This window comes from Eriocheir sinensis, chromosome 53, assembly GCF_024679095.1.
Source record: "Eriocheir sinensis breed Jianghai 21 chromosome 53, ASM2467909v1, whole genome shotgun sequence".
NCBI classification, from domain to species: Eukaryota; Metazoa; Arthropoda; class Malacostraca; order Decapoda; family Varunidae; genus Eriocheir; species Eriocheir sinensis.
In genome coordinates this window covers 3,471,801-3,542,989 of record NC_066561.1, presented here as the reverse complement: position 1 = coordinate 3,542,989, position 71,189 = coordinate 3,471,801, and the positions used below count along the sequence as shown (strand labels likewise).

Here is a 71,189-nt window from a genome sequence, read left to right as displayed (position 1 = left end):
CGATGATGATACTTGTAACTCAATTATGGTAAATTAGAGCCCGTTTCCCTCGCACTTTACCGGATTAGAGGCTGGCGGAGGACTGACTTAGGAAGCCATAATTCACGGCGGAGCGGCCGGCCCGCGGGAATTACCCCCTTCAGGCGGGTGATTCTTGGGTCTGGCGGCGGGGTAATGACGCCCCGCGCCCCCGTCGCCATCCTCCCGCCCCCGCGAAGGGCTAATTACTTCGCGGCCCGACCCCGCCCCGACCCCCGACCCCCGCAGCTCTTGCCTCATCCAGGAAATTTGAAGGCGTCGTGCGGCCACCCAGGCGGGGGCCCTGTGGAAGTTCCTGCACCGCTGGCGGGGGAAAGCGGCGGCAACGGCGGCATTGGTGACCTGCAGGGCCAGGTGCACCAACGTCCCGCCCTGCATCCTGTCACGACCCCCGCCGCCGCCCCTGCACGGTGAGGGGTCGTGACCCCCGCCTCGGCGCTGCGGGCGGCACGGCACGGAGGCGGCGGCGACCGCAGGATGAGCCCCCAGCACGCCACCTCGAGAGGGAAGAATGAATATATATGCATCTGACCTTTTTTTTTTCGTGTGTGTGTGTGTGTGTGTGTGTGTGATGCTACAGCGAGCTAATATTTCAGGTGTGTGTATCTCTCTTCCTCCCATAATGATCGTAGATTCTCACAGCCGCCAAAGGTCTCGTTTATCACCTTGCCTCGGGTGATGGAACAGGCCTGGTGCCGGGCCGGGCGTGCTGTGTTGCCGTGCACGCTCGCCACAGCCGCGACAGTCCCGCGTGTGTAGTGATCAAGTGGTGCCGGGGTGGAGTTTAGATCTTGCTGGATGTAATAAGTCGGCTGATGCGGAAAGAAAATGGAATATGTAGCCTAACTTGGTTATGCAAAACACATGGGGGCGTATTACAAAACATTTCGTCGTCCAAGTTCACGTATTTGACAAGGCTTTCGTAGGTGTTGGGGTCATTTCCAGGAGTAGTTTTATGACCCTGGTGATAGTCTGACCCTTCCTCTGTACTGTGAACCTAAAATACAACTCATGAGAACTCGACTGATCCCCTTTTCGACCTCTGGAAATAGTTGACTTGAGGGCCGAAAGCGTTTGACAATACCAACCATGACCTTTTCTCATTGCAATTTTCTAACACAATAGACTCACACACGCAGAGGAGCCACATTCTTCATTGACTTCACCAGCTGTAGACACACACACGCAGAGGAGCCACATTCTTCATTGACTTCACCAGCTGTAGACTCATGCACGCAGAGGAGCCACATTCTTCATTTACTTCACCAGCTGTAGACACACACACGCAGAGGAGCCACATTCTTCATTTACTTCGCCAGCTGACTGCATAGAAAATGGACCACATCATACATCGCGCGAATTATCACACACCTAAAAGTTTCCAAGACTAAGAAACAGGATCGCGTGCCCTCTGCAAGCCTCACATCATTATGCTTCCCCCCCTAAGTTTCTGTATTCCTTCCTTTCAGTCCTTGCTCGTTTACTAATCCTTCTTGTCTCTTCCTCTATTCCACTCAATCCCCCTCTCTCTAATCCTCTTGTCAGTCATTCTTTCTTTCCTCTTTCGTTTTTCTCATTTCCCATTTTCAACCATATATCACGCCAAGACGCCACACCCATTCATCACAAAATTAACTCTACCACTACTACTACCACTACTACTACCACTACTACCACCACCACCACCATCATCAGTACTGCCACAATAAAAACAATAATAACAACATCTACTCCTTCTACTACTACTACTACTACTACTACTACTACTACTACTACTACTATTACTACTACTACTACTACTACTACTACTACTACTACTACTACTACTACTACTATTACTACTACATAACAATAACAAATACAAACGAACGTACCACTATAACAGTCGGTGGGGTTAAGGCGTCAAACCCATTAATTACGTGAGTGAGTATAGCTCTTTCCTGCCCCTCGTGGTGGTGGTGGCGGTGGCATCTGGTCCCATGTGGCTGACCCGCGTTCGTAACCCCCTCGCGCGGCGGTATACTCGGCGGGGGTAAGGGACACAGAACGCCAGGCTCCCTTTTACCCCTTACTGCGGGAATTCCGTTGACGAGAGTGAGGGTGACAGACACACAGGTAGACAGATGGACAGGTGGTCAGATATGCAGACAGAAAGACAAATAGACGGATAGATATAGATAAATAGACGGGCAGACAGAAAGACAAATAGACGGATAGATAAATAGATAAATAGATGGGAAGACAGAGAGGATGGTAAGGATTGGTCGGTTTATTGTTATTTGTCGAGTGTATGAAATTAAAACTGACCTTTGCGAGCGAACTTAAAATAAAAGAACTTTGTGGGCGTGTGACCTAAAAAAAATACAAACGGGCCACTTTCATAAAACATCAACATCACCACCACCACCACCACCTCCACCTGGATCGAGTGTATGACATAAAAACTGACCTTCTTTGCGAGCGAACTTAAAATAAAAAATAAAGCTTTGTGGGCGGTCGACCTAAAAAGATACAAACTGACCACTTTCATAAAACATCACCACCACCACCACCACCATAATCACCACCACCACCACCACCACCACCACAATAATTACACGATTTCCTGGGTTTACCTGAGATGCCCACCTGCGGACCCTCACTTTCCTGCACACCTGTCCGGGCAATAGCGACAGGAAACAATGGGTGGGAAAAACATAACTATAAATTATCGTACTTTGGGCCAGGTATTTGTTATGGGGTGAGATTTCCGTGTGTGTGTGTGTGTGTGTGTGTGTGTGTGTGTGTGTGTGTGTGCTGGACTCCTTCATTTTTTTTTTCTTAACGCTTGGCCTATAGTGCCGGTAGACTTTTTTATGTGGGTTAAGTGGCCGGCCCCAATCTTCTAATGCCGCAAGGAAGGGTTTTATATTAGCGCCATCTTGCTTGGCTTATTCTGCCCAATCCGGAACTCATCAATGATCCTCTTTAGAGAGTTAATCTAGAGTTCGAGTTGATAGGTGGTCTTCAGGACAGCATGTGGGCAAAACTCAGCCAGGTAAAGTCGCTAACCACTGCACCACGGAGCCATATGTATGTGTGTGTGTGTGTGTGTGTGTGTGTGTGTAAGGGTGGTTGTTCTCGTGCTACTAAGAAATATTTATCAGTCACGGCGAATCATTTTCCGGGAACCTGTCCACTAAAGAAGGAAGACTCGCCCAAAGAAAACATTATTAAAGTAAACTTCCCGCGCCGCCGCTGCCATAAATTTTTCTTAATAATGAAAAAATAACGAAGGATTATTTTTCTTGCGTTTTTTTTTTTTCTATATAATGATCCGGTGTGTTCGTTGCGTCCCTCCCGAGTACACACACACACACACACACACACACACACACACACACACACACACACACACACACACACACACGCACACACACACACACACACACACACACACACACACACACACACACACACACACACACGTAAACAAACCCGCCGTGTAACAAAAGGCGGCTCGGATTTCCTCCTGAACGTCGCGTATCTTCCTCCTCCTCCTCCTCCTCTTCCTCCTCCTCCTCCTCCTTGTTTATTTTGCCACGTGCATCGGTAGCACGTGCGAGGGTGGACGTGGTGGTGGTTGTGGTGGTGGTGGTGGTGGTGGTGGTGGTGGTGGTTGTGGTGGTGGTGATGGTGGTGGTGGTGGTGGTGATGGTGGTGATGGTGAATGGAGCAAGACTATATTATAACAACTCTCTCTCTCTCTCTCTCTCTCTCTCTCTCTCAAAGTATCCTCCCTCACTATCTCAGTTTCATGAAAATAGATGATGGGGAGGAAAGGGAAGGGGAGGGGAGGGAAGAGGGATGACGAAGGAGGGGAGGAAAGGGAGAGGGAGAGGAGAGGAGGGATGATGGGGAGGAAAAGGGGGGAGGGTAGGCGCACGTGGCCCTTAGTGGTAAACTGTTTACTGACCCAAAGAAGGGGAGAGGAAGGGAAGGGGAGGAAAACGAGGGGAAGGAAGAGGGGAGGAGGAGGAGGAGGAAGGCGAGGCGAAGGAAAAAGGGAAGGGGAGGAGGAAAAGGAAGCTGGGTACATGTAGCAAAAGACAGAGAGAGAGAGAGAGAGAGAGAGAGAGAGAGAGAGAGAGAGAGAGAGAGAGAGAGAGAGAGAGAGAGAGAGAGAGAGAGAGAGAGAGAGAGAGAGAGAGAGAGAGAGAGAGAGAGAGAGAGAGAGAGAGAGAGAGAGAGAGAGAGAGAGAGAGAGAGAGAGACTAGGCATATAGAAAACTAACACATTCAATCTCTATCAAAACAAATTCATTATGGACGGAATCGAAAAAAAACTTAAAGACGACAAAACTGAAGAAAATATAAAGAAAACTAGACCTGTTCTGGTAGATATTAATTAACTAAACACAATATCGAAGAATTTGGAAGATCGGGGAAATGGAAAAATCGGGAAAAATGGTGGAAAATCGGAGAAAAGGAAAAAATGGAAATATAGAAGAGATAAAGAATGGAAGACTGAAGGAATTGGAGGATCAAAGAAATAGAAAAAAAAGAAAAATGGACAAAAATGAAGAAACACTAGAAAAAAACATCAAAACAACAACAACAATGACAAAAACTGGGAACATTGGCAAAAATCAGCTGTTTTGGACACTGTGAAAATAAAAGACGCAAAGGTTAACGTCACAGATAATAATAATAATAATAATAATAATAATAATAATAATAATAATAATAATAATAATGATGATGAGAAGAAGAAGAAGAAGAAGAAGAAGAAGAAGGAGGAGGAGGAGGAGGTTGTAATATACACACAATAAGTATAAAATAGTATATGGTAAAAAAAAAAAAAGATAAAATTAAATAAAAGAGGAAAAGTTGGGGAATAGAAAATGAGAGAAGATGAATAAAAGGGAATAAAGAAAACAGGAGAGAAAATAAAAAAAGAGATATAAAGACGAGAACAAGGAAGGGAATGAAAGAACGAGACAAAGAAAATGTGGAAGATGATAAAAGAAGAAAAGAGAAGGAAGGAGACAATAAAGAGAGAGAGAGAGAGAGAGAGAGAGAGAGAGAGAGAGAGAGAGAGAGAGAGAGAGAGAGAGAGAGGAAGAAAGGAGACGATAAAGAAGACACAAAAGAATAAAAAGAGAGAAAGAGAAGAAGAAGAAGAAGAAGAAGAAGAAAAACTAAAGAAAATCCTAAAGCGAATATTAAAATAAGAGGAAAAAATAAAGATGAAGAAGAAAAGAAGAAAAAAATAACAGAAGGAAAAGACAGGAGAGAAGAAGGGGATGAAAAGAGAGAGGGGGAAGGAGGAGGAAAGGAGGGAAGAAGGGACAAAGAGGGAGGGAAGAAAGGGAGAGGAAAGATGAGGTGAGGGAGAGAAGGGTGCAGGGAAAGGGAGTTAAGGGAGAGACGGGAGGGGAATGAGGGAAAGAGGGCAAAGGGGGAGGAAGAAAGGGGGTGAAGGGATTGAGGGGAGAGGAAAAGGGGAGAAAGGGAGGAGATGAAGGGAGGGAGGGAGAGACAGGAGGGGAAAGAGGAGGAAGAAAGGTAGTGAGGGGATTGAGGGGAGAGGAAAAGGAGAAAGGGAGGGAGGGGGTGAAGGAATGGGGAGAAAGATAAGGGAAGAAGGAAGAAAAGGGAGGGAGAGGGGAAATAGGGGAGGAAGGAGGGCGTGAATGGAGAGAAGGGATAGGGGAGGAAGGAAGAGGAGGGGAGGGATAGAGAAGGAAGGGAGATGAGGGGGGAAGGGGGAGGGGGAGGGATGGAGAAGGAAGGGAGATGAGGGAGGAAGGGGAAGGGGAAGAAGGAGGGGTAGGGATGGAGAAAGAAGGGAGATGAGGGAGGAAGGGGGATTAGGAGGGGGGAGGGGTAGGGATGGAGAAAGAAGGGAGATGAGGGGGGAGGTGGATTGGGAGGGGGGGAGGGGAGGGGGCAGGGGAGGGGAGGGATGGAGAAGGAAGGGAGATGAGGGGGAAGGGAGAGGGGGAGGGGGAGTCTCTTAGAACACGAGACAAATATTTACAGAGTCTTGTCGAGGGTGACACAGGGAGCCCTTGACCCTGTGCCCTCCCCCCCTCCCCCTTCTTCCTTCCCCTCCCCCTTCCTCTCTTTCCCTGCATCCCTTCCTCCATCTCTTCCCCTCTTTCCCTGCATCCCTTCCTCCTCTCTCTTCCCTCCATCCAGAGAGAGAGAGAGAGAGAGAGAGAGAGAGAGAGAGAGAGAGAGAGAGAGAGAGAGAGAGAGAGAGAGAGAGAGAGAGAGAGAGAGAGAATAACAATAACAATAATAATAGTAGTAGTAGTAGTAATAATAATAATAATAATAATAATAATAATAATAATAATGATAATAGTAAAAATAATAGTTATAATATAGCAGCACAAAGGAGATCAATTAGAAATGAAGACAAAATCAGCAAACTGAATTATCAATCCATATTTTTTTCTTTTTCTTTTTCTTCTTCTTTTTCTTCTTCTTTTTCTTCAGTCCCAGAGTGGGCACCTTAGCTCGCCCCGCCCGCCTCCCCGGCCAGGTTCAGCGCCCGCCGCCCATGCACGCTGAGGGCCAGGGAGTGCCCGGCGTAGTCCATCACCGCCTCGTGTACTTGCTCAGCAGCGCCTCGCCCATTATGATGTCCTGCGGCACCAAGTCCTCGAGCTCCGCCTCCATGAAGCTGCCGCCCCCGAGGCCAAGCGAGACCCGCCGCGGGGCCTCGGCCTGGGCGTGCGGGGGCTGGTGCCTCATGACTTCGTGGGTGGAGGTGGACATGGAGAAGAACAGGGACCCGCCCGTGTCCACCAACAGGCCAACCTACAGACACTCCGGGCGACGTGAGGTCAAGGGACTCCCACCCGTTTTTTACGTATACGCAGTCGCCTGTCTCCGCGTATACAAGGAAACAGGCGATAATAATACTGATAATGATAGTGATGATGGTAGTAATGAAAATAATGATTGTAATATTATTAATGAGAATAAGAATAAAAAAAAATAATAATAATGAGGGAGAGGAGAATATAGGAATTCGTAAAAACATCAAAAGCATTAAAACGACAAAGCGAAGACTGGACACTGAGTGGGCTGTGTTCCAAGACGGGAATGACAACACCACAGACGGTATTACGGAAGGTACGAGTTGCCTTCCCTTATTCTCTACCCCTTTGCCACCTCCTCCTTTCTTTCTATTTCCTTCCCTTCTTCCCTTCGCCTCATCTTTCCTCTTTCCCTCCATCCCCTTTTTTATCATTTTATTTTATTCCTCTCTTCGTCACACCTTCCTCTTTTTTTTTTCTTCCTTCCTTCCTTCCTTCCGTACCTTGCTTTATCCATCCATGCTTCTATCCCTCACTCCTTCCTTCCTTCCCTTTACTTCCCCCTCCATCCCACCCTCTCCCCTTCCCTCCCTCCCTCCCTCCCTTCCCCTCATTCCATCCTCCTTTCCTTCCTCCTCTCATCCACTACTCTTTCCTCCCCTCCTTTCTTCCCCTTCCCTCCTTCCCTTCCTTGATCCATCTGCCCCTCTCCTCCCTTCCTTCCCTCCTTCCGTCCCTCCGTCCTTCCCTTTCTTCCTCCCTCCCTTTCCACTTTCTCCCTCCCTCCCTCCCTCCCGTCCGTGGCCGCTGAAGTCATCTCGTTTGGTCATCAAATCGAGTCATCGTTAAAAGCGAATGTGTGTTCTTGGTGTGCCTCAGAGGGGGGAGGGGGGGGGGGTGCTGGGGCCCGTGCTGTTTTTGGGGTGGGTATGAGGGGGGGGGGGTAGGTGGGGGAGTTAAGGGGTGGCTGTTGTTATTGTTGTTGCTGTTCTTGTTCTTGTTGTTCTTGTTCTTTTGCTCTTCAGTTTCTTCTTATTCTTCTTTATTTTTTATTTTTTTTATTTTTATTTTTCTTCTTTTTATTTTTTTTTATTTTTTTTTTTCTTCTCTTTCTTCTTCTTCTTCCTTGTTCTTCTTCTTGTTCTTCTTGTTCTTGTTCTTCTTCTTCTTCTTCTCCACGTTCTTCGTCTACTCAGGTCTTGAGGGTGGGTGGGGGGGGGGGAGGGGGTTAAAGGGAGACTATTGAAGAACGGGTAAGGGGTGGATGGGTAGGATACATTTCAATGGGTAGCAAGTAGGGGAGTGTTAAGGGGAGAGGCTAAGTGGTAAGGGGCGGTTGAGGGGCAGCTATTGAAGACAGTGTTAAGTGGTGGCTATTGAAGAAGTGTAAGGGGTGAATGGAAGGGTCTATATTAATGGGGAGCTATTGGGAAAAGTGTTAAGGGGTGGAGCCAAGGGGTAAGGGAGTGTGTAGGAGGGTGTGGATTGTTACTGAATGGGGTGTTAAGGGGTAAGGGAGGAGTGGAAGGGTATGTTGTAATGGGTGGAAGGGTATGTTGTAATGGGTGGAAGGGTATGTTGTAATGGGTGGAAGGGTATGTTGTAATGGGTGGAAGGGTATGTTGTAATGGGTGGAGGGGTATGTTGTAATGGGTGGAGGGGTATGTTGTAATGGGTGGAAGGGTATGTTGTAATGAGTGGAGGGGTATGTTGTAATGGGTGGAGGGGTATGTTGTAATGGGGGAAGGGTATGTTGTAATGGGTGGAAGGGTATGTTGTAATGGGTGGAAGGGTATGTTGTAATGGGTGGAAGGGTATGTTGTAATGGGTGGAGGGGTATGTTGTAATGGGTGGAAGGGTATGTTGTAATGGGTGGAAGGGTATGTTGTAATGGGTGGAAGGGTATGTTGTAATGGGTGGAAGGGTATGTTGTAATGGGTGGAAGGGTATGTTGTAATGGGTGGAAGGGTATGTTGTAATGGGTGGAAGGGTATGTTGTAATGGGTGGAAGTGTATGTTGTAATGGGTGGAAGGGTATGTTGTAATGGGTGGAAGGGTATGTTGTAATGGGTGGAAGGGTATGTTGTAATGGGTGGAAGAGGGTATGTTGTAATGGGGTGAAGGGTATGTTGTAATGGGTGGAGGGGTATGTTGTAATGGGTGGAAGGGTATGTTGTAATGGGTGGAAGGGTAGGTATGTTGTAATGGGTGGAAGGGTATGTTGTAATGGGTGGAAGGGTATGTTGTAATGGGTGGAAGGGTATGTTGTAATGGGTGGAAGGGTATGTTGTAATGGGTGGAAGGGTATGTTGTAATGGGTGGAGGGGTATGTTGTAATGGGTGGAGGGGTATGTTGTAATGGGTGGAAGGGTATGTTGTAATGGGTGGAAGGGTATGTTGTAATGGGTGGAAGGGTATGTTGTAATGGGTGGAAGGGTATGTTGTAATGGGTGGAAGGGTATGTTGTAATGGGTGAAAGGTATGTTGTAATGGGTGGAATGTTATGTTGTAATGGGTGGAAGGGTATGTTGTAATGGGTGGAAGGGTATGTTGTAATGGGTGGAAGGTATGTTGTAATGGGTGGAAGGGTATGTTGTAATGGGTGGAAGGGTATGTTGTAATGGGTGGAAGGGTATGTTGTAATGGGTGGAAGGGTATGTTGTAATGGGTGGAAGGGTATGTTGTAATGGGTGGAAGGGTATGTTGTAATGGGTGGAAGGGTATGTTGTAATGGGTGGAAGGGTATGTTGTAATGGGTGGAAGTGTATGTTGTAATGTGTGGAAGGGTATGTTGTAATGGGTGGAAGGGTATGTTGTAATGGGTGGAAGGGTATGTTGTAATGGGTGGAAGGGTATGTTGTAATGAGTGGACGGGTATGTTGTAATGGGTGGAAGGTATGTTGTAATGGGTGGAGGGGTATGTTGTAATGGGTGGAAGGGTATGTTGTAATGGGTGGAAGGGTATGTTGTAATGGGTGGAGGGGTATGTTGTAATGGGTGGAAGGGTATGTTGTAATGGGTGGAGGGGTATGTTGTAATGAGTGGAAGGGTATGTTGTAATGGGTGGAGGGGTATGTTGTAATGGGTGGAGGGGTATGTTGTAATGGGTAGAAGGGTATGTTGTAATGGGTGGAAGGGTATGTTGTAATGGGTGGAAGAGTATGTTGTAATGGGTGGAAGGGTATGTTGTAATGGGTGGAAGGGTATGTTGTAATGGGTGGAAGGGTATGTTGTAATGGGTGGAAGGGTATGTTGTAATGGGTGGAAGGGTATGTTGTAATGGGTGGAAGGGTATGTTGTAATGGGTGGAAGGGTATGTTGTAATGGGTGGAAGGGTATGTTGTAATGGGTGGAAGGGTATGTTGTAATGGGTGGAAGGGTATGTTGTAATGGGTGGAAGGGTATGTTTTAAGGGGTAGTTGTAGAGAGAGATATTAGGGAATGAAACTAAAGGGTATGCGTCGGTAGAGGGGCGCCTTTTAGTGGGTATCTATTTATAAGGGGTGTCAGGGAAAGAGACTAATGGGTAAGGGGTAGTTAGCATGTATTTCAGTGGGTAAAGGTTAGGTTAGGTTAGGTTAGTTTAGGTTAGGTTATGAAAGGGAGAAAGAGTATTGTCGGGGCCTTAAGGGTAAAACTAAGGGGTATGAGATGGGTGAGCGTGTTTTAAGGGGTAGCTGTTTACGGGGGTGCTTAGAGATATTGCTTAGAGCTCAGGGATGGGAGAAAGAGTATTGTCGGGGGCCTTAAGGGTAAAACTAAGGGGTATGAGATGGGTGAGCGTGTTTTAAGGGGTAGATGTTGACGGGGGTACTTAGAGATAATGCCAAGAGTTCAGGGATGGGAGAAAGAGTATTGTCGGGGGCCTTAAGGAGTAAAACTGGTAACATTGCCAGATTGTCGTACTCAGTCGCTTTTATTTCCCGACTTCCTATATACCCCAAAAACTATCTTCTGGGCCTCAATAACGAAACTCATTTATAGTTATCGTTAAAAGAGTTAGATCCTGGTGTCTCTTGGCAATAGTTAGGCGTCAGAAACCGGTAAATACTGTGCTCTGAGTACGATAACCTGGCAACGGTAAACAAAGAGAGGTGAGTGAAAGAGTATGTTTTAAGGGGTAACTATTGAGAGGGGTGCTGAGGGGTAAGGGGGGAGTGTCAGAGCCTTTAAGAGATGACTATTGGATGGGGCGTTAAGGCGGGGGGGGGGGGGGGTTCTAAGGGGGATCGATGGCATTTGATCACGTTAAGAGGTATACGATTGCTATCAAAAGAGTATAATTGTATCAGCCGTATGTTTGGGTCTGTTAGTCAATGAGAGAGGGAGGGAGGGAAAGGGGAGCGAGGGAGGGAGGAGCGAGGGAGGGAGGGAAAGGGGAGCGAGGAAGGGAGGGAAAGGGGAGCGAGGGAGGGAGGAGTGAGGGAGGGAGGGAAAGGGGAGCGAGGGAGGGAGGAGAGAGGGAGGGAGGGAAAGGGGAGCGATGGAGGGAGGAGAGATGGAGGGAGGGAAAGGGGAGCGAGGGAGGGAGGAGAGAGGGAGGGAGGGAAAGGGGAGCGAGGGAGGGAGGAGAGAGGGAGGGAGGGAAAGGGGAGCGAGGGAGGGAGGGAGGGAGTGAAGGGGAAGGGATCGTTATTTTGTATAATGGTGGTGGTGGTTTGGTTGGTTTGGTTGGGTATGCATCTAGTTTATTTTATATTATTCTATTTTATTTTTGTTGCGTTCCGCCTATTGCACCGGTAGGCAAACGATGGGATCTTCTGGTCGGCTGGTTCGTGGTGCAGGCAAGTGTTTTTAGTGTCGCCGTCTTGTTTGGCTCACGCTGCCCCAAAACTCATCTTTGCTCCGCTGTACAGGGTTCCAGACAGGTGGTGTTCAGGACAGCATGTACGTAGTTTTAAACCACTCGGTTGAAAATTGTCAGTTTGTAGCGGCGGCGGGACTTGAACCAGAGTCCTCCAGGAAACCGCGCCCCGGGCTCGCTTTCTGGCCACTCAGCCACCGCCTCCCTGTTGTTAATATTAGTGTTATTATTGTTGTCATTTTTATGTTGATTGTTATTGTTATTCTTCTCAGCTGTCATTTTTCTCATCAGAATCGTCCTGTTTATGCTTTTTTGTCCTCCCCCTCCTCCTCCTCCTCCTCCTCTCTGCTTCTTTAATGGAATAGTATATCATAATTCTTCTCTTTTTTTATATTCTATCTTGGTCTTTCTCCTCCAAGTGTCTGCTAAAATACACACACACATACACACACACACACACACATACGTGTGTGTGTGTGTGTGTGTGTGTGTGTGTGTGTGTGTGTGTGTGTGTGTGTGTGTGTGTGTGTGTGTGTGTGTGTGTGTGTGCAGTGGTTAGCAGGAGCTCTGTGGTGCAGTGGTTAGCACGTTCGCCGCACAATCGTGAGGTCCCGGGATCGATTCCCGGGCGGAGTGAAGACGGATGGGCAGTCGTGCGCCCTGTCAACCCAGCAGTCAATGGGTGCCGGGGTGTCAGTCGGGGGTTGTGTTTCGCCTCCTGGTTGTTTGTCGGTAAGTCAGCGTCCTGCCGTCGTGTGGCATATACTCAGAAGCCTGGCAGTGAGAGGCAGCCGGCGCCATCTCTCACCACCTCCTGGCAGCGGGCGGCGACACATTAACAGAGGCCGCCACGAGCATTATCTCCACAAAGATCAACGCAACCGACCAGCCAGGCAGCCAGTCAGTCTTAGGGGGGGTGAAGGGAGGGTCACACTGACGGGCTAGGGAGGGGAGAGAAGGGGGGGTGGCACAGACGAGCAGGAGTGAGGAGGGTGAAGCAGACGGGGAGGGGAAGGGAGGCAGGGTGGCGCAGACGGCAGGGGAGGAAGGGAAGAGAGACAAACGGGGAGGGAAGGGGAGAAAAAGGAGACATATCGGCAAGGGACAAGTAGGGAAGAGGTGCATGGTAACACGGGAGAGTGGTAGGGGTGCACAGCAAGCAGGGGAGAGGTTGGAAGGGGAAGATGACAGGGGAGGGAAGCAGGGGAGAGTGACAGGAATGGACAGCGAACAGGGCAGAGGAAAGGTGATGGTGACAGGGGAAGGAGCAAGGGGAGAGTGATAGGAATGGACAGCTAACAGGGGAGAGCAAAGAAGGGGAAGATGACAGGGAGAGGGAAGCAGGGGGAAGTGATGTACAGGAGAGATGGAAAGGGGAGGATGGCACACACGGGCAGGGGAAGGGAGGCACAGATCGACAGGGGGGACGTGGGGAAGGGGAGAGTGACAGAGAGAACAAGGAAGGCTTTACGTATACAGCAAGCAGGTGAGATGAAGGAAAGGGGAATAAGGCAGGGAGGAACAGAGATGGATAATAGAAATGAACGGCCAGCATCAGTTCCTTGCACACATCCTCAAAGTTTCCCGTGCCCCTTCCAGCTAACTAATCAACCGACTAACCAACGATTTCTTCCCTAATAAAGTTTCTCAACCCAACTTCAACATGGAACATTGTTATCGTACAATGCTTGGCGCTCTGACCTTTTTTTTTTAAGAATGGTAAAACTAATGAACACCCTCACAACACGTTAAGGGATCATTTTCAGCGAGTGGCGGGCTTATTTTTTTTTATTATTGTTTCCTTTTTTTGTGCCCTTGAGCTGTCTCCTTTGTTGTAAAAAAAATAAATAAATAAATAAATCGCCCTACACTTCATACCTTACAATTTAATGGTCGTGCTCTCCAACAGAATATCCTTGCTCAACTAACCATTCTCTCCGTTCATTGACCCCAAATCTGATTGAAATGTCGAATATGTGCTTTCAGATATATGATTGTTTCTCTCGTTGACATTGTGGAGTTTGAAGCAAGAGTCAACACCTATACATGTTATTCATTTATTTTTATTTTTTTACAGCAAAGGAGACAGCTCAAGGACACACAAAAAAGGAAGCAATAATAATAAAAAGCCCGCTACTCGCTGCTCCTAAAAAAAAAACTCAAAAGAGGTGGCCGAAAGGGAGGTCAATTTCGGGAGGGGTTAATCCATTAGGCATTGCTTTTATCCTCCCCGACATTTTTATTTTATTCTATTTTTCTCCTTACTTTACTGATACTCTTACTTTTCACATCCATGTCTACTCATCGAAGGAACCTTGTTAAATTTGAGCCTATATATTGTTGTTGTTGTTGTTGTTGTTGTTGTTGTTTTCCCTTGGTGCCCTTTCATAGATCTCAATAATAATAATAATAATAAAGTAATACTGATGCTGGAATCTCTCTCTCTCTCTCTCTCTCTCTCTCTCTCTCTCTCTCTCTCTCTCTCTCTCTCTCTCTCTCTCTCTCTCTGGAAAAACGCAATGAAAAATTAAAATAAAACCAGGGACATATCCAGATAGCAATAGATGGATAGTGATTTTGCGGAACAGTGAAATGATAGTGAAATGGCAGCTTGGTATTGGCCTGCTCACCACCATCACCACCATCACCACCACCACTCCGTCACTCACCATCACCACCACCACCACCGCCACCTCCACTCCGTCACTGTCAGTCAGGCGCATCGACCCAAACCTTCCCCTTCTTCCTGTTTCCCTTCTCGTCTTCTTCTTTTCAATCGCTTTCCCTCTTTCCTATTTTTTTTTTAATTTCTTCCTCTGTTTTACTTCCTATTTATTGTCATTGTTTTATCTTTTCACTCGTTTTCCTTGTTTTCCTTTTTGTTAATTTCTTTGGTTTGTTTATATTTGTTAGTACTTGTATAGGGAATTTAAAGTGTTTGGGATCTTATAATATATCTTACGGTTATCTCTATTTCATTCTCGTAATAATTATAATGATACCCAAGTTTGTTTTCCTCTGATTTCCATCCTTGCTCTTTCCTTCCTTCTTTTCCCTGTTTTTATTTTATTTTCCTCTTATTCCCATTGATCCTTCCTTCTTTTCCCTGTTTTTCCTTTTCCTCTAATTTCCATCCTTGCTTCCTTCCTTCCTTTCTCTGTAGTTCCTTTTCCTCTAATTTCCATCCTTGCTTCCTTCCTTCCTTTCCCTGTTTTTCCCTTTCCTCTAATTTCCATCCTTGTTCCTTCCTTCCTTTCTCTGTAGTTCCTTTTCCTCTAATTTCCATCCTTGTTCCTTCCTTCCTTTCTCTGTAGTTCCTTTTCCTCTAATTTCCATCCTTGTTCCTTCCTTCCTTTCCCTGTTTTTCCTTTTCCTGTTATTTCCATCCTTGCTTCCTTCCTTCCTTTCCCTGTTTTTTTCCTTTTCCTCTAATTTCCATCCTTGTTCCTTCCTTCCTTTCTCTGTAGTTCCTTTTCCTCTAATTTCCATCCTTGTTCCTTCCTTCCTTTCCCTGTTTTTTCCTTTGTCATTCATTCGTTTCATCATCATTTATGTATTTTTTTTTTATTTTTTATAATGAGCATCCAGTTTCAGCCTATTCCTCGTACACATAATACTTTACAATATAATGAACGTGGTCTTTATTATTCACATTCATTTCGTCACTATTTAGAGGGAATATAAGTGTTTGTGAGGATAACTTAACAATTCTTCTTAGTAATGATTTGTAAGATTTTTTTTTTTCAATCATATTTCCTGCATACTTCCTCCCTTTATCTCTTTTCATAATTCATTTGTTTGGCTCTTATTAATAATTATTCAGAGGAAACTTAAGTGTCATTTCGTAGGCCTAATATTTTTTTTTACAGTAGAGGAAGCAGTTCATTATGTTAGTTTTATTTCCCTCGTTTTTTTCTTTTCCTTCCTTCCCTCTCTCTCACTTCTATGATTCGTTTTAAGCTTATAAGTGTTTGCGAGGCTATTTCCTTTCTATCTATACGCCGGTTCTTGCTTTAATAGTGCGTCAGTGTTCCCTCTTCCATCATAGTTATTCTCTTCTTATTTCTCTTTTTTCCATTCGTTATCTTCTTTCCCGCCTCTCACTTCTATGATTCGTATTAAGCTTATAAGTGTTTGCGAGGCTATTTCCTTTCTTTCTATCTATACGCCGGTTCTTGCTTTAATAGTGCGTCAGTGTCCTCTCTTCCATCATAGTTATTCCCTTCTCATTTCTCTTTTTCCATTCCTTATCTTCTTTCCCGCCTCTGACTTCTATGATTCGTTTAAAGCTTATAAGTATTTGCGAGGCTATTTCCTGTCTTTCAGTCTATACGCCACTTCTTGCTTTAATAGTGCGTCAGTTTCCTCTCTCTCATCATAGTTATTCCCTTCTCATTTCTTCTCTTCCATTCCTGACCTACTTCGTATTTTCATTTAGCCATTTAGATACTTTTTTTTACTTGGGCCGTATCGGTAAACATATCGTCACCCAAGGTCACACATTCGACAAGGCTTTCGTAGGAGTTGTGGGCATTTCCAGGACTAGTTTTATGACCCTGGTGGTAGTTCAACCCTTCTTCTATACCATGAACCTAAAGAAACATTTGACAAGGCTTTCGGAGGAGTTTTGGGCATTTCCAGGACTAGTTTTATGACCCTGGTGGTAGTTTGACCCTTCTTCTGTACCATGAACTTAAAGGAACATATGACCAGGCTTCCGTAGGAGTTGTGGGCATTTCCAGGACTAGTTTTATGACCCTGGTGGTAGTTTGACCCTTCTTCTGTACCATGAACCTAAAGAAACATTTGACAAGGCTTTCGGAGGAGTTTTGGGCATTTCCAGGGCTAGTTTTATGACCCTGGTGGTAGTTTGACCCTTCTTCTGTACCGTGAACCTGAAGAAACATTTGACCAGGCTTTCGTAGGAGTTTTGGGCATTTCCAGGGCTAGTTTTATGACCCTGGTGGTAGTTTAACCCTTCTTCTGTACCATGAACCTAAAGAAACACTCATTAGAACCCGACTGACCCCATTCATTGACTCTTAGAAATAGTTGATGTGAGAAGCGAAAGTGTCTAATTTGGACTTTAAACACACGGAATTTAAGTCTTTGCAACGGTATCATGATCTCCTTTCACTGTGTACTTGGGTTTATTTTGACAGTAACAGGTTTATATTTCTTTATTTCCACTCAGAGTTCCTTCACTTCCTCTTCTTCATTAATTTATTTGTTATAGCCTATTTTTTTATCGTTCCTTATAGCCTACTAAATTTAAGTCTCCGGTCGTAATTAGCCTACATCTCTCCCTTTCACTTGTAAGCTGGTATTGTATTTTTTTGTATTGTATTGCATTGTATTTATTTATTGATACATAAGAGTAATACAACAGAAAAGGAGGTGGGTGCGTGTCTGGCAACCCAACCTTAAAATTAAAAAAGATAAAAAAATTGAATGTATAAATATATCCGTAGATAAAAATACATCATGCAACTATGGCTGATTTATGATAGTGATTGACGCTATATAGTTTCTTGTATATTAATAGGAAGTACATTTATTTCCCTTTTGTTTCCCTCCCAAGTCCACATCCTCCCTCCCTCCCTCCCTCCCTCCACAACATACGTCACTCAAGGCCGACTACCCTCCTCCTCCTCCTCCTCCGAGTGCCTCCCCTCCCCCTCCCTCTGCCCCTCCGTCGTTCCCTCCCGGCCCAGCAGCAGGTTCAATACTCACACAGCCTACCGACACACACACACACACACACACACACACACACACGAGAAGCCAGGTGTGTGTGTGTGTGTGTGTGTGTGTGTAATCGGATGACCAGCAAAATCATCCATGTGTAACTTTATCCAGTGTGCTATAGGCCTTTCTTTCGCCTAAAACAGCCCCATAAAAGAAAACGAGTGCCATAAATATTCGAGGGATGACTCCAGAGATCACCGCCTTCACCTTGAACTTACTAATGAGGAGCATACGCCCGGGGGCCCGTTGCTTTACTCACTCACCGCCTTCCTTAATTATCTGCCCCTTTTGACCAAAGTAATGCAGCACAAACAGTAATATGTAGTAATATAGAGTAATATACGAACATTATATAACACCCAGCAGACTGTATTGTCTATAAATCTGATTGAAGGTTAAGATGATTATTTAATTATATTTTGCATTACTTCCGGATATTCCCAACGCTCACTAGTGGTTGACAGCGCCACATCGGGCTGGGGCAGACCATCAGGCCCTATTACGAACTACGAATACGAAGCCTTTCGGTGCCACAGGCGAAAACGTTAAAATAAATAAATAAATAAATAAATAAATAATAATAATAATAATAATAATAATAATAATAATAATAATAATAATAATAATAATAAAAGCTACTATTTTTAGCGGCGATAGGTTAGTACAGAGGTTCTCAGTCTTTTTTCAGTGCTGGCACCCTGAACTTTTATAAACCCTTTTGTGGCACCCCTTTCTCACCCCCCCCCCTCCTCACATGAATTAACTTCTTATACACAATTGTACCTGTTTTAAATTACTTTGAATAATGAATTAAAATTATTATCCATACTCAAACCAAAATTAACATACGGTACAGTACATGCCCAAACAGAACTCATCAGTAGATTTAGATTAACTTAAGAGTTATAAATGCAGGCTAACATAAAAAGAAGAAAAAAAAGAATGATTCAAAATTTATGATGATCTTGTGGCACCCCTAGGCACTGTCCGTGGCACCCCTAGGCACTGTCCGTGGCACCCCTAGGCACTGTCCATGGCACCCCTAGGCACTGTCCGTGGCACCCCTAGGCACTGTCCGTGGCACCCCTAGGCACTGTCCGTGGCACCCCTAGGCACTGTCCGTGGCACCCCTAGGCACTGTCCGTGGCACCCCTAGGCACTGTCCGTGGCACCCCTAGGCACTGTCCGTGGCACCCCTAGGCACTGTCCGTGGCACCCCTAGGCACTGTCCGTGGCACCCCTAGGCACTGTCCGTGGCACCCCTAGGCACTGTCCGTGGCACCCCTAGGCACTGTCCGTGGCACCCCTAGGCACTGTCCGCGGCACCCAGTTTGAGAACCTGTGGGTTAGTATTACAGCTGTGATTACCATCCGTTAGGTTTATTATGGGGCTCTGTTGTAAGAAATAGCGTGGCGTGGCAGGGCGCGATCAAGGTTGTTTGAGTTTTATTATTTTATTATTTAGTTGTGTTTTAAGTTACTAAGCCGAGGCCGAGCTTCCAAGCCATGGTGGCCCAACGCTGCGCCCATGACCGGTTCCATTTCCAACGCGTATAATTAATGTAGATAAATATTACATAGTTTGCTTCTGAGATCACTCGTTGAGGCGTGTTGAGCCCAGCACCGAAGGTCTGTTTTGTCAAGCGTCACAGAGGATGTTATTTCAAGGTTGTAGCAGCAATAGTATCATATCGTCATGCTAAAAGTAGACGTTTTAAGGAAATACTTGAAGTAGTCTTAATTATAACGTTATTTCAGTTTATTTGTGGTGCTCACGAGCTGGACTTCGAAATGGATGCTTAACAACTGACCACATCAACGTCATCAACAAAGTTTTCGAAAGACCAGCCGAGCACTATGAATCACAGTCCATGGCTTTAACAGATTATGGAAAAAACAAGACAGTTAAAACTAAAGCAATCGATCACTGAGACGGCAGGATGGAGATGAAAGATATACGTTGGCTACATAAAGGTGTTGAAATATCTATCTATTTATCTTTGTATCTATCTATCTATCTATCTAATTATCCATCCATCCTTCTACCTGTTCACTTATCTGTATATTTATATAGATTTTTATTTATCTATACATCATTCTAGTTACACACACACACACACACACACACACACACACACACAGATTGCACGGCAGCCATTAAACTCCAAAATATTTCTTTCTTAATCCGGCGTCAGGCAAGGTGACAAATATATCTCCAAGAAGAGAAAAGTGTAGTGTATCCTGCGAGTCCTAACATGTACAGACGATCAGGAACTTGGCGTCTCACATAAAGAAAACAAGAAAGTATAAATGCTCGCAATGGGAAATCGGTTGGCCCAAGATCTAAATAAATCTAAATATATAGATCTTGGGTAGGCCTAACTTACAGCGTGAATTTAAAGCCGAGCATCATGAATTTTGGAACATAGGATATATAAGGATATTTTGATGACAATTTTAAATAAGAAGTGAACTTGGGAAGGCCATATCGTGAATAGAACGGATAATAAAATGAGTATATCAAAGTAACGGTGATAAATTTGACCCAGTAGAAGTGGAGAGATGAGATTAGAGCATTTGCCGGAGCAGGATGGAGTACAATGATATCAAACAGACAGATGGAAAATGTTGGGAATTCTTGTCTTGCGGTGAATTAGTAATAGTTGCGGATGTTGAGCTCACAAAAAACAATGTAGTTACCCCTTTTAATAGCTGTCCTGAGATTTACGAGAGAAAATGTATAAATTATAACACTAACCCGCACAAAAGGTCACACTCCTCATTATTTTGTTGTGCTTATAAACATACCATAATGAAACTAATGGCCCACCCCTCAATGTCCAGGCAATAAGGAAGCAGCTACACATTGAGAAACAGAAGTACTTTGAGCCTTATAAAGAGGAACAAGCTTAATTTGGACTCCGGCTGCATCTCGTATTGATCTTGCCACATCACGTATAACTTATGGGGCAAGAGGAGATGACCAAATCAGCCGGAAATCACACCTACCAGGACAGACATGACGATAGGAGGAGAAAATATTGACTGGGAGGAGAAATGAGATAAGAGAAGATGTAGGAGAAGAGGAGAAATAGGGGAAGAGGAGAAAGAGGGGAAGAGGAGAAAGAGGGGAAGGGGAGAAAGAAGGGAAGAGGAGGAACAGGACAAGAGGAGGGATGGGATAAGAGGAGAAATGGGAGAAGAGGAGAAATGGGATAAGAGGAGAAATATGGGACAATTAAGAGGAGAAATTGGATAAGAGAAGAATTATAGGAGAAGAAGAGAAATAGGGGAAGAGGACGAATATAGGACGAGAGGAGGGATGGGATAAAAGGAGGAATGGGATAAGAGGAGAACTGGGACAAGAGGATAAATGGGATAAGAGGAGAAATTATCGGTTGGCAGGAGAAATGGGCGAGGCGATTGGGACCAGCTGGCCACCGCGCCCATGCCCCGGGGCCATCATTGAGCCTCAGGACCCACGCCAAGGCTATACAGAAGGGGAAATACATGTCCAGATATCATTGAGAGTCCCAGAAACAAAGGACAATGATGGAAAGAGAGGCGACGCATGCGCATAGGCGGGGAAGGGCCGGTGTGGAGGCATCTTGGGGGTGCCATAATGTTTCGTTCGGGGGATGAAGGTTCTCCGTGATGTATTACCTCACAGCACTTGCCCAGCCGCGTGAGATTACGTCTGTGGCCCTGAAAGGAAGTGATGGTTATGTTAGGTGTAGTGAAGAGGGTGTTTGAGGCGGTGAGTGTGTGCTTGAGGGCGTTGTTGTGAGCGAAGAGCAGCGGGGCGCCGAGCGAAGGCGCGTGGCGGGGTCCTGGCCGCCGCGGCGAGGCCCAGCACAAGAAAATGGAGGCCCCGCAACCCCTCAGTACTGATATATGTAAGGGCCAAAAACTCATCGTGACGGTGGAGGACGCCCACCCCGACCTGCTCCTTGTGTCCCATGAGCATGGCACTCACATCTTCCAGGGCGTGCTGCTCGATTCAGCCAAAGGGTAAGGAGAAAACGGCCGAAATATTGGGCGGGTGTCTGCCGTGGCCGCCGCCCGGGCCCTGGCCTGGCACCCTGACAGGCCTGTCTGTTGCTGCAGATTTCTCGGCACTGGCGGGGCTTTATGTCTAGATATTAGTGCCAGGCCTCTCGAGGGAACGTCGTGCAGTGGCAGGACAGTGTGGCCGCGCCCGGGGAGGGCCGGATCTTAATATTTGCCTCCTAGCTAAAGGCTGGCTTTGTCAGGCTCAGGCAGGGTTCAATTTTCAGGGATTTTTCTGAACCTGCCGCCCCTGAGGCCTTGTAGGGCCGCTTGAGGCGTGTTGCTTCAGATTTAGGGTGGAAGGAACGTTGTGTGAAGGCATAGGCTCCTGTAGCACGGCCCTGGCCAGTGCTGGGGCCTGTAGATAAGCACCAGCCTGTTACAGGGGCAGCAGGCACCAGTGTGGCCTGCCAGGGGCTGGGGGGGCGCCCACCCCTGGCCTGTACAGTTGATACATTATGCAAATATTGCAACCATATAAAAAATGGTGTATGGAGGCTGTAAAATTTTAAATGAATTATGTAATTCTCATGTCCAGTTTTTAAATTTTCACAAAGCCTTGTCAGATTACCACAGAAATACAAGCAGCTCTGTGCTCCATGCCGCCACATTGTGTTCATCACCAAAAATGGCACAAAAGTTACTGTGGGTAAAACTAACAGTTGTGGTAATGAAAGGAAAACTTTTTTTAGGTGACTACTAATGTTTATTCTTTCATATGTATTATTTTTGCTGTTTGGTTCTTTTTCTTAGACATTCTTGTAGGGTAGGGCAGCCTAAGGGTTAGGGGGAGACAGCTTCCATGGCTGTGCCCAGAACCTCTGCAGCACCTGAGAAATACAGAAGATAATTCTACAAGCCACCTTATTTTAGTCAGGCTGATGGTGTTTCTTGCACTTCCAGGAGGATACCATGTGGCATTTACCCACCTGGGGGCCAGTTCCCGCCCCCGCCCCCGAGCAATGCCGGCCAGCCCCTGGAGGGGGAGGACAAACTGTTCTCGGTGCGGCAGCGACACACCTATTACCAGCAGGACAGTGCCGACCCCTTGGACACTGGTGTCAAGGCCAAGAAGGGCCTCCAGCTGAGACAGTCCATTTCCCTCACCCAGAGGTTCAAAAACTCCCGCATGACGGTGCGGCTGCGGCCCAGACAAGTGTTGTGCTCAAAGTGCCAGTCCATCTGTAACGAAAAGTCTGAGAACGTGAGTGGGTCTAAGGGCCAGGGTGCCTTGGACCCCCAAGGTGCCGGCAGGCCGGGGAGTGAATCCCGCGGCAGCAACAGCAGGAGTCTGAGGGACCGGGCCAGCCAGGACCACCAAAGTGCTAGTTCTTCCTCACAAAAGAAATCATCAGACAGGAGTTTGGTGCCTAAGCTAGTGAAACTTAAGCCTAGTGAGATAGAGGCTGCCACCAGCAAGGGTGTCAGCTGCTTACGGAAAAACTCAGGAAGCAAAAATTCACGGGGTGGCTGTGATGGTAGTGGAGGCGATGAGGTGGGGGTGGGGGCCGCCTACGCGGTGTGCGGCAGCAACTTGGCAGGGGACGGCAGGGTGCCAAAGCTAAAACTGTCCACTAACCTGTGTTTATCAGACTCCAGTGAAGCCAAGAAGAAAGGCCGCATCCCTAAAATGACTATATCCACCCTCAACTTGGCTCTGTCCTCCTGTGAACTATCCAAAGAGTATCCTGAGAGTGAGAGTGGGGAAGCCAAGAGCCAAGGGATACCAAAGATGATCCTCTCCACCGTAGGTCTCGGAGGGGAGGCAGCCGGGGAGAAGAAGGACAAAGATGGAGGAAGCAAAAACAGGAAACTGGCTGAATTGGGTGAATCTCACATGGACAGTAAAGAGCTTAGGTTAAGGTCAGGCAACGTGCACAAGCTAACCATCTCGGCAGCAGCAGCAACAGCACACCAGGAGTTTGGGGAGGCTGCCGAGGATCATGTTTCCTCAGCCGTCGCGCTGCCCAAACTAACCATTCTTCCAGTTGTCCCAAAGAATGAAGAGCAGGAAGAGGTTGATTCCGGTGACCCCAAGCACCACAAAGCAGGAAAGTTCTCCCTGGATGACCTGCAGCCAGAGAAAATGAACTTGAGAAAGAAGAGATCGCTGGGCTCCATGGAAGACTTGTGGGACGAGAGTGTGTTTGACGAGGCTGCGAAGAAGCACAAGAGAGAGGATATGGAGGGCAGTGGGGCAGAGGGGGACGACAGTCAGTGCCAGATAGCAGAGGAGGACAAGGAAGGACCTGAGGAGGGTAAGCCCAAGGCAACTCCAGTCCTCAAGATATCGTTTGGGCCGGAGGGGAAAGGAACGGTTCTCAAGATTCCTTCCAAGAGCACCGTGGTAACCATGAACACCTCTGAGGGGGACACAGAGGAGGAGATAACCAAGAAATGCAAAGACATGAGTGCCAAAGCTGCCAAGAAGGCCCTAAAGAAGGCTAAGAAGGAGGCACAGAAGAAGACGGTGCTGGGCAGTGCGTCGCCGGCGTACATGGTGGGGGGAATGTCGCCAAGGTTTGGTGGAATGTCGCCGCTCAGACTAGGAGGCATGTCTCCGGCCAGGCTGGGGGGGTTCTCACCGGCGAGGTTTGGCGGCACCTCCCCGGCGCGGTTCGGAGGTATGTCCCCGGCCAGGGCTGCGGCTGTTGACCTCTCCACGCGGGACTTGCCCCCCAAGAAGCACAAACACAAAGTCAAGCATAAAAAGAAGCACAAGGATGAGCGTCGCCACAAGTCGCCTGAAGATAGCAAGGGCCAGGTGGAGCTGCAGGACGAACAGAAGGACAGCGACACACTCCTGCTGGACCCCACGGAGGCAGACATTCCCGTTGAGAACATCACCCCAGACGTACAGTGGAACTCCTCCGAGAGAGCCGAGTACCCCGCAGCCACGTCGCCTCACAGCCTCAGCCAGCCGTCATCAGTCAACTCCCAGGCGGCCGTGGCCAGCCCAGGCATCCCCCTCCAGCCCTCCCGACACAAGCTCTCCATCTCCATCAAGCGGGTGAGCAATGCGAGCTACGTGGCCTGTGACTCCAGCCACTCGGACGGGGAAAGAACCTCCACCCCCACCCCCACGAGCCTCACCCTCCCCGACGAAGACGAACCCGCCGATAAGCCACTCGACACACAGGACACGGACACATTCCCGGACCCTTCGCTGACCCTTGCGGCAGAGTCGGAGGAGTACGGGAAGCTGGCTCCTCTGGAAATGCCGGACTCCTATAAGGTGGAGGGTGCCAGGCTGGATAACCCGGCCGTGGACCCACAAGATGAACAAAACCAGGCTCTCCTGCGGGCCGCGTACGCCATGGAGACACCCGAGCCCTCCCTCCCGGGCAGTGACTCTCCCAGCAGTGACGACACATGCAATGGAGCCATACCGGACTTCCCGAGCAGCGCCCCAAACATCGGAGACACGGAGGAGGAGCAGAGTGCGGCCCTCCTGATGAAGCTGAGCTGGAAGGAGGTGGAGCAGTGTGAGGTGGACAACGGCCGGGTGATGGCCATTGGGGACGTGGTCTGGGGCAAGATTCATGGCTTCCCGTGGTGGCCGGCAAAGGTATGTGCCTCCCTCCTGGTGCATGGTTGGTCGGTCAGTAAGTGGTATTGCCTTAGTGGCTGTGAGCTATTAACTTGGTAGCAGCGACGGGCCAAATTTGTGGCTTTACCGTGTAGCAGCGACGGGCCAAATTTGTGCCATGATATAAACCCCAAAAAATATATGATAAATAATGTGATCACAAATGCTTTGATATATATTATGAAATGGTTTGTGTGAGATGATTTTTTCTCATTTTTCTCGCTTGGAGGGACCATTAAGAAACATGATCCCTGCTGCTACTGGGTTGATATTATATGAGCCTTTGTTACTGGCAGCTATATGGCAAACTACTGGAATATATTTGAAAAAAGTGAGGGAGAAAGACAGACTTGTATTTTCACTGGGATTTACATTTCAGGATCATATTACTCATGCCAAGTTAATTTTGTGCTTGATTAAAATGTTACTTCAAAAGAATTTGTTAGTTTGATGCTCAGGAAAACAAACAGTGCTAAGTGTAATGCTGACGTGATGGAACATGAAAAGTATCAAGCAGTGGCCACCCAATGATATAAAGAGCAGTGTGTGTGTGTGGTCACTTCTCAGATTAATGGGTCTATTTATTTATTTATTTATTATTTTTTTTATTTATTATTTATTATTATTATTATTTATTTATTATATTTATTTATTTATTTTTATTTATTATTATTTATTTATTTATTTATTTATTATATTTATTTATTTTATTTTATTTTATTTTATTTATTTATTTATTTATTTATTTTTTTTCCTTGCCCCTCTGTTACATGCAGCAACTCAGCAACAAATGGCTGATTTTTTATTAAATAGAATATATTTGCAAGTATCAATAATGTGTGTTGTCCCGGGTCATGTGTCGGGATATTCTTACATCAGTGTGTGAACTTTGTGCTAAATCAATGTCTGCTGTAATGAGTTGTCCCTTGTCATGCACGGATTAGCCGGGCACCACGCAAACATTCTTTGTGATCGACTCAGTTTTCAGATTACATTTTTGCGGTAATGTGGACTGATGTACAGTTATTCTTTATTTTGAGGACCTGAAATGGGTTTTAGAGTATTTTCATGTCACACATTAATTTAGGTGTTGATTATGTGAGTATTTCACAAACTAACTGAGGTATTTGTCCTCTAGCCCCTGTGACTGTCAGAGGATAACTATATATATTATTTATGTAAGAAGGTCTTGAAGAAAATAATAAAAGGGAAAGGTTATTAGAAGGAATAGATTGTTGTGTAAAGATAGTGTCCGTTAGTAATGTTGTGTTCCTTGTCATGAGTTGGTGCATCCTCCTGCCTGCCCCAGGTGATGGCCATCAGAGTCCTGCTGGAAGGGAACGGTGACGTGCGATGTCAGCAGGCACACGTCAGCTGGTACGGCTCCTCCACGTCCTCCCTCATGCCCGCCAACACCCTGCAGCCCTTCCTCCAGATGTTTAAGGCAAGGAGACAAGACTGTTGTCTGTTGGTTTTTGATAATTATCTGTCCTGGCTTCTGCACGCCATGGAAAGTCCCTGATCACAGCAGATGAATATCTTCCTGTATTTCACTCTTTGAATTTTTCTGAATGGCTTCTCATTTTGTATAACTAATGGCTGATGCATATCTTCCAATCCATTATTTCCTAAGTCTTTGTTGGTGTCCGTACATACTTCAAGTTTTCAGGCGAGTTGACACAAGACTCTTGCAGATGCGTTACAACAAACGTAAGCGCGGGCCCTACAGGGAGGCCATCAAGCAGGCCACATGTGAGGCTGAGCAGATCCTGGCCAGCGACCTGCCACACCCAGAGATTGTCGGGGAGCAGCAGCAGCAACAGCAGCAGGCGCAGCCGCCGCCCCAGGCACCGGAGAACCTGCTGGGTGCATCCCCGAGGGAGGTGGATGTGGTCAGTTGAGGCCAGTGCCAGGGCCAGGCGGCACCCTGCCCGGGAGGTGGAGAAGCTTTAAAACATAACCTGACTATGTTAATGTTATGGAATACTACTTGTCTCCATTGCAGTGTAGTTATAAGGAGCAATGCTGTGCTGCAGCAGGGAGGGAGCCAGTGCTGCAAGCAGTCCCGACGTGATGGATTATGTGTTCAGTAACATTTACTGGAATTATTGTTCACAATATGTAATTTAGATATATGGTGCTGTTGATGATGCAGAAAGTTGATGTTGTACTTAGTTAGGGTGTGTTTAAGAGGGAGGCTGAGGGAGCCAGGCATGCAGGTGTCTATGAAGGGTTCACAGAGGAGCGTTGCCGTCTGCATGTGAGCACGGCAGCGCAGCATTGGGTACATGTACGGCAGTCTGCTACCATTTATATAAAATTTCCAAATACTTAGTATGATTAAGTAAAAGACAATTAGGTTCATGATAAGGTATCATAAACAGTGGTTAGGTGTTGATGGTCAAACAATTGTATATTTTTTCACCTTTGCTAAAGTTACAAAACCACGTCATTGAGGAAAACTTTGCCATTGATCGTAGCTTAACGTTGTCCTTCAGACCAGCTCTCCGCCACGTCTTGCTCTGCTGCCCCAAGCTTCATAGGAGGATGCAGCACAGCAAAGATAAAGTTAAACACCAGGTGGGGAGCTTCTTGTTTGTCTGCACGAAGGAACCAAACAGCTTAGGCTCAGACGGGTATGTACAGTCCACGGCGAGGGTCACGTTGCCTCTCGCCACAAGCAGGAGTCGTTGGCTGGCAGCATTCTAAGCTCATGTCTTCAAAAGTTTCAGAGGACCCAACCCCACAAAGTGTAGCAGCAGTGTTAATCCTCTTGAGAATGTCCCCAAGCCATGCCTCCTCTAATCCAGATGTTCCCGCCTATGATTATGTGCAATTATTTAACGTGGCTTGTACATCCACACCGAGCGTCCTCCCAACCCTGTGGTACCGATCCTCTCAGCCGGCGTTGTGTTGGAGTGTGACTCAGCCTTCTCACGGGCCCTCAATTCTGTTTTTCCATTTCATTATCATTCATTTTTTTCCAACCTGACAAAATCCTCAAAAAACTCATCCGTGCACTCCTCTTTCTGCATTCCTCTTCCTTTTATACCGGATTTTCTTTTTCACAGAATCCACCACCACAGCATCGTCCATTGCAATAGACTACTCACTCATCATCATCGTGGAAGTTTTCATTAAATTGCTAACCACGGCACAAAGGTTATTGTTGACGCACAGTTCTGGCCGTTTGACTGACCAGAACTTCCTCAGCCACTTGACAGTCACTCTCTCATGGACTGTCATAGTTAAGGAAATTTTATTAACAATAGACTATAGCCTCAAAGCCCTTAACAGATGAATGTACGACAGAGCAGAACACAACCTGACAACCACACACACACACACACACACACACACACACACACACACTCACACACACACACACACGATGCATTTACTGTAACCGTATATTCTCAGGTATGCTTATGAGTTGGAAAAGTACTCTAGGGGAAGATTGGTTCATTAAAGGAATTATATTTTCATAGATGAAACTTTGTTGTTTTTCAGGAACAGCCCCGCTCAGAGGAAGGAGTGTTAAGTAACTCTTGGGATGTAATGGACCAGTTGACGATTGTTTTCTCTTTCGGTTTAGTGTTTGGATGATAAATGTTGTGAAGTGTCCCATGACTCACTTCATTTGACAAACCAAAGTAAAGATTTGGAGGTCTGGGCCTTCAAAGCTGTACAGACAGTTGACGGCAGCGCAGACCTCCAGTGCGATGTTATAAGCCACCAAGCCCGGTCATACTAATTAGTCATATTATTATTATTATTATTATTATTATTATTATTATTATTATTTTTATTATCAGCTGCAGTAAGAGTAAATAAGTAATAGAATGACTATATTGCTGTGCAGTATATGGTATAGTATGTTGGTTAACTACTCCTACTACTTCTATTCTGCTACAGTAATACACTAGTGGTTTCTAGTACTATCATACAACTACTGCAGAAATAGTATAGAAGTAAATCAGACTAATTCACTAGTAGTAGTAATAATAGTTGAAGTAGTACTAATAGTAGCAGTAATTAATATAGTAACAGTATAGGTAATAGTAACACTAATAATAGTAACAGTAGCTAATATAATTGTAGTGTTAGTAAGAGTGATCGCAGTGACTGGACAGTGGAATAGTAAAGCATTCATAAGTGTTTTTACATGTTTGCTCATTTCTTCATTGCTGCCTCCCCATGATGCAAGTCTTTCCCATGATTCATGTTCGACCCTGAGCCTGGGAGGGGAGCCGACAGAGGCCCGGCGATGGCAGCTACACACCCACGCTGCCGGCCTCCTTGGGTCATGGTGGTGGTGGTTCGTGACATCACAGCCAAGGTGGTGCAGATTTTTATTTATTTATTTTTTTTCACTTGCTCATTATATTGAAATTCTTGTTGTGTTAGATTGAATATTGACAAAGCGATGCATACTAAAAGGGAAATATTCTATACAATCGTCAACACGTCCATTGTCATCCAGATTATGAAACTCATCGACACTTTTCTTAGCCTAGAGTGACTGACAGTAATCACCCAATGAACTGATTATTGCAAATAGGAAGATATATCCAGTATTTTTTATAATTCATAGTCAGTAATGTCAATTTTCCTGTAACACATTGCAGGGTTGTCTCCTTAGCTTACTGTTATCTCATAAATAGTTGGAAATATAGGTCAGTATTGTAAGACTTTCGCTTCCCGCATCAGCTAATTCTAATGGTCAACGAGGGGATCAGTCAGGTTCTAATGCGTGTTTCTTGAGGTTCACGGTACAGAAGAAGGGTCAAACTACCACCAGGGTCGTGAAACTACTCCTGGAAATCCCCACAACTCCTACGAAAGCCTTGTCAAATATGTGTTTTTGGGCGGCGAAATGTCTTTTAATACGACTCTTACTCTAGCCACATAATAATGACAGAAACAAGTAACGGTGACGACACACTGGAGGACTCGCCGTGTGTGCATCGAAGGATCATAAGAGTCGTGTAACATTTACTCTGCAAGGGTCACTGTTTGATGCTCCATGATCGTGTCTCGTTAGTCAGCCCGAGACTTCTATACCCAATACTTACGATGTGATCCTTGTAAATGCCTAGGCGAGTGTAGCCCATCAGTGTGTATGAGGGAGCAGCGGGGGAGTTCCTGGAATCTCAACGTGCATGCCAAGCTCTTCCCCGCCAAGCACCGTTGCCAGATTGTCATACTCAGTCTTCTATGTTTCCCGATTTCAGGCCACAAAACTGCATCCTCGACCCCAATAACTGCCTTCATATATAGTTATTGTTAAAATGGTTAATTACTGGTGTTCTTTGGCAATAGCTATGGCTCACAAACAGGTAAACACGAGGCTCTGAGTACGATAATCGGGCAACGATGCCACCAAGAGCTTTCCTGCCCCTCGTTTGATCATTTTGTACGTGTCAAATCAGTGACGCACCAGAACCTACACCAGACTGCAACTGTGTTTGAGAATTCTGTGTTTTGTGAGCTCCTACGAGTCACAAGATGGCTAAGAATGGTTGCTCTGCGTGTTTGAGCTATCCAGGAGTGTTGTGGATATATACATTGCAGTGGGATGTTGAGTCAAAGGTATACAGTTGAACGTGATGTGAGCGCTGTGCAAGCAAGCAGCGTTATAATCTATGTCAAGTGGAGTCTGGAGGAGAGGACGAGTAGGATTAACAGCCATATAGATTTGTACATTGTAGCCAAATGTTATATAGCATCTTCCATATTTTTTTTAGTATTGTAAATATCACACTTTTTCACATTATTGTTGTATACATATCATATATATTGTTTGTCCCTACTTCCTGAAAACTACGGTAGACTTTCTCCTCATCCCCACGTCATTATTTTCTGCAGACAAAACTTTGCAAGACATACAGTGATGTAACAAGCAGGGTATTACTCCTTTAGACCTCATTGTTGACATGCAAGCCTCTCGCTGCTTCTGGCCAGACTGTTAGGTGGCCCTGGAAGCCCCTGTCTCTGCCCTGCCCCTTCCCTAGCATCCTTCCTCCCCCCTCCCTGTCATGTAACCTTTGGGGTGACCGCTGGCCCTGTAGACTTGTGAATATTAAAATGTCTTGATGTTTTCTAGTTGTGCTTCAGTAACTGCGACACGGCTCACTGTGTTGTAGAGGCGACAGAGACAGCCGCCGCCAGGTCTACTGTTGAGGCCACCCCATCCCCTACCCCACCCCCTGGACCCATCCTGCCAGTCCCCCCTAGAGAGTACATGAGAAAGCAGTGCATGACCCTCGGCCCCACAGAATGGCCCTTCCCCGTAAATTCAAGCAAATTCCCAAGTATTTTTGTATAGTTTTAATACAGAATCTCTCAGCTGCGTTGCCAGGAGGCTGTGAGATGTTGGTGGGCCGGCACGTGGCCAGCTTCACGGCCCTGCCAGGCACCTGTGTTTGGTGGCTGGGAGGGCCAACGCCTGACAGGTTTTCTCTATTTTTACCATCTTTCTCTTTACGCTGCAGATGGTAAGGAAGGACTCAGTGCTGTATTATTCGGTTTCTGTTTTCTTACTTGTACAGTTTTCTAACTTAGCTGGAGTAATGAGGGAAGATCTTTTGTATTTGTCTCCAGGAAGACGTATTTAATAACCAGAGACGAAGAGTTGGCGTCAAGATGTGCATTACTTGCTGTTTGTATTGTATTTTGCAGGAAGTTTTTAATGCTGTAAAATTATTGTGCTCAGATTAATATAGTCTCAGGTTTTAGGAGGGAAACAACCAAAGACTGTGGCAAACAAAACAATATGAAATTATACTTGATAGATTTGCTTCAGATATTTTGTGACGGCCAAGTTTACAGATACGGTCGTCCCTCAAATAGTACAGTTTCCAATAGTTTGGTTTCGGCTTTATACGGATTGTCATAGAAGATTTTTTAAGGATTTTTAAATTTCCTGCTTGTCGGAAAATTTAAAAATCCTAAAAAAATCTTTATGAAAATCCACATAAAACCAAAACCGTACTATTTGAGGGACGACCGTATTGCCATTATGAACAATTATGTTATGTAACCATTTGCAGTTCTCACAGAAGCACTCATGAATTGTTCTCCTGCACACACATCTCTTCTTTATCTTCTAACATTAATAGAGAATATATATTTTTAATACAGTACTCCTCATGACTGCTTTCAGTTATGCAATGGGCAAAACTACTTCATACACTAATGTAATAGCAGTTAGATATAGCTTTGTGTTGAGGATGGTCAGGTCGGTATCATAAGACATTTTCGCTTCTCAAATCACCTATTTCTAAAGGTCAAAGGGGGGTCAGTCAGATTTTAATGAGTGTTTCTGTAGGTTCATGTTACAGAAGATGGGTCACACTACCACCAGGGTCATAAAACTACTCCTGGAAATGCCCACAACTCCTACGAAAGCCTTGTCAAATGTGTGTTCTTGCCCACAACTCGTAAGAAAGCCTTGTCAAATGTGTGTTCTTGCCCACAACTCGTAAGAAAGCCTTGTCAAATATGTGTTCTTGAGCAACGAAATGTCTTATAATACGACCCTCAGTGTTTGCCGGCAACACTCACAGGAGGTGTTGTGGCGCGCTGACTCCTGAGTTTACTGTAGACATTGCTTTGATGTGTGAGGAAGGACGAAGAGTAACCACTAAGGAAAAACACTTTATTTTCGCATCTGTAACTTAACTACTTTGTGTTATTGGATTTTACTCCAAGGAATATTTATGCATGTTATTTTGATTAAGATCAGTAACGGTATCATGTCGTCACCCTCATAAAATAATTGCCTAAGTCATTTTTCAGCGATATCCAGGTTTTTGTCTGCAATTTTTCAACATGACGCCCATTTTTGTATAGTTGCCTTCGTCATTCAGGGTTTGAGTGTTATAGAATTGGCCTTTTCATTCCTGCCTAAATCTTAAGACAAATGAGATAATGACAGTTCTTTTATGATTTCCTGTAAAGATATTGACAGTTCTTTCATGATTTCCTGTAAAGATATTGACAGTTCTTTTATGATTTCCTGTAAAGATATTGACAGTTCTTTTATGATTTCCTGTAAAGATATTCTTTTATGATTCGTAAAGATATTGACAGTTCTTTGATGATTTCCTGTAAAGATATTGACAGTTCTTTCATGATTTCCTGTAAAGATATTGACAGTTCTTTTATGATTTCCTGTAAAGATATTGACAGTTCTTTTATGATTTCCTGTAAAGATATTGACAGTTCTTTTATGATTTCCTGTAAAGATATTGACAGTTCTTTCATGATTTCCTGTAAAGATATTGACAGTTCTTTTATGATTTCCTGTAAAGATATTGACAGTTCTTTTATGATTTCCTGTAAAGATATTGACAGTTCTTTCATGATTTCCTGTAAAGATATTGACAGTTCTTTCATGATTTCCTGTAAAGTAGAAAGTAATGACCTTAGCGGTTTGTTTACGAAGGTGACGATATGATACATGCGACTGATGGACTTGTTGAAACTGTGTCTGAAATGCAGTAGTGCAATAATATTATAATTGGCAGGTGAGCAATGAGAACAGTTGGTTTCTTATTTTTGTATCGGTGCTGCTGGGATTGTGATACAGACGCAAGGCTCGGCAACCTTGTGTCAGGGATGTTCTCTAAGGGCGCTTTCACAGTCGTTTTGTTTGTGTTGATCGTTACCAATGGCTGTTATTGCCGCTATAGTATTTCCACGTAATACTGGGTTATGGGGTAGTGGTGGCTGCGAGGTTAGCCTAGCCCCGCACCTTCCCGCACACTCTCAGCACCTCTCGCTTCCTCTGCAGCCGCCACTACCCCATCGGCCAGTTTCACGTGGGAAACTATACCGTCGATCGCCGCCATTGGTAACGATCAAAACAAACAAAGTGACTGTGAAGGCGGCCCTAAATCTTTGGATCAAGAAAGCCTAATAACCTTCCTATACTTGTGTACTGACTTATTTGTTATTTTCATTAGTTAATTGTTCATTTGTTAGGAGTTAAAGTGTGAACATTTTGTCATTAGAGTCTGTTGTCTTGTGTGAGGGCGAGGAGTGTTACAGTGCCATGGGGAAGCCTGCGTGTGTGCCTGGCGCTGGCCTGCGGTCCACGCCTGCCACAGCACCGGTTCAGGCCAGCTCCGTGATACTGTGCTGAAGGAGTTTCAAGTCTCCAATATTTATCATGCTAGTGTTGAAGTCTCATTCATTGTGTTCCAATTCTCCATGTTTTTTGTATCACTGTATTGCCAGATCATCATGTTATTCAGTGTTCTTTGTAGTGGAAATAGTCCTGCCCTGTCTGTTTATCCTCAGCTCGACAGAGAAGTAATGAGTTGGCCGGGTCGCTGTGCCTCAGAGCCGCACGAGTTAGGTCACGTCTTCCAGTCTCTTTGCTCTTCCTCATGGGCACCCTTTGAGGGGCTGTGGAGCAGGCAGTTACTGGCAGCAAGCCGAGTGTTGAAGGTTAGGGTTCTGCTGTTGTTCATAGACGTGTGAGCATCAGTGATTGAGGTTTCACGACTTAGGGACGAGCTGTTTAGACTCACCGATGAGCAGACGTTAGGAGGTGGTTTGTGTACACACCAGGACGAGTCGGAGATCTTGATATTTAGACCAAAGAGGAATGTTGGGAGTCGTGTATTGCATTGATGTGATTTTTGTACATAGTATTCTTACAATTCTTGGAACATGAAGCATGTAGACACCAGACTAGTTTTTATTTTAGATATCTTGAAGATTTGTCATTTCTAATATCAACATATATTTATGACAACAAAATCTCCATTTTTATCTCCATAACAAGCTCCATCCATTTCTTATTTAAAGAGATTCATAAACATATATGAAGTAATAATGGGTCTTATCCTTGTAAATTCCTAAAATCACTTTGTTTTGTGTTGATCAAAGCCAGCGCCTGCCCAGGCCAGCAGGACTTGGTGCCACCAGTGCCACCAAGGCTGCTGTGATGACTGGCTGGTTCAGTCATGTGGTGCAGTGCTCACCTCAGTGCATTCCACCACACCATATGTTATGCATCTTGTACAAGCTAAAGTGTATTCCATCACCACTATCCCAGTTCATGGTAGGGTCCTCGGACGACATTTTCCTTTCCATTACACAGTGTATCAGGTCAGGGTCTCCTCTATCTCCAGGAACTTGTGGCATGGGTGGGTGGCTGGCAGGGTGTTGCATGGGAGGCCGGGGAGTGTGTGCATGGGAGCTGAAGCCCTTGTTCTGGAGGCTGTGGTGCTGTTGGCTTCTCTTGGCTACTGGTGGCCTTGGGAAGCTGACAGGAACAGTTTGGTCCAGACTCTGAAACATTGGCTTATTCATGTATCTCCATGTAATTTTCCTGCACCCTTGATAGGATTGTATGTGTAGCTTGAGTGTGTGTGTGTGTGTGTGTGAGAGAGAGAGAGAGAGAGAGAGAGAGAGAGAGAGAGAGAGAGGCACCTCAGTGATATCCTTTCACCATTACAGCAGATTCAGGAATTTATCAAGGCTTTGGGGAATGTCATTTAACGAAATATAAAACTATGAACACTGGAGAGCTGCTACTTCCCAGTCATTCAATAAAAACAACAAAAAGTACTTACCATGGCATCAATTACCTTTTCAACAGTACAGGCATATCAATGGGAAGGGTTCTTAAGTGTGTTGAAACCTACAAGTCATATAAGTTACTGTGAGATCCATGTTTTTACTTAGAATCAGGCAACTTCAAAATAATGTGCAAGGATAAATTATAGAAGCATAGGACAATTTTAACCCAGTAGCAGCGACGGGCCAAATTTGTGGCTTTACCGTGTAGCAGCGACGGGCCAAATTTGTGGCTTTACTGTGTAGTAGCGACGGGCCAAATTTGTGGCTTTACCATGTAGCAGCGACGGGCCAAATTTGTGGTTTTACTGTGTAGCAGCGACGGGCCAAATTTGTGGCTTTACCGTGTAGCAGCGACGGGCCAAATTTGTGGCTTTACCGTGTAGCAGCGACGGGCCAAATTTGTGGCTTTACCGTGTGCAGTGACGGGCCAAATTTGTGGCTTTACCATGTGCAGTGACGGGCTAAATTTGTGGCTTTACCGTGTAGCAGCGACGGGCCAAATTTGTGGCTTTACCGTGTAGCAGCGACGGGCCAAATTTGTGGCTTTACCGTGTGCAGTGACGGGCTAAATTTGTGACTTTACCATGTAGCAGCGACGGGCCAAATTTGTGGCTTTACCGTGTGCAGTGACGGGCCAAATTTGTGACTTTACCGTGTGCAGTGACGGGCCAAATTTGTGGCTTTACCATGTAGTAGCGACGGGCCAAATTTGTGGCTTTACCGTGTGCAGTGACGGGCTAAAATTGTGGCTTTACCGTGTATCAGCGACGGGCCAAATTTGTGGCTTTACCGTGTGCAGTGACGGGCCAAATTTGTGGCTTTACCGTGTGCAGTGACGGGCTAAATTTGTGACTTTACCGTGTAGCAGCGACGGGCCAAATTTGTGGCTTTACCGTGTAGCAGCGACGGGCCAAATTTGTGGCTTTACCGTGTGGCTTTACCGTGTAGCAGCGACGAGCCAAATTGTGGCTTTACCGTGTAGCAGCGACGAGCCAAATTTGTGGCTTTACCGTGTAGCAGCAGGCCAAATTTGTGGCTTTACCGTGTAGCAGACCAAATTTGTGGCTTTACCGTGTAGCAGCGACGAGCCAAATTTGTGGCTTTACCGTGTAACAGCGACGGGCCAAAATTGTGGCTTTACCGTGTGCAGTGACGGGCCAAATTTGTGGCTTTACCCTGTGCAGTGACGGGCTAAATTTGTGGCTTTACCGTGTAGCAGCGACGGGCCAAATTTGTGGCTTTACCGTGCAGTGACGGCTAAATTTGTGGCTTTACCGTGTAGCGACAATTTGGCTTTACCGTGTAGCAGCGATGAGCCAAATTTGTGGCTTTACCGTGTAGCAGCGACCCAAATTTGTGGCTTTACCGTGTAGCAGCGACAGGCCAAATTTGTGGCTTTACCGTGTAGCAGCGACGGGCCAAATTTGTGGCTTTACCGTGTGCAGTGATGGGCTAAATTTGTGGCTTTACCATGTAGCAGCGACGGGCCAAATTTGTGGCTTTACCGTGTGCAGCAACGGGCCAAATTTGTGGCTTTACCGTGTAGCAGCGACAGGCCAAATTTGTGGCTTTACCGTGTAGCAGCGACGGGCCAAATTTGTGGCATTACCGTGTAGCAGCGACGGGCCAAATTTGTGCCATGATTTAACCCCCCAAAAATGGATGATACACAAACTGATCACAAATGCTTCGATATATATTATGAAATGGTTTGTGTGAGTGATGATTTTTTCTCATTTTTCTCGCTTAGAGGGACCATTAAGAAACATGATCCCCGCTGCTACCAGGTTAAACATGGGAGTTATAAAGTAGTAAATATATATAGCTAGTTGATTCTTGTTACCTCCTCCAAGGCAGAATAAAGTGTACTTATAGGTGTCATTATTATTATTATTATTATTATTATTATTATTATTATTATTATTATTATTATTATTATTATTATTATTATTATTACTTTGCCAAGGAGGAAGAAACAAGCATTAACTATATCTAGCTCTCATTGATTATGTAATTGTGTAGTTATATCACAGATTTACCATTTTCAAGACTTTTAAATACAGTGACCACATGAGTTATCTTACAGCATCAGAGAATGTCACTGAACAATTAAGGCCTATAGAGGGAAATCTTATCTTACAAATTAAAGGTTCGTGATTAGAGGGAGTTAGAGGCATTCTGTTGCATTTTCTTTTCTCTCCCTTTCCTTCTCATATTCCTTCCATATTTTTCTCCTCCTCTTCCTTCGGCCTTATCTTTTTTTTGTTTTTTTATTCCTCTTTTTTTTCGCCCACTTCTATTCTCCCCATCCTTTCCTTTCCTTCTGTTCCTCAAATTCTCCCCCCTCGGTTTTGTTGGTATTCTGTGCTTGTAAAATGTTCCCACCTTGCGCTGGACTGCCGGTAATACGTCATTCAAGGGTTATAAGGGGAAGATATTGAAGGAAGAGGAAAAGAAGAGTAATGATAAGGAAGGAGGAGGAGGTACAAGAAAGAAAGGAGAAGAAGGAGGAGGAGGAGGAGGAGGCGAGCGAGACAAGGCTGAAAAAACTTATGTAGAAATCTAAATGAAACCTTAATTATATGGGTTGTGGAAGGAGATGGTAAATTGGCTATACAAAGTTATTCAAGGGTTAACTTATGTAGAAATCTAAATGAAACTTTAATTATATGGGTTGTGGAAGGAGATGGTAAATTGGCTATACAAAGTTATTCAAGGGTTAACTTATGTAGAAATCTTAATGTAACATCAATTATATGGGTTGTGGAAGGAGATGGTAAATGTGGCTATACAAAGTTATTCAAGGGTTAACTTATGTAGAAATCTAAATGAAACTTTAATTATATGGGTTGTGGAAGGCTCGAGATGGTAAATTGGCTATACAAAGTTATTCAAGGGTTAACTTATGTAGAAATCTATATGAAACTTTAATTATATGTGTTGTGGAAGGAGATGGTAAATGTGGGTATACAAAGTTATTCAAGGGTTAACTTATGTAGAAATCTAAATGAAACTTTAATTATATGGGTTGTGGAAGGCTCGAGATGGTAAATTGGCTATACAAAGTTATTCAAGGGTTAACTTATGTAGAAATCTAAATGAAACTTTAATTATATGGGTTGTGAATGCTGGCTAAACAACGTCATTCAAGGGTTAACTTATGTAGAAAGCTAAATGTAACTTTAATTATATGGGTTGAGAAAGGAGATGGTAAATATGTGACTGCCTGCTACACGTCATTCAAGGGTTAACTTGTGTAGAAATCCAGGAAAGTGTGATTGAAGTTTGAAGGAGAATGTGAGAGTCAGGATTTGATGAAGGAAAGTGAAGGGAAGGTGGATTATTATAGCAATGTATGCGTATGGTAGTTTAGATACTGTTTTTTCTTTCTTCCGTTGTTTAATTAAGGGAAATCTACGAAAATGTGATTACTGGTGTGTGAGAGCCGATAGAAAGGCGGAGGAAGGAGAAATCTAGAAAACTCCACGGCCAAGACCACCTGTGACATCAAGGTCAAGGTCAAGATCAGCTGGGCGGCGGCGGACAGTCTCTTCTTCACCCCCTTCAAGATGTACAGCGTGGCCAGGACAGCCGCCAGGAACCTCTCCCTCCGGTGGTTCTCGAGCAGCGCCGCCATGCAGGGTCCCACCGTGGCCGTGGTGAGCTGCCTTGAGGGGTTACTGGGGGCTGCACGTAGCGGTTGTCAGGGGCTTGAACTTCGCCGGTGGTGGCCGTGACGTGTGTGTGTGTGTGTGTGTGTGTGTGTGTGTGTGTGTGTGTGTGTATTTACCTAGTTGTATTTACCTAGTTGTAGTTTTACAGGGCCTGGGCTTACGCTCGTGTGGTCCCGTCTCCGTATCTATAATTATCCAACTTTTCCTTGAAACTTTGCACACTCTTCGCCGATACTATTTCTTCACTTAATCTGTTCCAAACCTCTATATTTCTTTGTGGGAAGATATATTTCTTTGTCTCTTGAGCATCTTCCCTTCCTCAACTTTTTACTATGTGTGTGTGTGTGTGTGTGTGTGTGTGTGTGTGTGTGTGTGTGTGTGCCGTGACGCCGCTCCTTTATACCCTCGTCAGTGTCCGTGCGGGGCGTGGCGGGTATGTGCCGTTGGGGGCCGCAGGGAGAGGCGTCAGGGTCGTGGCGGGCCGTGGGTGTGGTAGGAGTATCGGGTCCCTGACAGCCATGTTGGGCGCGGGGTGGTGGCCGCCGCGGGGGTCTCATGACAACAGCTCCCTCACACTCCCAGAGGCTCATTACATTAAGCATTACTTACCTAGACAAGGCAGATACTCCAAACTTTCCAGACTAGGGTACCTTTGGGTTAACCGTCCCTTTTCCTCATGAAATTACAGACCCAGTTGTTTTTTTACGCCAAAATAGGATGCACTATTAGGACAGGGGAGGATGCTAGAGCACTACAGAAAGATCTCAACAAACTGTCAGCTTGGACAGAGAAATGGCAGATGAATTTTAACATCACCAAGTGTAGCGTACTTAGTGTAGGAACACGCAACCCATTACACGGGTATAGTTTAGACTCCACAGCGATAGGCAGGTCTGAGTGTGAAAGGGATTTGGGAGTGTTAGTGAACTCTGACCTAAAACTAAGGAAGCAATGTATTAGTGCGAGGAATAGGGCTAACAGGGTATTAGGCTTTGTTAACAGGACGGTAACCAACAGGAGTGCAGAGGTCATTCTCAGACTCTATTTAGCGTTAGTTAGGCCACACTTAGATTATGCTGTCCAGTTTTGGTGCCCACACTACAGAATGGACATCAACTTGCTAGAATCAGTTCAGAGGAGGATGACCAAGATGATTCAGGGGCTGAGGAACCTCCCATATCAAAATAGGCTGAAACATCTAAACTTATATTCACTAGAGAGACGAAGAGTGCGGGGAGATCTGATAGAAGTATTCAAATGGGTCAAGGGTTACAACAAAGGCGATATAAGTAAAGCACTGAGAATTAGCCAGCAGGCTAGAACTCGCAGTAATGGATTTAAATTAGAAAAGTATAGATTTAGGAGAGATATAGGCAAGCATTGGTTTAGTAATAGGGTGGTGGGGGAATGGAATAGACTCAGCAATCACATAGTTAGTGCAGGGACGATAGCTTGTTTTAAGAGTAGACTGGATAGCTACATGGACGAGGACGACAGGTGGCAGTGAGGTGTGGGTGCAGTAAGGTGACGGGGTACTGGATGCGTGCCTAGTACCGCCGGTATAACGAGGATCAAGCCTCTACCTGTAACCCCTGTAACTGCACCTCACCCATCTTGAGTAGTAGGGAGGATTCTGGAGCTGTCCTGTGTAGGCCACCCGGCTTCTTGCAGTTTCCCTGTGTTCTTGTGTTCTTGTGTTTAGGGTGCCCAGTAGTTCAGGTCTCTCATCCCTTAAGTTTATTTGGTTAGAGACCTTTGCACTACTTGCAGGCTCTGGATGCCACTCTGTGTGGTTCAGTTTAGTTCAGGATCAAGAGTTTTGCCTTTGTAGTGGCATTTCCTGATGTTTTCTTTCACTCTTGAGTTTTATTTCCTTTCTGTCTCCTTTTCTCCTCTCATATCTAGAATTCACATCATTCTTTTTGTTTTATCAATATTTTTATTTTCAAAGAAGTTTTCCCCAGTAATGTCTTTTATATGTGGTTGTTGCAGCCTTACACTTCTTGCTCTTTCTTCCATATAAGCTGGGCACCGTAACAGGAAGTACCCCTTTCCTATACCATATCCCTATCCCCAATCCGTAGTCCCCCTCCCCCCTTGGAGTAACAACCACACCAAACAAAGTAAAACATGGGGGCTTCGTGGTGCAGTGGTTAGCACACTTGGCTCACAACTGAGAGAGCCCGGGTGGAGTGGAAAAATTTTGGCGGCTTTTCCGATACCCTACGCCCGTCCACCCAGCAGTGAATGGGTATCAGGTATTAATCTGGGGTTGTGTCCCATCTCCTGGGATCTGTTCCCTTCTCCTGGGATCTGTTCCCTTCTCCTATAATTCCTTCACCTTCTGTCTCTCTCCAGCATATGACCACAGATGTTGCGCCAACTAAACGAAACTTTCCAACTTTCCAAAGTAAAACATTAAAATCCACACAAGCCTAACATTCTCCCCTCAGGTGCTGTCTGGCTCAGGCGTGTATGATGGGTCGGAGGTCCACGAGGCCTCGGCGGCGCTGGTGGGGCTGACACGCGGTGGGGCAGAGGTGATGTGCTACGCCCCGGACAGCCCGCAGATGCACGTCATTGACCACACCAAGGTAAAGGACACAGTATCATGATTATATGGAGTTCAGGCTAGGTGGCAGGCTACTCATGATATCAGTCAGGTGGTATTTATGGACCTATTTGAATGTATTATGTTTATTTTTTTTATTATTTTTCCTTCTTGCCATTTACTATATATACAGTAAACCCTCGATGTAACGAACCCGCTTATAATGGATTTCAGATGTATTGGACAAGGTCAGAGGGTCAGAATTCCACGAGGACCAACCGAGAATAGTTTTTGAACCAACCAGGCCTGGTAACTACAGTAGCGTCTGCTAGCCACCTCGCCCTCCTCCCTTTATCTGCAGTCCCATCCTTTGGTTACTGTTGTCTTTTTCAGCCCACCTGATGAAATATTTTCCTCCGTGTGTTTCCCATTCAAATGAAGAATGTATTTACACCACTAGAAAGTCTTAGGCATCAATCCAGGATGTAAATGTAATGGAAAATAGCCAAGTGTTTGTGAGTGTCAGTACTGACACAGCTTAAGGGGTTACCCATTAGGCAGGTTAGGTTAGGTTAAGTTAGGTTTGGTTGGTTTGAGTTAATTTGGCATGCAGTGTGGGGCAGCAGAAATACGCGGCGCAAGACGCGAGAGGGCGGCAGCTGGGGTGGCCCACTACTCGGGCCGGTGTTGCGAGAAATACCTCCTCGCAAAAATAAGTTGCTCTGCTGTCCAGCACACATGCGCACCGGGGGACTACACAGCAGGAAAAACATTAATTTGCCTGGTTTTGTTATATTTTGTCCACTTGTGATCTTTGTGAGCAGTGAGTGAAATATAGAAACAGTAAGCAAGTTGAACCTCTCTCTGTGAGCTATTTTGCAGGTTAGACAGTGGGTGCAACACAGGCATTGAAAAGTCAAGCATTTAATGATTTGTGACAGAAACATTTAGCAGATTATTTCATAACCGAAAACTACTAAAAGAAAAAAGAAAAGAAAACCAGTTTCGTCTGCCAGTTCGAGATAGGTGCACTTTTAAAATTTTACCCATGCCTGTAACAATACGGCGTCCCCGCAGGGCCCCACTGGCAGCCTCAGTGCCTCGCAGTCCGTTGCCAAGTGTTCTGTGCGGCTATACAGACAACGTACACACAACATACACAATAAAAAAATTATATATATATACCTACGTTTATTAGATTTGTTGGTATTATTATATGTACGTATTTTTAGATTTCCACCGCTCATAACAGACTTTCGGCATTAATGGACTAAGTTTCCCCCCAATTAGTCCATAATATCGAGGGTTTACTGTAACACCTTTGGTCTATAATCTTATGGGAGTGATTCACAGGTGTTTGGGTCAGGAAAATAGCCATGGGCCATTCAGATTGACTTATTTACTTGGGGAGCAGCAAATTAATCAAAGGGTGAGGCCCCCTTAGCTTGAGATTGATGAATGTAAATTCCCAATCTATGCATATGAGATATTTATCATGATAAATGTGTATACCCATGACTCAGGACTGCATGAATTGACAGTGCTACTTATTGTCATTTAAGTTAGTTTTCTCCATTCATGAGGCTGTGGTGGAGAAGAGGAGCAGGAATTGGCTCAAAACAAACTAAGGCGAGATCTCGAAGCCAAACGAAGCTGCACAAACCACTTTTTTTCCCTTCCTATCCAAACATTCGCGGATTGAGCAAACACGTCAGATTAAGAGATAAGTTGCCGACAGAAAAAAAATGTTAGTGAGTTTTGGCATTCGTAAAATGAGCGGAGGGTAGTGAAACACAACGGCCGTTCAAGGAAATTCCTGTTCTGTGAATGTTCATAAAGTGGAGGTCACCTTTATCTATTGTGTGACTGAAGGTGAAATAAAGGGCTATTATTATTATTGTTATTATTATTATTATCATCACAACCAATTAGTACTATCTTAATCATAACACAATATAGTTTGAGCTGGGTGGGTGTTGCAGGGAGCCCCAGCAGAAGGAGAGACCCGCAATGTCATGGTGGAGTCTGCGCGCATCGCTCGTGGTGCCGTGAAGCCGCTGACGGAGCTGAACAGTGGTGCTGCTGATGCTGTCTTCTTCCCGGGAGGGTTCGGAGCTGCCAAGAACCTGTGAGTGGCATACTAGAGGATAGGCAGAGAGGGAAAGTTTTGGGAGAGGCGAGGGAGGGACCGAGTCATTAACTATCCCTAAATAAAATTGCAAACATTATCACTAGGCTCCTCATCTTGTCTGAAGCACATTTGATACTTGATATATTCAGAATGTCAGTGGGTGGTTTGGCATAGTGTAAGCTGGGGAATTGACTTTGTAATTGTCATATAAACATTCATACTAGACAGTTATATGTAGAATGTCTGGGGGTGGTTTGGTGTAGCATAAAGTTGGAGATTGATGTTGTAACTGTCTCCATAATATTCATACTACATGGTTATATACAGAATGTCAGTGGGTGGTTTGTCTTAGTGTAAACTGGCTTTGTAACTCTTAAAACAAGACCACAAGGCTAGATATTTGACTTCTTGATGTTTCGTTGCCCAAATCAAAACTTAACAGGTACATATGGAATGTTCATGGGTGGTATGGCCTGGTGTTATATTGGGGACTGACTGTACAAGTGTCCCCATGTAGGATCAGAAATTTTGATATTAGACTCCACTCCCTGACCCTGACATTTTAAAACTATATGCAGAATTTCATACATACATAATTTCATACATACATATATAATTTCAGTAAGTGGTTTGACTTACTGTGGAGTGAGGGACAGATTGCATAGCAGTCCTAAGCAAGATCATAGAGAAAGACAAGAAACCTCTCGAATCGTTTTTGAATTATCTTTTAGAAATTTTATTAGAATTCTCTTCCACTTTTTCTTTTGGGGAGTAGTAGTTTTGCAGGCTTTTTTATTCATTGTTTTTATCTTTTACCTTGATTGTTTTTTTCTATTGAGATAAAAAAAAGGACAAAAGAAGTGTGTTGGCCTGGTGCTCTGAGTGCTCATGCTCATCCCACCCAACAGGTCGGACTTTGCAGTGAAGGGCGGAGACATGACGGTGAACAGTGAGGTGGAGCGTGTCATCAAGGACTTCCATGGTGCCAAGAAGCCCATCGGTCTGTGCTGCATTGCGCCCGTATTGGCAGCGAAAGTCTTGGGGAGCAGCGGTGTCACCCTCACGCTGGGGAAACCTGGTGAGTCGGCCGTTTGCTATGTGGTTGAAAATGGCTTCAATGTTTGACTTAAACTATTTGCAGTAATTTTCGTTTATAAATTCATTATCTTTGACAGTACAGTAAACCCTCGATATAAAGGATCTGCTTATAACGGATTTTGGATATAATGGACAAGGTCAGAGGGTCAGAAATCCACGGGGACCGACCGAGAATAGTTTTTGAACCACCGTTTTCCGGTAACTACAGTAGCGTCTGCTGGCCACCTGAGCCTCCTCCCTTTATCTGCTGCCCCATCCTTCGGTTACCGTAGTCTTTTTCAGCCCACCTGATGAAATATTTTCCTCGTGGTTTCCATTCAAAAGAAGAATGTATTTATACCACAAGAAAGCCGTATGCATCAATCCAGGGCATAAATGTAATGGAAAATAGCCAAGTGTTTGTGAGTATCGGTACTGACACAGCTGAAGGGGGTTGAGGGGGGCTAAGCCTCAGTCAGGTAGGTTAGGGTAAGTTATGATTGGTTAGTAAATTTATTCGGCACTCGGTGTGGGGCGCGGAAATGCGCAGCGCAGGACGGGACATGGCGGCGGTGTGCATGTAGCGGGTGTACAACAGGTATTGAAAAGTCAATCATTTAATGATGTGTGACGGAAACAGTTATCGGATAATTTCATAACACCGAAAACTACAAAAAAAAGTTTCGTCTGCCAGTATGAGATTGGCGCACTTTTAAAATTTTACCCATTCCTGTAACAATACAGCCCCTCGCAGGACCCAACTGCCAACCTGGCAGCCTCAGTGCCTCGCAGTCCATCACCAAATGTGCTATGCAGACAACGTGCACACAACATACACAATAAAAAATCTATACCTACGTTTATTAGGTTCATAGGGATTATTTTAAATTTTTTCATTTTTGCAGCCTGCAACGGACTTTTGTCATTAACGGACTAAGCTCCCCCCAATTAGTCTGTTGTATTGAGGGTTTACTGTATATTTACCCATAATTGATGGTTTAATTGATAGTTCAGGTTGAGAATCCTTATCCAAAATTCCTGGGACCAAAAGTGTTGTGGATTTCAGATTTTTTTTGGATTTTGGAATATACAGGCCCTTTTGACATTTCCAATATCTTTACACCACAGAGAACACAACGCAAGGTAATCACAATGAGTAACGAGCGAGGGTGTTACTGTGATGACTGCTGGCAACAAACTAATGCACAGCAGCACCAGAGTTACCAGGTTGTCAGGGCCCAACCCCATCCCAAAAGCCGCCCAAAACCCACGGTGGTGGCGGGCAGATGTTTTGACGCCCAAGGTGTCGAAGCAGCAGTGGGTTTACCCGCCCAATTGGGTGGGTAAACTGCAGACCTGGCAACCCTAAGCAGCACACAACAGCTGCATGTGGTGGAACCTTCCCTTCACTTTGTGAAATTTTCCATTTGTGACGCATCATGTCCGCATTAAAAAAACTTCTTGATTTTGGAGGTTTATGGATTTTGGAATTTCGGATAAAGGATTCTCAACCTGTACTACAGTATCATGTGTAAGGTAGGAGATTAGGTATGGGCTCAGTCAACAGTAAAGTACTGCTACTAGATAAAGGTAAAGTTAGGGCCACAAGCTATACCTGTGCATGGCCTCAGTGATCCCTCTGTCTCATTGGCCCTTGAGACTGTGGTGTGTAAGAACCCATAACCCTGGGACGCAGGGCAAGCATGTCATTCATGTTACCACAGTTTAACTTTCTAGGGTTTCCCCAGGTACCCATTTATTGACTAGCCTGAAAGAGTGGATGAGCAGCTGGGTGAGCTGTGTGCTGACTGCTTGGCATGGATTCAAACCCAGCCTGCAGATTTGTAGCTAGCTAGGCATGTCAACCACTGTGCCACAGAGGCACTAGCCTAACACTTATGTTTTACCGAGGGGCCTCCACTGCTTGGATTACACCTTACTTCTGTATGCAATTTTTTTTCTCTGTTGATGGTAGAGACCATTCACATGAGTTGGCAAAATAGTTAAGTCAGCAAGGCCTCCACCTCAATTTTTTGCTGACTCAGCCTAAAGGTTTTATTGTATTACGTATTTCTCTCCAATACCAGTCTAGTAAATTCCATTGAAAAAACACTGATTTAGCACAAAACTGATTTAGTACTCAAGTAATCAGGACAAGTTTTATTGTCAGCATTCAAGTTTACCCTGTATTAAGGTAGTATTGAGACATGGTGTTGATTTTCTTCATTTTTCCAGATGACGGCTCAGGCAAGTGGCCTTATGGCGGGGCCATTGAGGCAGCCAAGAGCATGGGAGCCAATGCTGTGGAAAAGGTAAGGAAGGCTGCATGCTGTTACCTGTCATTCATTTGTACTCTAGCTTAGGTGTTAGGGAGTTTTATAGTGTCCGAGTAAAGAGGAAACCTTAGACCAGCCATGCCCACACTGGGGAGGCCTGTGTGGCAGCTTCAGGATGGGTACGGCTAGATGGGATGGTATCTTCTCATGATAGAAAAAAATGAAGATGATAATTATCCTCCAAACTCCATCATGTGCATCTGAAACACGATATGGAATTTTGCACATTTTCATGAATACGCTTGGTGGAATGAGTTGTTTAAGTGGATCATGTGATGTGCCAAATTGGAAGGGAAGAAGTAATGAGAATGTTTGACTTTTGGTGTAGGTGTGACAGCAAGGGCAGTGGATCTTCTAATGGTTGAGTGTGGGAAAGTGTGGTGCTAGGAGATGATTTGGATCTGTGATAAAAATAAAGTGTTTGTTAAGAGAGTGTATAAAGGTGAGATAGGAAAAAATCTTATCAGGGGAAAACTAACATTGAAGAGAAACTTAGTAAGCAAGGAATTGAATGTGTGGAGAGGGAGTGTCAGAGCAGGTAAGATTGGAGATTGTTCTGCAGCGGCCGCACTCCTCGGGGAACGTTCCTGTGAGAGGACAGGATACTATAGACAGATTTACAATTAATTATTCTTGTTATTGTTTTCAGTGCTGTAAATACAGCCCTCCACATTTACAGGGGCTAGGAGGCAGATTACCATGACTTTGTAAAATGCCTGAATTATCAGTGCTATCCTCCCACCTCCCTTCATTGCACCTCAAGTCATAAGTGACTAAAAACACATTTCTTGAATACACAATAAAACATCAGTTATCAAATTACTTTAGATCATAATCATGTAATTTATGAGATATCCACCAATGTCTGAGCTTTCTACCATGCAGTAATGTTTATGAGGTCCCAAATGATTTAAAATCTGTTCATTCAGGGGATGACAGTATTATTGTGTTCACTATTATCATTTGATTGGCTGATTTCAGTTCCTTTTAGAACCATGTACGGGCAGCTAAAGATTGGGAACGAAAGATTGGGATAAAGGAAAACAAGGTCAAATTTTTTTGAAAAATGTGAGAGTGACAGTTGAGACAGGTGTGTGACATGCCATGGAGGCTGTAGTGAGAGGATGTCTTGTTGCAGAGTGTCTCAGAGGTGGCGGTGGATGAGGCCAACAAGGTGGTCACCACACCCGCTTTCATGTATGAGGGGAAATTCCATGAGATCCACGATGGTGTTGCCAAGGCCATCACTGCCTTGCTGGGCCTCATCAAGAGTTAGGGAGGATGACAGCCCTCGATGCAGCCGCCACTGTAGTCTGCCTATGCTGAGGAGTTCCACGTTCTGGCAACATGAGTATTGTTGGAAAATTGTCTTTCAATTCTATTTATTTGTCTGACAGCCCTGAGGTACTATTTAGTTGCTATGAACATAATTGGTCTAATCTCAATGCAGGAGTATTACTCATATTTGTGTCTGTGATTTTACATACTGTAAAAATCCTATTCCATGTCTGACTTGTATTCTAACATCCAAACATTTAGGTAAATGAAAATTAAGTAATCCTAGATAATGCCATGTTACTTTGAGAATTAAGGTTGTCATTATCTTTAAATTAAGCTGCTGTGCAGTTTATAGAATTAGAGAAGCCAATTCATATCAAATAAAATGTATGAATTTAAAGCAACATTTATGATTTAAATAATTTACAAACATCCCTTCAAAGTTGTACAGGAGTTAGCAAAGCAATAGGTTGACTGAACCAACCCTGACCAGTTTTTAAGATAGGCATTGGAAATTTAGGCAGTACATTAATGCAGGATTAATTTAAATATTTCCTTTCTAATATTTGTATGCCCCAACTTTTAATGTCTAAAATTGCAGAGTAGTGATCAGTGTTGCACCTGATGTAGAGTAACGTAGCAATTCACTCTGGTCCTGTGGAGGGCGGGGCGGGTGACGTCCAGTGCTGGGGCAGTATGTAATTGTTTCTCCACTGGTGTAGCTGTGATTGCTGGCCACTTCTTCACAGACCTAAGTCACCTAACAGAGTAATACACAGATTATCCCGTGTTAATCATCTGGTGGAAGTGTATGGATTGTTGGTTGTTCTAGAAGCTTTTATTCAGGCTCCGTCACCAACCTGATCACATTTTTTGTATGGTGTTAGATCCAGCAGTAGGGTTTGATGTGCCTTTAACTGAACTAGCATGATATCCAGCCTTGGAAACCCCATTTACTATGCTGTTGTGACTGTATAGAGGAAGGGAACCCACTGGATGACTGTATAGAGGAAGGGAACCCACTGGATGACTGTATAGAGGAAGGGAACCCACTGGATGACTGAATAGAGGAAGGGAACCCACTGGATGACTGAATAGAGGAAGGGAACCCACTGGATGACTGTATAGAGGAAGGGAACCCACTGGATGACTGTATAGAGGAAGGGAACCCACTGGATGACTGTATAGAGGAAGGGAACCCACTGGATGACTGTATAGAGGAAGGGAACCCACTGGATGACTGTATAGAGGAAGGGAACCCACTGGATGACTGTATAGAGGAAGGGAACCCACTGGATGACTGTATAGAGGAAGGGAACCCACTGGATGACTGTATAGAGGAAGGGAACACACTGGATGACTGTATAGAGGAAGGGAACCCACTGGATGACTGTACAGTGGAAGGGAACCCACTAGATGACTGTACAGTGGAAGGGAACCCACTGGATGACTGTATAGAGGAAGGGAACCCACTGGATGACTGTATAGAGGAAGGGAACCCACTGGATGACTGTATAGAGGAAGGGAACCCACTGGATGACTGTATAGAGGAAGGGAACCCACTGGATGACTGTATAGAGGAAGGGAACCCACTGGATGACTGTATAGAGGAAGGGAACACACTGGATGACTGTATAGAGGAAGGGAACCCACTGGATGACTGTATAGAGGAAGGGAACACACTGGATGACTGTATAGAGGAAGGAACCACTGGATGACTGTATAGAGGAAGGAACCCACTGGATGACTGTATAGAGGAAGGGAACCCACTGGATGACTGTACAGTGGAAGGGAACCCACTGGATGACTGTATAGAGGAAGGGAACCCACTGGATGACTGTATAGAGGAAGGGAACCCACTGGATGACTGTATAGAGGAAGGGAACCCACTGGATGACTGTATAGAGGAAGGGAACCCACTGGATGACTGTATAGAGGAAGGGAACCCACTGGATGACTGTATAGAGGAAGGGAACACACTGGATGACTGAATAGAGGAAGGGAACCCACTGGATGACTGAATAGAGGAAGGGAACCCACTGGATGACGGTATAGAGAAGGAACCCACTGGATGACTGTATAGAGGAAGGGAACCCACTGGATGACTGTATAGAGGAAGGGAACCCACTGGATGACTGTATAGAGGAAGGGAACACACTGGATGACTGTATAGAGGAAGGGAACCCACTGGATGACTGTATAGAGGAAGGGAACCCACTGGATGACTGTACAGTGGAAGGGAACCCACTGGATGACTGTATAGAGGAAGGGAACCCACTGGATGACTGTATAGAGGAAGGAACCCACTGGATGACTGTATAGAGAAGGAACCCACTGGATGACTGTATAGAGGAAGGGAACCCACTGGATGACTGAATAGAGGAAGGGAACCCACTGGATGACTGAATAGAGGAAGGGAACCCACTGGATGACTGTATAGAGGAAGGGAACCCACTGGATGACTGTATAGAGGAAGGGAACCCACTGGATGACTGTATAGAGGAAGGGAACCCACTGGATGACTGTATAGAGGAAGGGAACACACTGGATGACTGTATAGAGGAAGGGAACCCACTGGATGACTGTATAGAGGAAGGGAACCCACTGGATGACTGTACAGTGGAAGGGAACCCACTGGATGACTGTATAGAGGAAGGGAACACACTGGATGACTATATAGAGGAAAGGAACCCACTGGATGACTGTACAGCGGAAGGGAACCCACTGGATGACTGTACAGCGGAAGGGAACCCACTGGATGACTGTACAGCGGAAGGGAACCCACTGGATGACTATATAGAGGAAAGGAACCCACTGGATGACTGAATAGAGGAAGGGAACCCACTGGATGACTGAATAGAGGAAGGGAACCCACTGGATGACTGTATAGAGGAAGGGAACACACTGGATGACTGTATAGAGGAAGGGAACCCACTGGATGACTGTATAGAGGAAGGGAACACACTGGATGACTGTATAGAGGAAGGGAACACACTGGATGACTGTATAGAGGAAGGGAACCCACTGGATGACTGTATAGAGGAAGGAACCCACTGGATGACTGTATAGAGGAAGGGAACCCACTGGATGACTGTATAGAGGAAGGGAACCCACTGGATGACTGTATAGAGGAAGGAACCCACTGGATGACTGTATAGAGGAAGGGAACCCACTGGATGACTGTATAGAGGAAGGGAACCCACTGGATGACTGTATAGAGGAAGGGAACCCACTGGATGACTGTATAGAGGAAAGGAACCCACTGGATGACTGTATAGAGGAAGGGAACCCACTGGATGACTGTATAGAGGAAGGGAACCCACTGGATGACTGTAAATAGAAATGGAACCCACTGGATGACTGTATAGAGGAAGGGAACCCACTGGATGACTGTATAGAGGAAGGGAACCCACTGGATGACTGTATAGAGGAAGGGAACCCACTGGATGACTGTATAGAGGAAGGGAACCCACTGGATGACTGTACAGAGGAAGGGAACCCACTGGATGACTGTATAGAGGAAGGGAACCCACTGGATGACTGTATAGAGGAAGGGAACCCACTGGATGACTGTATAGAGGAAGGGAACCCACTGGATGACTGTATAGAGGAAGGGAACCCACTGGATGACTGTATAGAGGAAGGGAACCCACTGGATGACTGTATAGAGGAAGGGAACCCACTGGATGACTGTATAGAGGAAGGGAACACACTGGGGTGAAGTAACACATCCCCTTTTAAGACAGTAACTTGAGTTGTGCATGGAAGATAAGCCATTGTCAGCAGCTGGTAAGGGTCGGCTGTGGACTCCAAAGTGCCAATCTCCCTTCAAGTGGTGAGTACTATGTAGCCACTTTGTTGTGTTTAGATGGGTCATTTCACATTACAGTCCTGCTGACTTGCTTGTACAATCTGTTTAGTCTTTATTTATGCTACTTCATGTATTTATATATGTGGTTGATGTGTTTTCATATTCACTTTGGTAATGCTTTAGATACAGTGCAGTTCATGAAACATCACTAATATTGTGTATTAGTTTTTTGGGGGCTACTTAATACGAGTGCAGTAATGCATCCCAATTAATCAAGCCAAGTGTGTTATTTGATAGTTTTGCTTCATGATTGCTTTTTCAAAAACGTAACCCAATTGTAAAGCGGGGGATACTTGTATTTAACCTGGTAGCAGCGACGGGACAAATCTGTGGCTTTACCGTGTAGCAGTGACGGGCCAAATTTGTGGCATGATATAAACCCCCCCCCAAAAAAAAAAAATTATACATAATCTGATCACAAATGCTTTGATATATATTATGAAATGGTTTGTGTGAGGGGTGATTTTTTCTCATTTTTCTCGCTTGGAGGGACCATTAAGAAACATGATCCCTTCTGCTACCGGGTTAAGGAAACTGTGTAGATGTTTTGTAGGTTAGAGGATGGTGGTACAAGCTAAACTATAGTGGAAAGAGGCATGATAGCATAAAGTGTTGCTGCACAGAGGAATTGAAGTGACGTCACTGCTAGGGGTAAGTGGCTGCACTGGGGCTGGCAGATGACATTTTTGTGGTTTGTTTTATTTAGTCTTCCTTTCAGAGTTGCTGTTGGATGGAGGAATAAGCAAGGGAAGAATACTGTGTCCACCTATAATGAAACCAAATTGTCAAGTCCGTTTTGGCATTGGCTCCTGCGGGTCCATTTCTCCCCTCTGCTCTGCCACACAGTCCCAACACCTATTTTTTCCTCTCATATGTTACCTATAGCTTACATATGAGAGGAAGAGATAGGTGTTGGGCCTGTGTGGCAGAGCAGAGGGAAGGAAAGGACCTGCGGGAGCCTACGCCAGACCGGCCTCGACTTGTTTGGAAGACTATAGTGTCCAGTAACCCAAGAGCAGTGAGAGAAAAGACTGTGAGGAGAGAGCTGGCCAACCCTGGACTCATCTTGGCAGTGCTCACTTGTTGCAGGTGAATAAAGCTTAAATTTCAGGTAAGAGTTATTAATTAGTATCAGATATTTCCCGTGAACTGATCTTAGTTTGCCATGGGAGTCTCTTCAGATTCCTAAACAACTTGTGATAGTCAACTGCTATGGGTTTCAGTGGCCGTGTTCCCGTGTTTTTTGGGAATAACTCTGTAACAATGGGTGATCAGATTCATATTTTGTAAGATTGTTTCAGACCTCTCGCTAATTTTTTGTCATTGTTGTTTATTAACAAAAGTAAATAATTAAGGCACTTCCTTTCCTTACATAATGTAAAATTCCGCGTCGAAGAGCTGTCTTCCAGCATGATTGTATCGTGATGTCGCTGTGACGTCACTTCCCAGGCTCTGACACGCAATAAATGAAAACTCAATGCGAGCAACAATGCAGGAATTATGAAGGAGAATTATGAGGAGTTGAAGTAGAAAAGTGAAAATATTTATGCACTACTCTATGCACATGATAATTTGTGCAACAATGTCTCATTTTATGAAATGCATCAAAGCAATGTCTCTGGCTTCGTGTCGAGTAAGTGAGCTTGTTCTGAAACACTATATGAAAATTCAGTTCAAATGAACTTACAGGAGTAGTAGACAGCTCAAGCCAGAGGGATTATTTATGAAGTATTTTATTTTGCTCTCTATCTTATTATAAGCAGAGTTTACTCTGTTTCCTGCCAGTAGAAACATGGCATGGGAAGGCTGCCTGCATGGGGATTCACTTGGGGAAACCCCTGTGAGTGGCGTTGTAGTGTGGGTGAGGCAACGCTGCTCCACGGCATGTGCCCAGTTGATTGACCGAGTGATCTAATTTTGAGGCTTCTCATGCACACTTTGGCAGGGTCACGTTTCCTAAATATCAATATGCTATCTTGATAATGCTGTATGAATACAGTAATACTGTCAGGGGCAGGAGCGGTGGGATCACCTGTCAGCGAGGTGATAGTAATTCTGGGGCAGAGCCGAGGGAATGACGTCACAGCGACGTCACGATACATTCATGCCGGAGGACAGCTCTTCAATGCAGAATTTTAAGTTAAGGAAATTAACGATAGTGACAAAAATTAGCGAGAGGTCTGAAACAATCCGGCAAAGTATGAACCTGATACAACCCTTTGTTGCAGAGTTATTCCTGATAAACAAGGGAACACGGCCTCTGAAACCCATAGTAGTAAACTAGTTAGGTAACCTTTGCAAACATTCAGCCCTTCACAGCTGCTTGCCCTGCACGGTGATGTAATGCAATAAGTCCCCCATGTGCTTCTCTTGGCTCATGCTGCCCCCGACACTCCTTCTTGATTCACCTTGACGGTTTCCTCTAGAGTCCGGGTTGATGGGTGGTCTTCAGGACAGCATGTGGGTAGTTTTAAGCCACTTGGCGGTGACTGAAAAATCTGAGGTGGTAGCGTGGGGATTCAAACTCTCGTCGTCCATCACGCAGTGAATGTGGGCACAGCACACTACCACTCTGCCACTGCCTACCCTGCACTATGCTATAGCCCATTCAGTTCAGCTGGATCCCTTCCAGAAATGACTGGCTCCCTAGCCAAGTAAGTAACGACGCTGCTGATTGGCTGTTGGTGACCAGGGTTGTCTGATGTCTCCGTCACCTAACACAATTGTGTAGGTTCAGAAAATATTCATATTTCTTTACTTAGCTCATCTGTTAGATATGTAAATTTTGTTTATATCATTGGATCAAACTGTGATTGTACAACTATAATACTATTTTCAAAACTCGGTAGGGCAAAAAGATAAATTATGGTGAGTAGGAATCGGAGAATAACACTCAGTGCTTACTAATCCTTACCTGTCTCCCGTTGTATAATTTTTATTTAAAATCTGAAAGTACCATAATATTCGGGAGGATTTTATGTATGAGAACCTGTGTTTTGTAAAACTGATTCCATAACTGATTTAAATATTACTAAGTAAAAAGTGTTATTGTTAGAGAATTCTCTGACTTCTGCTCATCAAAATCGTTTTTTATGTTATCGAGTTTTGAGATTGGTGATCTCATTGTACAGTCACTGCTTCATCCAATGATGTCAACAAAATTTAGCCATCTTTCGTTACAGATGAGCTAAGTAAAGATATATTAATATTTTTTAACCAAGGCCAGTGTGTTGGGCAATGGAGATATCAGACGGCCACGCCTGCCATCAGCCCTCAGCAGTGCCTTTACTTGCTTGGCTAGGAGGTAGGGATCCAGCTGAAATGAATGGACTAAACCAAGGGATGTGATACTTTCCAAATTCATTGTCCTCACCATCTGCATGACCAGACTGTACTAAGTGCTCCCTCATTACTGACGGGGGTTAGGTTCCTGAAATACCAGTCGCTACTGATTTTTGTCAAGTCATGTAACCTGTTTAATTTTTTCTATCCCACCAACCACTTATATGTTCTGAGCAACTTACTCAAAATATTTCTCAGTGCTTGAAGTCCTGAACATGTGCCAAACACTCATTAGTTTATGACAGTCATATTATTTGTAATACAGTACGGTCTCCAAGTTAGCAATAAATAGGTTGACGTTGCTGGTTGCAAACGTTGAAATCGCAAACTTTGAACCATTATTCTTATGGGGAAAATTGAAAACTGTCGACATCTTGCGTTTGGCCACCCATCCAAGTGGCCAAGTGCATGTGTGCAGACGGCCCCGGACATGCGCTGGGCCCGAGCAGCTGATGGGCGGCTGATGATGGCGATGGTGGTGAAGAGTGTCGGCGGCGTGGCCATTGCATTGGCGCCGCCTGAACGGTGTTTTTGTCGGGGGCTGTGTTTATTGTGGGTTTGGGCTTCTCAATTTCCCAATGCTTGTTTTCCACATGTTGCATGGGACCCCTTTCTTTTCTTCCATCTCTTTTTTTTTTTTTTAAAGAAGAGATGGAAGAAAGGAAAGAGGTTCTGCACAACATGTGGAAAGTGAGAATTGGCAAATTGGGGAGCCTGGGCCCACAATGGGCACAGCCACACACACGTGCCCCAGTGAAAATGCCGTTTGTGTTGCACCGATGCAGGGGCCATGCCACCGACACCCATCATCACCATTGCCATCATCAGCCGCCCGTCAGCTGCTCGGGCTCAGTGCACGGTCGGGGCTGCTCGCACACATGCACCTGGCTGCCTGGATCCCACTCACCATGCTTCCCGCGGCCAATGGAAAGCCCCAGGGGGTGAGTAAGAGCGAGAATGGGAGTCAAGGACCACAACAAGGTTTGAAAAAGCCTGGTTTTAGCAGCCTTTTCCTTTTCCTTTCGAGTCATATCGCAATTTCAGTTTTCAATAAAAAAATAAAAAAATTTTTGGTCCCTGTCGCAAACTCTGTGAATCGCAAACTTGAAACTCGCAATCCTGGAGACAGTACTGTAATTTATAACTGTCTTACCATTTCTTTAATCAGCTAGGCTTGAAAAATAAAACTAAGGAGTGAGATGGATTGATTGGGGTATGGATTAACGGAGCCATTCTAGTGAGACACTATGAGAAGACACTTATGTTTAAAGCCCCAACAAGGCATTACCTTTACACCTGAGGAGCAGCAGGTTTGTTCAGCAGCTCACTTGTACTGGACAGGGACAGACTCCCCAAATGTCCACTTCAGTAACTGAATACCGCTGTATCTTCCCTTCCAGCCACGCTGCTGCCCTGAGGCGTCCCCTTCCTGTTGGTTGTGTGGAGGCTCTGAGGCACACCTGCCGGGCACAGGAAGAGGAGTCACACGCAGAAGATTGCAAGAAAATGACATTCATTAATACATTAAAACTAAATATGTACTGTATTGTCTGCCCAAGGAATTCAATAAACTGAATACTCTGAATGTACTGGGTTTCCATTGCTACTTGTCATTTCTACACACATAGTTATTTCCTTAATATTTTATCCTGACTGACAGATGGTTGGAGATTGCCAGAGTTGCCAATGGGTAATTGGTAACAGTTAGGAAGCATACAAATTTAGGATCAGCCATGCAACAAACTGGAGGATTATTAAACAAACATTCATAAAGAAGATAAGCAAAATTCTCCTCGCTAAATGGATCTCAACAACACACCATGACTTCCTGCCTTACTTAAGATAAATGGCATGTAATGAAGATACACACACCACAAAGGTCAATGGTACCGTGGTGCTGCACAATGGGCTAAGTGTCTTTTAAGCTACATAACTACTTACTGTGCAGAGGCCGGATTCATCAAACCACTGACGAGACCTGTTGTTGGTGAGTCTTCTGGTAACTCCATCATCTAGGAACGCTCTTGATCTTAAGGCGAACCAATGGCAATGAAAGAAGTGTCGACCAGGTCAGTACTTCATTCACTGTCATCGGAGCGGCCTTAACACAAAAATCATTCGTAGAGGACAAATTTATTTAAAGACTTATACCAACGACCGGTCTTGTAGTGGCTTGATGAACCCGGCCCCTGGTAATTAACTGACCACACTTAAAAAAAAAATGTAATATATTTTCTCCATAGCAGATTCAGTAGCAACATATGAGATGCACAATCAATCAATAAATGCAACTAAACACTTCTGAGAACCATTTTTTTTGTGGAAGGGAAGGCAAGCCAAGCCTGCCCTCACATGATACACCTCAGTACATCTTATTGGGGATAAAGTAATGGTCAAGGGGCGCTGCATCCACCAGGCAGGGCGCAATGAGTTGATGTTACCAGAGTGATTTAAAGTCTTTTAATATTTTTGTGTTCAGTGCTTTTAGATAATCAAACAATGTGATGGATCAAGTCCCTCTGTGAATGAGCACTGTAATAGCCTTGTTCATGGTGGCAGGGCGAGTCTGGGAGTCTTTGGAGTGGTAGATACAATGTGTACTCCATCAGCAGCCTGTCTGGGTGTTGATGGAGTAATGGATGAGTGTGAGGAGGGACATGTGAAAGTTTTAAAGAGGATCAGGGAAGGTGTGTGGAGAAGGGAGGTGAGTGTGTTATGGCAAGGCATGGAAGGTGTTATTTAGGTAAGAATAAATGAGCGGTTTAAAAGAGGAAAAGAAAGGGTTTCAAACTTAATGTTCACCAGTGTCCAATGGATGAGTGTAGATGGGAAGGTTGGCAGAGACAGAATAACAGGAATGACAAAAGTAGCAGGAAGAATTATAAAGCTGAAAAAAAAATACAAACTTCAAATACTTCAGGCTTATGCACATCATTCAATACGCAAGTGAAGAATCAGTAAAGTTTCACAAGGGTGTTGATGTTAATGAGAAGTTTGTGAAAAAAAAATCAACAATGAATTTGATACAAGAAACAAGCTTAGACATGCATACATTTTTCAAGAAAAGAGCGAACAAGAAATGTCCCAGGAAAAGCCTTGATGAGATGATGAATGAAACTGACTTTACTCTTACTGAAAATCCAGACACAGTGAAGGATGAAACAGCACTAAACTCACATCCAGTGACTAAGAAATTTTACTGCAGACAAGAAGTTCCTTTGGATACTCTAAAAAATTATCTATCAAAAGAAATAGCACTTTTTTTTTATAAAGCAGCTAGAGCCTAAATGTCCATGTAGGTAGAATAAAGAACAAGTGTTTTGGGATTAGTGTGTGATGTCTGGCTTTTTAATATTTACATTTATGGGTAGGCGGTGGCTGACTGGAAGCGTGCTGGGCCCACATTCACCACGTGATGAACGACGCGGGTTCGAATCCCCACGCTACCACCTCGGATTTTTCAATCACCGCCGAGTGGCTTAAAACTACCCACATGCTGTCCTGAAGACCACCCATCAACCCGGACTCTAGAGGAAACCGTCCAAGTGAATCAAGGACGAGTTCCGGGGGGCAGCATGAGCCAAGAGAAGATGGCGCCACTATAAACACTTGCCTGTGCCATGACGGGCTGGGGCCGAACATCATCCAGGCCCCACAAGCAAGTCTACCGGCGCTATAGGCGTATAAAAAAAAAAAAAAAAAAAAAAAAAAAAACATGGATGGGTATATGACTGACATGAATGCGAAGGTGGGGTAGCACTGCAAAACTTGTATGAATGTCGTGAAGTAGACACTAGTGGCAAGTTTGTGGTTGAAACTGTCCTGTTGGCCAAAGGTAAGAGTGATCTGCAGAAAGCAGTGGGCGAGTTCTATAGGAAGGAAACTAAAGAAAGGTGCAAAAATTATCATTATTATTATTTTGAGAAGAGACAAGTGATTCATCTTGCAGCACCATAGTAAGTGTAGACAGTGTGGCTGCTTGCGGTATAAGATGGAATGTGGAAGAGTTTACATAGCCGGGGGGGCTTCGTGGCGCGATGGTTAGCACACTTGGCTCACAACCGAGAGAGCCCGGATTCGATTCCCGGGCGGAGTGGAAAAATTTGGGCGGCTTTTCCGATACCCTACGCCCCTGTCCACCCAGCAGTGAATGGGTACCAGGTATTAATCGGGGGTTGTGTCCCGTCTCCTGGGATCTGTTCCCTTCTCCTATAATTCCTTCCCCTTCTGTCTCTCTCCGGCACATGACCACAGATGTTGCGCCGACTAAATGAAACTTTCCAACTTTTTTTTACATAGCCGGGAGCATGTCTAAGTACAGGAGCATGGACGGTGGAGCGTGGGACAGCCAGTTGAAAGGAAGGCGGACCATATCAATTAAGAGAATTAGGAGAGGTAGAAATGCAAGCATGAGTGTAGGGAAGATTCAGGGATAGCTCAATCTTGCCATCTTCGACCGATGCTTCTGAAACACGGGCATGGAATGTCTCAACCAGCAAACATATGCGCAGTAAAAACCAGTTACCTACTTGAGAGCATGTGGTTCAACAAGAAAGGCTGGCATGAGTAAGGAAGAGGTGAAGAGGTGTGGTATGGACGTGAGAGCAAGAGATGTAGAATGCGGAGTGGTGAAAAATGGGTGAAATTAAGTTTGTGCATATTTTGAGAATGCAGAATGTGAGAAAGTGCGTATTTAATAGGAAGGATGGGAGTGGTGGACAACCCATCAACAAGAACTGAGGTGTAGCATGCGGAGTGAACATAAGAACATCGGGAAACTGCAAGAGGCCGAGTGGCAGCTCCAGAATCCCTCCACTACTCACGATGGGTGAGGTGTAGTTTCAGGGGTTCCAGGTAGAGGCTTGATCCTCGTTTACCTTCGGTGCGTGCGTTCACCCCAGTACCCTGTTACCTTACTGTACCCACACCTCACTCATCAGATTCATCTTCTATAATGAATCCTTTGATAGCCTTTCTGAATTTTGCTTCGACTTCTATCAGATCTCCCCGCACTCTTCGTCTTTTTAGCGAATGTAAGTTGAGATGCTTTAGCCCATCTTGATATGGGAGGTTCCTCAGCCCCTGAATCATCTTGGTCATCCTCCTCTGAACTGATTCTAGCAAGTTGATGTCCATTCTGTAGTGTGGGCACCAAAACTGGACAGCATAATCAAAGTGTGGCCTAACTAACGCTAAATAGAGTGAGAAATGGGTATAGTGAAGTTTGAACATGCTTTGAGAATGCAAAATGTATGCTTTATGTCGAGTATATGAGTTAAATAAGAAGGATGAGAGGTGTCAGGGAAACCATGAATAAGGTGGATCGACAGGAGAAAGTATTGCTGAAGGAGAGATGTAATGCCAAGGTTGCGATAAACGAGTATAGACCTACGTGCCCATTAAGAAATAAAGACCTGCCCATGACCATCCCATTTAGGGGAGTTTAAAAGGACGATACAGGGCTGAAGGGGGTCAAAGGTTTAGACAGATAGAAATTCGAACATTGATAACGAAGGTGAATGATTGAAATGGTCTATATAATGTTACCACCACCACCACCACCAGCCTGACCATTATCGTACCTTACACCACTACAAGTCACCCTCACCCATACGTCATCATACACCCGTCATCCTCACCCTTACACACGCCACCCTCACCCACTATCGTACCTTACACCACTACAAGTCACCCTCACCCATATACCACTGCAAACCACCCTCCCCAAAACCCACCCCTACGTCACTACCAGCTGCCCTAACCCCTACAGTGCCTACACCACCACCGCCCCCCTGCACTAAACCACATGCTCGCCCTCACACTAAACCCACCTCTCACCCGCATTCATCCCTACACCATCATCCACCACACTCCCCCTACACCACTAAGCATGACCCTCACCCATATATACACCACCCACCTGCCTGCTTGTTCTCATGCTCACGGAAGGTGGGGGACGTCGCATCGCCTCCGTGGGTGCTGACGTCCCGCGGTGGGTCCGTTGAGGGTCCGCCAGTCCCTCGTCGCGTCTGGAAGGGGACGGCTGCTGCAGAACGTCCCCGCCGCACCGCCCGCCACGCCTGCCACGCCACCGACGGGGCGACACGCGAGGGGCTGCTGGCGGGGTCTGGGCTGGGGGCACCACGGGAGGGGCGGAGTGGGGGGGCTGGGGCTGGGGAATGAAAGTGAAACAGTTTGGTGATTCATTCCATTTTTACGAACCGTGATTGCATTGTAAGGCTGTGAGAAATTGGCTATCGAGATATAATTTCGTATTCTGATTACTTTCATTAATTTATTTATTGGACATTCATGATTCTCTTGGACGTTTATTATGCTGGAGTCTTATAATCTTGGCATGCGTGATGAGTATTTGTTGCAAGTGAACGAGCTCGGGCGGTTCGGAGCGAAAAACAAATGAAGCGAATCTTCTTAACGAGCTCTTCAGCTACTCCGTTTTTTATATATGCATTTGTTTTTGTGAGTTGAATTGAGAGTAGGAAATGATAAATGTGAGAGAAAGACGTGTAAAGCTGTGTGTGTGTGTGTGTGTGTGTGTGTGTGTGTGTGTGTGAATAGAATATATTTATTTGCTCAGACTCTTACAGAGTATGGAGAACAGCTCCTAAGAAATGTAACAAAACACAAATTCATCTAAACAACCCAAACAAACCGTTAATAAATTTTGCTAAATTCGTTAACAATTCTATATTTTCCTTTGCATTAAATCAACAAACTTAAACTGGTTTGGGTGTATTATGTAATATTCCGGTATATACATATTTCTTAACTGAACAATATCTTGATTTTGACACTGTAATAAAACATGAAGTTCATCTCCAATTTGTCTATCATTACATTTAGTGCAATACCGCTCTTCCCTACTTATTAGGCTGTGTCTGCCTGTAATTACTGGCAGTTGATTGTTTCCAGCGCGTAGCTTGGTTATATAAAGTCGATTGCATTTATTAAGCTTGACTAGGTACTCCTCCATCCCACAAATCTCTTTCTACAGTTTATAAGTACTACCGCTGCCTCTACTTGTCACATTACTGTACCAAGTTGTTGTCCAGATATCTCGTAATCTGTTCCGCTGCTTTACGAAACGACGTTGGATTGGTAATAGTTTGCGTCCCCCACACTCCTGCCACACCACACTCCTGCCACACCACACTCTATACATATGTTCTTAATATATTCCAACCAAGGAGACACATAGATCCCGCTCGTGTATAGCTGCAATAAACAATTATACATCACGTGACTTAATTTTGTGTTTTTCCCCGTAACTATTCTAGACAAAAAATTAATGAACTTATATTTAACAGTCATTTCAAGTGGATACATCCCTAACTCCCCATAAACCATATCTGTACTCGTATATCTGTGGACATATAATACATGCTTCATAAATTTCATATGTAATAATTCTATCTCCCGAATATTATCACCCCAGATTTCACAGCCGTAGGTTAATACAGGTACACCAAGAGTGTTAAACAATTCAATCTGGATATCAACAGGCAAGTCATATTTACGAGCGGTGCCGATGACTTGGTTGCCTTTCCTACAAGTTCCAACTCCCCCTTTCTGAATTTCCCGTTATAATTAAACAAAACACCCAAATGTGTGTAATCGTTAACCTCAATTTTCTCACCTCCCAGTTTGAACTCAATATTGCTTGTTTGCACTTGACCTCTGCTGAATATAACGGTTTTAGTCTTATCACAGTTAACGTCTAACTTCCATTCAGAGCAATACCTATGAAGAGCTGTTAGTGTCTGTTTCATATTTGACTCACTATCACATGGTAACACTGTGTCATCTGCGTACATTAATACTAATAGACGCAAATAACGAATCAATGGATCGTTAACAAAATCTAGAAATTTACAATTATGTTTAATAAGTTTTTCCTGCAACTCATTTACAAAGGAAGCAAACAACAGGGGAGGCGGTGGCTGAGTCGTCAGAGTAACGGCCCCGTGTTCAGGAGGACGCGAGTTCAATCCCCGCCCGGTGCCACCAAGCTGGGGTTTTTCAGCCGCCGCCGAGTGGCTTAAAACTACCCACATGCTGTCCAGAAGACCACCCATCAACCCGGACTCTAGATTCTAGGATCAAAGATGAGCTCCGGGAGGGCAGCATGAGCCAATGCAAGATGGCGCCACTATAAGCACTCGCCTGCGCCAGAACGGGCTGGGCCGACCATCAGGACCCACCGGAAAGAAGCTTTGGACCGACCATCAGGATCCACCGGGAAGAAGCCTACCGGCGCAATAGGCCGCAATATAAAAACAAAACAAAAAAAACAAAACAAAGGCGACAAATGTTCTCCCTGCCTCACACAGTGTTGCACATAAACGTGTCAGACATTTCTTGATTTACCATTACGAATGATTTAATAATATTATACATACTGTGAATTACCTTGAGAAATTTACCATTAACATTATCTCTTACAAGTTTCCACCATAACCCTTCCCTCCATACCGTATCAAAAGCCTTTTTTATAATCTACAAATAAACAAAACAATTTCCTCTTCTTCCACTTAAATAAGTCAATAATACATTTGAGCAAAAGCTTATTGTCCAACGTAGAATACTCTTGCCTAAAGCCTGACTGGGTGTCATTTATCAAGTAATTGTCCTCCGAATACTGGTTAAGGCGGTTATGTGTGTGTGTGTGTGTGTGTGTGTGTGTGTGTGTGTGTGAGAGAGAGAGAGAGAGAGAGAGAGAGAGAGAGAGAGAGAGAGAGAGAGAGAGAGAGAGAGAGAGAGAGAGAGAGAGAGAGAGAGAGAGAGAGTTAAAAAAAGCCAAAAGTATGGGAGAGAGAAGGAAGGAAGGAAAGGAGAATTCAAGTGAAGGAGGGAAGTATAAAAAGGGAAGGAAAGGAGGGAATGAGGAAGAAAGGGAAGGAAGAAGGGATTAAAGTAAAGTGGACGAGAGAGAGAGAGAGAGAGAGAGAGAGAGAGAGAGAGAGAGAGAGAGAGAGAGAGAGAGAGAGAGAGAGAGAGAGAGAGAGAGAGAGAGAGAGAGAGAGAGAGAGAGAGAGAGAGAGAGAGAGAGAGAGAGAGACTGCAGAACATGACACTCGCCCCCTCCCCCCACCCACCCACCCACCCGACACCTCCCGGGCCGCGACTTCTTGGGGTTGGTCACTTATTTTAGGTTCCATTTCCACGTCCTAATAATTTCTGTCGCCGTAATGAGCCGCGCGTCGCCAGTAATTAAGGAACAGCTTTTTGCAGACACCATATACTATTCCCGGGCACAATTCGGCGACCTCTCCTTCGTTTGGTCTTGAAATTGGGGATAACTTGCAAATTTTATTACTTATTTTCATAGTTTGTTTTCTTCTTTCTTTATTTTTTTTGTTTTCTTTCTCCCCTTTTCTTCTTTTCATTCTTTCTTCGTTTTCTTTATCTTATGTTTATTTTCTTGTTTTTCGTATTTATCTTTTTTTATCATTGCTATGTTTTCTCCTTTCTTTATTTTTTTTGTTTTCTTTCTCCCATTTTCTTCTTTCCGTTCTTTCTTCGTTTTCTTTACCTCATGTTTATTTTCTTGTCTCTCGTATTTATCTTATTTATCATTGCTTGTTTTCTTTCTTTATTTTTTTGTTTTCTTTCTCCCATTTTCTTCTTTTCGTTCTTTCTTCGTTTTCTTTATCTTTTGTTTCTTTTCTTGTCTTTCGTATTTCTCTTTTTATCATTGCTATGTTTTCTCCTTTCTTTATTTTTTTTTTGTTTTCTTTCTCCCATTTTCTTCTTTTCGTTCTTTCTTCGTTTTCTTTATCTTATGTTTATTTTCTTGTTTTTCGTATTTATCTTTTTTTTATTATTTTTTTTTCCTCGGTCATTTTCTTTTTCCCTTACTTTCTTATCCTTTTCTTTCTTCTTTTCTCTCTTTTTCCTTCCCTGCCTTCTTTCTTTCTCTTCCTTTCTTACTTCCCTTTTTCTTATTCATTCATTTTTAATCCTTCTTTTTTTCTCACACTTTTCTTTCCTAATTTCTTTTTTCTATTTCTATTTCTTTCTTTCTTTCTTTCTTTCTTTACTTCCCTCTCTTCCTCTTTTTTCCTCTCCTTTTTCTTTCTCATTCCTTCTTCCTTATTTTTCTTTCTTTTTCTTTTCTTTCTTTCGTTCTGTTTCTTTCTCTTTTTCTTTCTTTACTTTCCTCTCTTCCTCTTTTCCTGTATTTTCTCTCACTTTCTTCCTTTCTTTCTTCCTTTCTTTCTTTACTTAACTTCCCTCTCTTCCTCTTTCCTGTCCTTTTTTCTCTCACTCTCTTCCTTTCTTTCATTCTATTCCTTTATCTTTCTTCCTTTCTCTATTCAATGTCCCTCGTCTATTCCGTGCGGCTCGTGTGTAATTTTTGCGTCCAGTATCTGGTTTACGCTGGAGAGAGAGAGGGAGAGAAAAAGAGAGGGAGGGAGAGAGAGGGGAAGGAAGGGTGGGAGGGGAGAGGTCGAGAGAGGGGGAGAGAGGGGTCGAGGGAGAGGGAGAGAGAGGGAAAAGGTCAGGGAAGAAATATTAGGAAGGGGGAAGGAAGGAGGAAGCAAGGAGGTAATTGAGGAAGAATCTGGAAGGAAGGAAGGAAGGTTAAGTAAAGCTTGGGGCACGTGTAAATAGCAGCGCGTGGCCTCGGTGTTCATCTCCGTCACACTGTACCTTGAAGTTGTGGTAGGTGAAGGAGTGGATATAGAAAGCAAAGAACTGGAATCGGGGAATGAAAGAAGATGGAGTGAATGAAGAGGAATAAAAGAGAAGGGAAATGAATAAAGATGGGAAGAAACAAGAAGATGGAGGGGATAAAGAGGGAAGAGGGAATGAAAGAAGATGAAGGAAATAAAAAGGCAAGGAGAGGAAGAAGAATGAAGATGAAGGGAATAAAGAGGGAGAAAAGGAGAAAGGAAATGAATAAAGATGGGAAGAAACAAGAAGATGGAGGGGATAAAGAGGGAAGAGGGAATGAAAGAAGATGAAGGAAATAAAAAGGGCGAAAAGGAGAAAGGGAATGAATAAAGAAGGAAAGGAAGAAGATGGAGTAAATAAAGAGGGAGAAAAGGAGAAAGGAAATGAATAAAGATGGGAAGAAACAAGAAGATGGAGGGGATAAAGAGGGAAGAGGGAATGAAAGAAGATGAAGGGAATAAAGAGGGAGAAAAGGAGAAAGGGAATGAATAAGAAGGAAAGGAAGAAGATGGAGTAAATAAAGAGGGAGAAAAGGAGAAAGGGAATGAATAAAGAAGGAAAGGAAGAAGATGGAGTGAATAAAGAGGGAGAAAAGGAGAAAGGAAATGAATAAAGATGGAAAGGAAGAAGAAAATGGAGTAAATAAAGAAGGAGAAAGGAAATTGATAAAGATGGGAAGGAACAAGAAAATGGAGTAAATAAAGAAGGAGACAGGAAATGAATAAAGATGGGAAGGAACAAGAAGATGGAGTAAATAAAGAGGGAGAAAAGGAGAAAGGAAATGAATAAAGATGGAAAGGAAGAAGAAAATGGAGTAAATAAAGAAGGAGAAAGTCAGAAAGGGAATGAATAAAGATAGGTAGAAACAAGAGAGCGATACGATTGAGAGATTGAGAGGAAAGATAAAAAAAAATGATAGAGGAAAAGAAGAATGGAAACGAGTAAATGAGGAAGGAAGAGAAGTGGAACATGGAGAAGAACCTTACCACTACTACCACTACTACTACTACTACTACTACTACTACTACTACTACTACTAGGAAGGAGGCCATTATTTGACTGAGCTGAGTTTTCTTTCTCAGTCATTCTTCCTTAATTTCTTTCATTCTCTTTCTTTCTTTCTTTCTTTCTTTGAGTTGAATTATGCAGGTGGGGTCGGATGTTAGTGGTTTAATATCAGACGCAACTTGAAAAAAAAAAACTAATTACCACAGAGAAAATGAAGGTCAGACTTGTTCATAACGCGCACACACACAAAAAAAAATATACCTAAAATAAGTTTGCAGAAAATATTTGCGTAAGTATTTCCGGGAATGAAGGTGGGGAGGGAAGGAGGGAGGGAAGGCAGAACTACACGAGGGAGAAAAAAAAAAATAGAGTATGAGAGGATCCTGGGAAGTAATGGAGGGGATGGGGAGGGAGGGGAAGAGAAAAAAGGAGAAGGGAACGTAGGGAAGGAGGGAGAAGGAGAGAAGGAAGAAAAATGAGGATGAGGACGAAGGGAGAAAAGGAAAATAGGGGAAGGGGATGGGGACGAAGGAATAGAAGGAAAACGGGGAAAAACATGGAAACATGGACTAGCGGGCAGCAGAAAACCTGTTGGCTCATTACTAGGCTGCCTGCGTTCAGTGATTTAATCAATCCGTTTGCCATAGGAGTGGCTTGCAGGAAGGGATTAAAGCACTTGTGTATCTACTCTTGGATACGTTCAGTTCATTCCCGATGCAGCAAAGTGGCGATCAATGCGTTTCTTGAAGGAGTTGATGCTCTTTGCGCTAACCACTTCTGCAGGAAGGCTGTTCCAGTGGCGAACAACTCTATTCGAGAAATAACTCCTGCCGATGTCGGTATTGCATCGCTTTGCATGAATTGTTTTTCCGTTGTTTCTTGTTCTCAGGTTGGTTTGTAGCGTGAAGAGTTTGGAGTGATCAACGTTGCTGAGCTTGTTCAGGTACTTAAAGACTTGTATCATGTCTCCCCGCAGGCGTCTCTTTTCCAACGTGAAGAGGTTGAGTCGCTCGAGTCGCTCTTCATAGGGCTTCGTCCTCAGTGATGGTATCATCTTCGTGGCGCGGCGCTGTACTCTTTCAAGTAATTCAATGTCTTTCCTGTAATTAGGAGACCAGAATTGCACGGCGTATTCCAGGTGGGGCCTTACCAGCGAATTGTACAAGGATAACATAACTCCCGGCGTCTTGTATTCGAAGTTCCTCGCTATGAACCCAAGCATTGTATTGGCTTTCTTACAGGCGGACTTGCAGTGTTTTATTTGTTTCAAGTCACTGCTGATGGTGACCCCGAGGTCTCTTTCCTCTTGCACAACATGTAGTGGTTCGCCACCCATGTGGTATGTGTGGTTGCTGTTTCTGGATCCGATATGCATTACTTTACATTTGGTAGTGTTGAAGGACATCTGCCATTTTTCTGACCACCGAGTGATCTGGTCCAGGTCTCTCTGGATAATTTCGCAGTCTGCCGTCGTGAGGGCCTTCCCACCCACCTTTGTGTCGTCGGCAAATTTTGAAAGATTGGATTTTAATCCTAGTTCTAGGTCGTTGATATATATGATGAAGAGTATGGGTCCCAGCACTGACCCCTGTGGCACTCCACTTGTGACCGGGAGCCACTCGGAGGCCTGTCCGTTGAATACAACTCGTTGTTTTCTTTCAGTGAGCCAGTCTTGGATCCACGCTGTCAGATCGTCGCCTAATCCCGCCGACTTAATTTAAGTTTCTTGAGGAGTCTTTCGTGTAGCACTTTGTTAAAGGCTTTTTGAAAGTCTAGATATATAGTATCACTGGGGATATGATTATCTCAGTTTTCAAAGATACCTTGGAAGAAGTCCAGTAAGTTGGTTAAGCAAGATCGCTTATTCCTGAAACCGTGCTGAGCATCGGGAATGATGTTGTTGTCTTCAATTAAGGAACTTAACGAGTTTGACAATGGGGGATGGAGATGCAGAGGAGGATAAAAAAGGGGATGGGACGAAGGAGAGGAGGAAGAGATGGATGAGAAATAAGGGGAGGAGGAAAAATGTATGGGGACGGAGGAAAGGAGGAAAAGAGGGAGGAGAAAGATAGGGAGGAGGAAAAGAGGGATGACAACGAAGGGGAGGAGAAACAAAAAAAAAGAAACGAAGGGAAGGAGAGAAATGGGGGATAGGGACGAAGGGGAGGTAAAGAAAGGAGGAAGGGAGACAGGGAGCGAACTGCGGCAGTTTACACGAGTGATGAAAGAGAAAAAGAAGGAACCGTTGAAGGATTGTGGGAAGGGATGGAGATGCAGGGAAGGGGGAACGGAAGGGTTGAGTGAAGAGGAGGAAGAAGGGAAGAAGGAAGGGAAAGGACTGCAGCAGGTCACACGATGAACACGAGGGAAGGAAAAGCGAAGGAATAGAGAGAAGAAAGACGCAGGGAAGAAGATGGAGAAAAGGGAGAGAGGAGAGAAAGAACAACAAGAAGTAAGGAAGGGAATTGAAGGAAGAAGCGAAGGGATAGAAGGAAGAACGAAGGGGAAGAGGGAGGAAGGGAAACAGGTGGAAAAGGAACTAACGGAAGAGATGAAGGGAAGGGGATGTAGGAGAGAATGAGCGAAGGGAAGAAGAAAAAAAGAATGCAAAGAAAAGAAGGAAAGAGGAAGGGAAGGAGGTAGAGAAAGAATTATAGGATGTGATGAAGGGAATAGGATGTAGAGAAGAAGAAGGGAAGAGAAGGAAGAAGAAGGCAGACACATTGAAGAAGAAGGGGAAATAACTCTATGAAATGACGAAGGGCATGGGATATAGAGAAGAAGAAGGGAAGAGAAGGAAGAAGAAGGCAGACACATTGAAGAAGAAGGGGAGAAATAACTCTAATCAGTGACGAAGGGAATGGGATATAGAGAAGAAGAAGAAGGGAAGAGAAGGAAGAAGAAGGCAGACACATTGAAGAAGAAGGGGAAATAACTATGAAGTGACGAAGGGAGGAATAGGCGAAGGGATATAGAGGGAAGAAAACGCACAAGTGAACTGGTTGCCAAATTTTTCTAGCTGTGACCCTAAATACAGTCTTGACCTGACCTGGTGACCCTAAATGTAGCGGGCTTTTTTTTTTCATTATTGTTTTTTTTATGCCCTTGAACTGTCTCCTCTGCTGTAAAGAAAAAAATAATGCGTGAAGATGTTGTATTTACTTATAATTATTTTCATGTTATACTTTCAGATATTTATGAGTTTATCCTCCGCCTCCTCCTCGCTGTCTGCTCATCGGACGAGTATTATACGTGAATGCTACTGGTGTGACGTGCCGTATTGTATGTGTCTGGGAGCTTTATTACAACGCTTCTTTTGTTAGTGTGTGTTTTTAGAGTCGTATTACAAGACAAATCGCAGCCCAAGAACACATATTTGACAAGGCTTTCGTAGGAGTGGTGGGCATTTCCAAGGGTGGTTTTATTACCCTGGTGGTAGTGTGAGTCTTCTTCCGTACCCTGAACCTGAAGAAACGCTCATTAGAACCCGACTGACCCCCCAAGAACACATATTTGACAAGGCTTTCGTAGGAGTGGTGGGCATTTCCAAGGGTAGTTTTATGACGCTGGTGGTAGTGTGAGTCT

At 44.6% G+C, this 71,189-nt stretch overlaps 2 protein-coding genes and 1 long non-coding RNA gene across 3 annotated transcripts; 2 read left to right on the top strand and 1 right to left on the bottom strand.

Moving 5' to 3' along the window:
* Positions 1-21,014: 21,014 nt before the first annotated feature.
* On the top strand, positions 21,015-33,102 carry LOC126983201 (uncharacterized). The gene is made up of 4 exons (XM_050835774.1): positions 21,015-21,414; positions 22,357-25,021; positions 26,352-26,486; positions 26,737-33,102. Exons 1-4 carry the CDS (start codon positions 21,266-21,268, stop codon positions 26,941-26,943), a joined length of 3,156 nt encoding a protein of 1,051 aa, XP_050691731.1. The 5' UTR covers positions 21,015-21,265; the 3' UTR covers positions 26,944-33,102.
* A 6,024-nt stretch (positions 33,103-39,126) lies between these two features.
* LOC126983199 (glutamine amidotransferase-like class 1 domain-containing protein 3, mitochondrial) lies at positions 39,127-49,085 on the top strand. Its single transcript, XM_050835773.1, has 6 exons — positions 39,127-39,297; positions 41,766-41,906; positions 43,846-43,991; positions 44,903-45,072; positions 47,307-47,383; positions 48,546-49,085. The coding sequence occupies exons 1-6, from the start codon at positions 39,208-39,210 to the stop codon at positions 48,681-48,683; spliced, it is 762 nt and encodes a 253-aa protein (XP_050691730.1). The 5' UTR covers positions 39,127-39,207; the 3' UTR covers positions 48,684-49,085.
* Positions 49,086-53,674: 4,589 nt separating this feature from the next.
* Positions 53,675-62,048, bottom strand: LOC126983200 (uncharacterized). The gene is made up of 3 exons (XR_007735619.1): positions 61,843-62,048; positions 57,187-57,358; positions 53,675-55,045 (listed from the first exon to the last, which is right to left on the bottom strand). It is a non-coding gene; the product is annotated as an uncharacterized LOC126983200 (long non-coding RNA).
* Positions 62,049-71,189: the final 9,141 nt, after the last annotated feature.

What these genes read in the sequence shown, in the direction of transcription:
- LOC126983199 (XM_050835773.1), top strand. Translation starts at nt 39,208, where the DNA reads ATGTACAGCGTGGCCAGGACAGCCGCCAGGAACCTCTCCCTCCGGTGG. An exon ending in AGGGTCCCACCGTGGCCGTG is followed by an intron (nt 39,298 to 41,765) that starts GTGAGCTGCCTT and finishes TTCTCCCCTCAG; the next exon opens with GTGCTGTCTGGCTCAGGCGT. An exon ending in GAGCCAATGCTGTGGAAAAG is followed by an intron (nt 47,384 to 48,545) that starts GTAAGGAAGGCT and finishes GTCTTGTTGCAG; the next exon opens with AGTGTCTCAGAGGTGGCGGT.
- LOC126983201 (XM_050835774.1), top strand. Translation starts at nt 21,266, where the DNA reads ATGGAGGCCCCGCAACCCCTCAGTACTGATATATGTAAGGGCCAAAAA. An exon ending in CTGCTCGATTCAGCCAAAGG is followed by an intron (nt 21,415 to 22,356) that starts GTAAGGAGAAAA and finishes TTGCACTTCCAG; the next exon opens with GAGGATACCATGTGGCATTT. An exon ending in TCCCGTGGTGGCCGGCAAAG is followed by an intron (nt 25,022 to 26,351) that starts GTATGTGCCTCC and finishes TGCCTGCCCCAG; the next exon opens with GTGATGGCCATCAGAGTCCT.